The 72,089-nt window shown below is 40.0% G+C and overlaps 2 protein-coding genes across 2 annotated transcripts; one reads left to right on the forward strand and one right to left on the reverse strand.

The window, feature by feature from the left end:
* Window positions 1-27,097: 27,097 nt before the first annotated feature.
* Window positions 27,098-28,406, reverse strand: cbln2b (cerebellin 2b precursor). The gene is made up of 3 exons (XM_085362430.1): window positions 28,119-28,406; window positions 27,384-27,503; window positions 27,098-27,295 (listed from the first exon to the last, which is right to left on the reverse strand). Exons 1-3 carry the CDS (start codon window positions 28,404-28,406, stop codon window positions 27,098-27,100), a joined length of 606 nt encoding a protein of 201 aa, XP_085218556.1.
* Window positions 28,407-35,247: 6,841 nt separating this feature from the next.
* fbxo15 (F-box protein 15) lies at window positions 35,248-44,854 on the forward strand. The gene is made up of 9 exons (XM_085362431.1): window positions 35,248-35,345; window positions 36,986-37,090; window positions 38,352-38,579; window positions 39,984-40,181; window positions 40,267-40,396; window positions 40,519-40,601; window positions 43,288-43,433; window positions 44,375-44,499; window positions 44,588-44,854. Exons 1-9 carry the CDS (start codon window positions 35,248-35,250, stop codon window positions 44,852-44,854), a joined length of 1,380 nt encoding a protein of 459 aa, XP_085218557.1.
* Window positions 44,855-72,089: the final 27,235 nt, after the last annotated feature.

The raw sequence follows: 72,089 nt of genomic DNA on the forward strand, positions 1-72,089 counted from the left end.
TCTTCCAAGTACTGAATTACCCCGTCTGCCTGCTGAGTCTCAGTGATCTGAAATTAACACAATGGAAGGGAATCCCTCGCCTCTGTCTGGTAAATGTTTCTTGAACAGCACCAGTTAGGTTAAGTATTGTGCTTATAACAAGACACTGATTTTTTATAAACCATGTCAATTTAACTTTTGAAGCCTCAAACTTTCTCTGTAGAGTGAATAAAGTTTCGTGATCCCAGCGCCACCGTGACCCCAACCTCCCGACACTAATTTGTCTCACAGATTCTACTGCTATTAGAAAAATATACATTAAATTAGTTGGTAGTTACTCACTAATGACCACTGCACTGTACTGTGGTTGTTCTATTGTCTTCAATTGTAGCTACCTGGGTATGTTTCTATTTATTTATTTATTTATTTAAATTACAGAATAACAGCAAAAGATGAAAAAAGTAAGAACAGAAAGATCATCCATGTCAAATCCAGCCATAGATGAGGATCCTCACACTGAACATGTATGAGAATACTAAATAATGATGTTAGCTCAATACAAATTTTTAGTGTTTTCAGTGTGCTGCATATTTTATTTTTTTCCGGACAACCGTTCCAACAACACTACACAACGGTCGTAACCTTTGGTTTTTCAAAAGTTACCAAGTGTGACCATGAGAAACAAAAATGTTAACAGCTTCCAGTTTTAATTAACATCAACACCAAAAGATTTCATACTTGAAAAAATGAATACATATCTGTCCATTTGGTCAGAACAAGGTTTGCCTGTTTGTTATGGTCAAATTTGAATTCACCATATTATACCACACAGATACAATGACAGCATGTTATAAAATAAATGTATTTTTGATTTAACAAAAATAAATGTGCATGTATCACAATTCTAAAATAGCTATGTATATACAAAGATCAGCAACTTGTTCTTTAACGCCTTTAAGGATATGGCATTACACATGTATAATAAAATATATATCATATGCTGATGAATATGTGAATGAGTGCTGAGGGTATGGATAATATCACAGAAGGAAGACAGCACACACAAGCAGCGTTTTCTCACCAGTGATCTGACTGAATGCAAGATTTGCAGGTGCTTTTCCATCACAGTCAGCAAGGTTAAACTCCAGAGAAATTAAACAAATTGCTCCTCTAATGCAGAGTAAAACAAATGGAGAACTTTAGTGCACATGTGGAACCCTCTTGGGTTCTAATTATGTAAAACTATAGACATCAGAAGGCACTGAATTCTTTAATGAGCACTTGAGAGAACAAAGGGAATTTAAGTGCATGTTAATAAGAGAGGCGAGACAACAGGAGGAGGCAAAATGCCACCGAAAGAATCACTACACATTAAACGGGGGCATTTCTTGCCAAAACCACCCAGCAGCTTCCGACAAATACGCAGGGTGCCGTGAAATAGTTGAGAACGGGACTGATTTCTTTCTGTGATTCGTGATGGTTAGAACCGGCACACAGCTAATGTGCTAATAGTTTCTCCATGGAAACAGCACAATAAATTGAGATGAATTGAGTGTCAAGGAATTGAGATCTGGCTATTAGTGCAGGAGAGGATGTTCTGGTTGATGATTTCTCTCTACAACCTGCAATCAGCATTCTGACGACTACCCCCTGACCAGTGTGCCGCAAGTAGGTGCAAAATCACAGGTTAAACTGCCCTGTCGGGTCTGTCAGGGCTGCCAGTGGCTTTTCCAGTGTCTGAGGAACAGTAACATTTGGATTTATTCAGTAGCAAACAAGGCGCAATGTGTTCGGGAAGCTGTGTTCCACTTCGCTGGTCGGTATGCCGGCCAATTAACATTGACAAAGACTCCCATGTGTATAAGCAAGCAGAGAACCACCCAGAGAACACGTTTGCGTTCAGAAGCCAAAATAGATCACACTGCTGGTGGTCCTTTAATCCCCACTGTTCCACTGAATAATGTTTTAAATCAAGATTCAGTGGTGTAGTCAGTCACCCTCGTAGTGTAGCTCCTCACTGGTTAGCTACTATCTGTGCAGAGGCTTCAGTGTGCAGTTGTTAGGTGTGATTTGGGATTTTCTGAGACTATGCATGGATAAACAAACATATGCTACCAAGAAAAATAATGGCCATATTAGGAACAAACTACTAATTAAGAAGTATGTTGAAGAAGAGTGTTGATGATGATAATGAGTAATATATGAGAGGTTTTAAAGTAGATAATAAAGCTTCGGCATTTTTCATCCGTGAATCTGGAAACTGAAGATTTTCTTAAAGCTGAAATTCCACTGAAAATATTTTAGGTAGCATTGTTTGATTATTTGAATTAGATAAGGGAAAGAATAGAGCAGATGATTAAAGGCACATGTGACACATGAAACTGCAGTTTGGGTCGCATAAGGTTGTAAAGTAATGTAATGTTTTTGCCTTTAACCAACATTGTTTGTCTAGATGGATGTTTTGGACCTAAAAATAGAAAGAGTGATCAGATTAAGCGTCAGGTTGATTGAGTATCTTCTTAATGAATTGTTTCCATAATTTAAAATCACATTTAATTGTTAAAAAAAAAACAAAAACAAAACAGCAGACACACTCTTGGTATTCCTGACCTGAGGATGATTCCTTCTTCAGGCTTGGACACTGCAGACTTGGGTCTCTGGGTCAAAGCCAGTGACACAGCTTTCACCACTAGTAATGATCTTTGACATGAATGTTGGGTCAGTTTGTTGAAGAAGTTGATGTTTGCTCTCAGCGCAAGTTTGAGGTCCATGGTAAGACTGCAGATATCAGAAAGAGACTTCCAGAGAGCGATCCATATGTGGTAAAAAACCTGGAATGCTTGAAGTGCTTCACGAGGACATCGCTTTAAAACTGGTTTGCTTTGTGTCTTTTGGCTGGTGAAACTTTTTGATCACACCTAGTAAAGTAGCGGTGGACATCAAGCCTGTGTTTCAGTCTGTCTTACCATTTGAGACAGCAAAAGAGCAAACAGCAACACAAAGAAGAGAAATCAAAAAAGCGCTATTGAGAACCATGGGACAGGAAATGAATTTGTCAATACATCAGTGTAAAATAAAAAAAGAACCCAATAGTGAACAAAAAATAAATCTGCAAAACTCCATGATGACAAATCCTGTGCAACATCAAAATATAACGGTCAAAATATCACCACACATCACTAAAGTTAAAGAATTTAAAGGATACAACGGAAAAGCACCAAGAATCAGGACTAGTTTGGAATTTGAAAGAAGAGACAACAACACAAAAAAAGTTTAATATGGAGATTTACTTTACTTGACATTTTGAATATGTTCATTTAGTTTTTTCTTTTTAAACATACTTTAAGGCATTTGTTATTTGCCCCATTGAAACCCATTTTAATATATTTGACATACTTTTGAGTACAATGATTTTCATCTATGTCGATTATACAGCATGCGTAGCATTCATTTAAATGTTTAATCGCTCAGTAATACATATTGAGTGAGAGATTTTTGATTACACATCTATTCAGAAAAATTTGACATGTATTCAAAATGTTATTTATTTAAACAGTTATAGCCTGTTACAATAGTGTACAGAACAAAGTCACAATAAAACAGAGCGATATTTTGAATCCCCATACGTCATACCCTAAATGTCTGTATGTTGTCAATGCAAACAATGGCAGTAAGAAAGGTAGTTTTAATAAACAGCTCAATATAGCATTATTATCAATCTGACCCTCAAATCAATCTACTGACCTTGAAGGAGAGGTGAGAGGTCAAATGTGACATCATATTTTAAATCTTTATATTGTACTTTCTATATGTTGACAATGCACACTGCAGTTAGAATCAAAGTTTCTAGATTATAAGGCTTTTTGTAAAAAATGACCTTTACGTGAGATTTTAATAGACTGTTATCATGACCCCACTCTACACTTCCAAAAAATTTACCAGAATTCATTCACAGTACTGACAGTATAACACACATGCACAGGCTACCAAAAACATGACCTCCTTGTTGTAAATGTATCAGTGCAAAGGCGAATTAAAGAAGCATGGAGAATTCAGAAGATCGCAGAGAAATGTTGTCTGACGATGACGGCTGGACCTTCGCTGCTACAAAACGATGACCTCAAATATGCTATAAGTTTAAAAAATATATTTATAAAGAATCCCATCTTGTCGTCAGCCTGCAAACGCGATGTTACATTCTCCGTTTTTCTTAACGGTCACCAAAATTTGCATCGAGTCACAACTAAATACAGTGTAGTCCTGCAAATACTGCTAGAAGTTAGCAGGATCAACTGATTTTAGATTTTGTTGTTTCAGTAGAACATAACCTGCCTCGTCTTCCAGCATCACATAACTAAGTTTATTAAACTTAAGTAATACATTATAGCTCGTATTATGACCATCATATCATATTATATTATAAAACTGCAAAGTACCCTGTGAGCTGTAACTGTAAATCCACCATTAGGCCACGTATGACACAGACCAGAGTCAGTAGAAAAACCTTCCCAATGATTTTTAATACCCCAGATCCTTATCTCATGTATTTGCATATGTATTAGTCTCTCTAGTAAGTGCTTTGACTCATTGGAGTGAAAGGAGCAATACAATAGTAAAGTGATTCAAGGTCTGTGATCTGTACTTGCCTTCTGTGTTACTGCTGTTCAGTCAGAATAAGTGTCTTTGTTTGGCATGAATACTAGCAGATCACTACTGTATTGCACAGAAGCTTGATCAAAACTATGACACAATCAGACCAAAGATGCTGAAAGATCCTCAATGGCAGACTCAAACAAAAGGCAAATTCAAAAGATTTGTTCATCTCCAGAAAAGACGTGTCCCGCTGTGACATCATAAAAGCATTTTAAGAGGGTTTATGCGTGGCGTTAAAGGTCCTGCATGTGCATTATCAATAGATTTACTTCTTCATTTACGCCTGAATTACTGCTGACGACACTATTTCCCCATTTACGCTAATTTCCCAAAATTCACACTCACATCAAACGCACACTTTAAGTGGCCCGGCCATCACTCAATGATTAATCATTACCACTTCAAAATGGTCAGGGCTTTTTCCACCTCTCCTCCAACAGTAGAATTAAGTAGGGGGAGTATTTCATCCTATTCTATTCAAATTTCACGGCACCATCTTTGATTTCTGTTGTCCAAAGTAAGGTAAGCCCCACGGCAGTGACGGACTGTCATCCCTCCCATGGGGGCAGGAACCGCACTCACCAGCTCCCTAATGATGTGCCTGTCTTTTGAACGAAGAAGCCCATGCCACGGCCTATCACTTAGCGAGCTTAACTAAGCAGGGGGTGGTGGGTTAGGCAGAGCGAGAGAGACAAAGACAAAAACAGAGGGAGACAGAGGTGGGAAGGTGTAGGTTTGGCTTCTGGCAGATGAAAGCTGCCCCTTTTGGAATTTCAAGCAGAAATGAGGCAGGTTTAAAGCTGGATTTCAGTGACAAATACTGTATTAAGCCATGACTTGCTGTAGCAATGTGGCATACAGGTCAATTAGTTTGTCATTCAGAGAAAATAAGTCAAACCAAACCGAATACTATAGATGACAACAGTTTTCCTGGAAAAGCTCACAATCTATCAGCTTCAGCAGCGACAGTTTACTGTATTCTGCTCCTTATAAGAATAAGGTAATTGGAGACGCGCTGCAGAGAAATACATATTGCATAAATGACAGGCAGTAATACAGCTGTTGTTGTCCTAGTGTCAGACTGTAAATATGAACATTCTCAATCTGGAGGGCTCGGCATAATCACTGTTTATCCATTATATCCCCCTCTATCCTGCTGAATGGCAGCACACACAGTCGGATTGCCCTCAATCATTCAGTAATTGATACAGTGGCATTTCACACTGTTATTACCCAAAACAGCCTTGGTTAACTCTCGTCCCCCACCCACCTTCCCACCCTCCCCCAGTGTCTAGATCTGCGTTCTTTCTGCAAATATCCCGAGGCTTCTCTCTCTGCAGTTTTAACTTTAGATTGATTTAAGCTCTCCTGGAAGCCAGTTTGGTCCGTTTGAACGTTCTTATAATCTGCTGATTTGATTCAGTGGGGGACTGTTGTTAGCTGAACACAAGCAGCCCATACAGCAGAGAAGTAAAGAATAGCATCACACACGCTGGAGCAAAGGAAGAACAATCTGTGATAAAAGAAGAGCAGCCTGAGGGTGCAGGGAGTGGCCACAAGGACTCGCTTTCTTACTCTGGCCCCCCCTTTTTTTTGAATTATTGAATCACATGAATGCAGGAACACCTGAGACAGCTGATGAAGGAAGATACAGAGGAGAGGTGGGAGTGGCTGGGGCGCCACTTTAAAAGCCATGCTATTTTAAATAAGATGTGAATCTAACAGGATTCTTGTTTAGTCTGTAGGAAGGATTAAATGCAGCCCACACTGTCGAACGTGGATCAAACACTCTTTTTATTCCTTTTCTGCCCATGCTAACTGAACTGTTTTACTGTGCTCTAAGAATCCAAACGGTTCCACGCAGGAAAGAACAGGCAAACCTTTTGATGTAGAATATGTTTTAAGGTGCTATATGGTGTATCATCAACCCCCGTGACTCTCCTCCCTAGCACGAGACAAAGGGAAGCCTGCCAGCGCCAGAATATGCCAGAAATATACCCATAGAGAGGTGTTTGATTGTCTTTGCATCCATGCATATATGTCTTGTAGGTCTGAGTCATGTTTGACAGCTGTACATTGCAAGGCTTTTTCAGTGTACTTAAGCTCTCTGAGTGTCTTTTTCCTGCACGTACACATTAAAGACAGGAAAAGCAGAATGGGCTGCCTTAAAACCTCTTTGAAGTAAAGTCAGAACCAAAAAATTCATGTGCCAAGATGGGAAGCAGAAAGACAAAAGGAGCGTTGCAGCAGTGGTATCATCTGGTGAACCTGTGGGAGATAGGAAAATCAAGAAGTGTAGGGTGAAAGAGGAGGAGGAAGAGGAGTGGGGGGAGGGGGCACCGATACAGAAAGTGTTTTGGGATGGGAATGCACTTGGGGAGTAGAAAAAGCACAGTACCTCCAAAAACTTTGCAATATAAAAGGGAGGAGTAGGGAGGCAGGACACAAAAGAATATTCACAATGCTTCTGCAGAGAGGGAGAAAAAAAAAAGGCGCTGTTTCTTCTGCTTCCTCGCCTCTCTGCCTGGGAAGAGTCTCTCTACGTTGATCACGGTTTACCGTCTGAAGATGCATTGGCAGTTGTTGACAGAGACAGAGTTTGTGATGGTAGTCACAGTTATTCCACAGAGACAGTCAAGGGAGGGGCGATGAGGGGGAGTCGACTCCCCTCTCTTGTTTTCTTGCTGACTCTCTTAACTGTGTTTACTCTTTCAACGCTGACATCCAAAGGTATGCAGAGCTGATAAAACTTTCCAGCCAGATAAAATTTAACACAGTTTTTAGTGCATTAACTCACCCCGCATTCAGCAGTGAATTCAGACAAAAGGAAACGGGTAAAACGAACACTGGCGTGGACGGTTCGTTAATTTTATTTGCTGATTTAAATTCAAGGTTCAGTTTACCAAATGCAAAAATTTTAACTAACTGTTCCCCTTTGAAGGAAACTGCAATCAAAGAGGACAGTATGATATATCTGGATAAAATGGAATAAAACTGAGCACATGATTCAGCTCCTGTAAAGATCTTCAAGGCCATTAGCCTGACTAACAAAGAGGAATAACATGAAACAGCCTAAAAAGAAAAAGATTTTTAAAAATCTGATGGTTAAAAAAAACAGCTTTTTTCGTTTTAAAATGGCACAAAAACCCAAAACTTCAATTTCCATCTCCATATTCTCCAAGTCCTATTTTACTGAAATATAAGAGATCCTGTTGTACAAGACCCAAGTCCCCCGGGGCCAGCGAGCAGTGTGAGGCACTGGTGGCGGTTCTGGAGAGGCTGTGATCATGCCCAAGTTTTATCTGAAGCGTCTGAGCCACGATCGCAGGGAAGCTTCAAGTAAAAATCGCAAGAGCAGAGAGTGGAGATGAGAGAAGAGAAAAAACAACTGATTTCCATCAAAACAGATTGTCAAACCAGATGGGGACTGTTCGAGAACTGGGGCAGAGTGGATGGGGAGGGATTGTGATTGGGCAAATCTCAACACAAACCAGGCAGTCGCATCAGAACAAAATGGATCTTCTAAGCACTCTGCTGCTAGGCTGTCATGTAATTCTAAATGGCTTTAAATAATTCTGCACTTCCGCACATCCTCCTCAGACACTGTGTCTGAGGAGGATGTGCGGAAGTGCTTCAGGAAGGTGAACGCACGCAAAGCTACTGGTCCGGACGGGATTCCCGGCCGCGTCCTCAGGTCATGCGCGGCTCAGCTGGCTGGAGTGTTCACGCACATCTTCAACCTTTCCCTCTCTCTGTCTGTAGTCCCAGCCTGCTTCAAAATGGCCACCATCGTCCCTGTACCCAAATCCTCCACCATCTCCTCATTGAACGACTGGCGACCTGTAGCCCTGACCCCCATCGTAAGCAAATGCTTCGAGAAGCTGGTCAGGGACTTCATCTGCTCTGCACTACCCGACTCACTGGACCCTCTACAGTTTGCATACCGCCACAACAGGTCCACTGATGATGCCATAGCCCTGACACTACACACTGCCCTGTCACACCTGGAGAAGAGAGACACGTATGTGAGGATGCTGTTTGTAGATTACAGCTCAGCATTCAATACCATCGTTCCCTCGAAGCTGGACAGGAAACTGCAAGATCTAGGACTGAGCAGCTCCCTCTGCAGCTGGATCCTTAGCTTCCTGTCTGACAGACGCCAGGTGGTCAGACTGGGTAGCATCACCTCATCCCCCATCACACTGAACACTGGTGCTCCACAGGGGTGTGTACTGAGCCCTCTCCTGTACTCACTCTACACCTACGACTGCACAGCCACTAACAGCTCCAACATCATTGTGAAGTTTGCGGACGACACTACAGTGGTGGGTCTTATCACCAACGGTGATGAGACGGCTTACAGGGAGGAGGTCAGCGCCCTGACCCACTGGTGTCAAGACAACCATCTCACCCTCAACGTCGCAAAGACAAAGGAGTTGATAGTGGACTTCCGGAGGTGCAGAGAAGTACACACCCCCATCACCATCAACGGCGCTGCTGTGGAGAGAGTGAGCAGCTTCCGGTTCCTTGGCGTACACCTGGCTGAGGATCTTACGTGGTCAGTACACACAAACAAAACAGTGAAGAAGGCGCAGCAGCGCCTCTTCTTTCTCAGGAGACTGAAAAGATTCGGCATGAGCCCCCGCATCCTCAGGACCTTCTATCGCTGTGCCATTGAGAGCATCCTCACTGGATGCATCACCACCTGGTATGGCAACAGCACCGCCTACAACTGCAAAGCTCTCCAGCGAGTAGTGCGGTGCTCTGAACGGATAATTGGAGGTGAGCTTCCCTCCCTCCAAGACATCTACAGGAAGCGGTGCCTGAGGAAAGCGGGGAGGATCATCAAGGACTCCAGTCACCCCAGCCATAAACTGTTCAGACTACTTCCATCAGGAAGGAGGTTCTGCAGCATCCGGTCCCGTACCAGCAGACTGAGAGACAGCTTTTTCCATCAGGCCATCAGACTGCTGAACACGTCATAGACACCTCAGCTTCACTACTGGAACTTCAACATTATGCACTCCACACTGTATATAAATGCCACTTGTTTTGCACATATTCAACTCTGTATATTTTATATATTTTTTTATTATTATTATTATTATTATTATTATTATTATTTTATTACTATTTAATTTGTAAAAATGTGTATACACACACACACACACACACACACACACACACACACACACACAGGAAAATATTTAGTATACACATCCAGAAATGCATACACTATTATATATTGTACATATATTTATTAGTTTCAGGTTGGCCATTCTTGTATTTTGCTCGTTTGTGTTGTTGTGTTTGCACATCTCTGTTGCTTGTGGGGCTCGCACACAAGAATTTCACTCGCATGTGCTGTGCCAGTGTGCCTGCACATGTGATGTGACAATAAAAAGTGATTTGATTTGATTTGAATTAAGTTAATATTCAATATACACGAATATCAAAGAGTTCAAAACGACGAAATCTTTCATGGAACTGTACGCTTTGTTGAGTACATCCTTGTTTTTGTGCTTTGTAGGGGGGATTTAGCTCTCTGGAGAAGCAATCTCGGGGTCAGCTGTGATGGCTGCCTTTAATTTCCTGCACAAAGAAAGTGTCTCTGACCTCTCACCTTTGAGTATGATGTCTCTGCGTCACACATGATGAGCCTGAGCATCATGACAATTTGTGCAGTTTGGTGTGTGTTTCATTAACTCCTCCTGAATTATCAGCGCTCAGAATGATTTTGCATGCTCTGACCATTATCACGGTGCCTCTGGCAACACCTGAGCAAAGCTCATCAGCATGCCAGTGTTAATCCCACACAAGGTTTTCCCCAAAGTGGATTGGCTCAAACACATCCTTTAAACATGTTATCTCAGCCAACGCACGCTTGGGCCTCCAACAAGAGGCTCTTTCTGCGAGCCATACACCACACGCAGTTAACACACAAGCTCATTATCAGACAGAAGGATGAATGTATTACAAGTTGTGGGATAAGATAACCTGAATGTGATATTTAATCAGCTGCATGAAGAAATGCAGAACTGGAACCAGGCGAGCATCAGAAAACAAGGAAATTCTACACCTGAACTATAAGCCCTGTTAGTTAAGCAATCAATGGAAATGTTACTTTCTTTTAGAGACTCGGGTAATAGGTTTGATGCCCTTCTCAAGTATTTATAGCAAATAACAAACATTAAGGGGGAGCCATTATGCTCATTTCCCTTTAAATATTTTTAGTACGGTAAATGGTAATCCTAAAATGGACTGGTATTTATGTAGCACTTTTCTTCTCTTACAGAGCACTCTGAGTGCATCTCTGTGACTTTACTGGTGCAGCTTTACGTGACTTTCAATTCAAAGAACTCTTTTTTTAAAAGTCTTAAAACATCTCTTTCTGTGGCACCTTAGTTCTTCCCCTCTTTGGCACAAGCAATTTTAGCTCCTGTCCCAGAAAGTCCACTTTCTTCTGATTGGCTGCCCCTCACTTGCCTTCTGCAAACATGTCCCCATGCTTGTAAGCACTTCCCCCGTTTGCCTGTCAAAAGCTCCAGAAACATTTACACCTGAATGAATAGCCAGAAGGACTGTTTAGTCAGCTAATGCAGCCTTGTTAGCTTCTCGATACAGAGTGGCTAGAAAACTGTGCTTTCTTCTTTAGAAAAAGTAAACACACTTTCAAACAAAAAGAGTGGGCCACCCCTAAGTATAACTTTTAAGATGCAAAGACCATATAGGGAAATCTCTATCATTTGATGTCAGCCAACCCCAGGAGTAGAACTAACTCTGACACAGAGCAAACAGTAAATAGGTGAACTTTGGCCCATAAAATACACCACTGTAAAATATATATATAAAAAAGATTAAGGGCCACTTTCATTTGCTTAATCTAGTCACCATTTTGAGGTGTGCTATGTACCAGACTATTATTAGCTGGCAGAAATAACTACCTGAAGTCTCTGCCAGGTTGCCTGACTCCCTGAGAAAAATAGTTCAGTGAATAGGCTGCAGTAGAGGGGATAATAGTTTTTACACCCATTTTTAATGTAAATGTGCCACATAATTCAGTATTGTTGAATACTAAGCTTCTGAGTTGCTGATGGCCAGATTTTGTGTGCTTTGGAAACAGCCAGGCTAGCTCTACCTTCACCGTTACAGTCTTTATGTTAAGCTATGCTAGTTGGCTGCTGGCAAAGCGGCAACCTTCGGGGCTAAGAGAACGAAGCCAACGCAGCAGTGCCAAAAAACAGCGCTTCTTGGAGTGGCCACTTAAAACTGGTTCCAAAACGTGAGTCAGTCCACATAGATTTTCATGTTAAAACCCCCAACTTAACAGTAATAAAACACATTTTTACAGCCTGCTACAAAAAACAGCTTTGGTCTCCGTGGATAGTTTTCCTCCTCACACAGCAGGTGAAATTTCCTCATAACTTCTTCATAACAATTTAGGTTTAAAGTATTTCAATACGTCACTTTACTCATTTGCTTAGCACTGATTAGCGAGTATGTGTTCGTGCCTTGAACGGGGAGCGATGGTATAACTTGGTCACTAGCATACATTCCAGGCTCCGGTTACATAGCTGACCCTCTAACTTATCTAATTTACAACCACGTCATCTTTAATTATTAGTTGCTGCAGTTGCTCAGCAGTGGCGTGTCTAGAAAATTTTTGTTGGGGGGGCCAGGTAGGGGCACAGATTTGGAGAAGGGTGGCAGATTTAATTGGCAGATAATGTTTTAAAAAAAAAATTCTACCAACCCTTAACCATAATTCAATAATCCTATAAACCTAATAACCAAATGCACTTTTAACTCTTATTAGAATGAGATTTTAACCACTACGGTGCAAAGTTTTTAGATACTGCGTTGATAAAGTACAAGAGATACAATCAGTGCTTTGTCAGTGTTTACTCAGCATTCAAGGACAGCAATATTTGCATAGTATTTTTACTGACATATAGTGCACATATGTTTTGGGCAAAAACATTTTTGAAAATTAAAATATGAACATTTGTAACAAACAATTGACAAATTAGCCAATGCCAATGCAAAACTTTATCTGCCTGTTAAAAAAAGAAGATAATCTTCTCACAAACTGGTGTTTGATTTTGAAACAGGAAAAAAGTGGGGAAACAACTGAAAAGACTAACATTTGAATAAAACCTGAAAGCAAGTAAATACTTTCTATGCTGCCTTATGGTAAACTTTGGTAATATTGATAAAGAACAACACTGGCTGATGATAAAATACAGTCAGCTGGCATGGTGACACTGCCAGTATTAACCTGCAGGGCTGGACTGGGACAAAAAATCGGGCATTTTCACTACAGACCGGCCCACCAGGTAGTAAAGCCATAAAGACTTTGAATGAAAACAAATGCTGTTGTGACAGTGATGTACAGTCTTGTTGGTATATGTATGATTTCTATACATTTTACGTCAGATAAAAACTTTGGTTGTAAGATTTAGATAATTATTTAATAAAAACTAGGTATTTTAAATGAGAATAAGAAAGAAAAGTATTTCTTTGTGCCCACCTTTCCCTGTTAATGCCCTACCTGGCCCCCTGGCAAAACTTTGCTAGACCTGCCCCTGCACAGTTACCAGCTGTCAGCTACATAAAAAAGGATCCTGGTGTTATTTGTCTCTCAGAAACAGTTGATAACTTCAACTCATTCATGTCACCTAAAAGGTAAACCTGTTTCTCCATCACCTGTTCAGCTCTGATGATTCAGTAAGGACATCTCCTGGTTTCATCTGCATGTTTCCCTCTCACCACATATCTAAACAGACATCATGACCAGCAGCTTTACAGCTGTGGCTCCAGCAAACATCAGCTGATACTAGAAATTAATATTAAATACATTCTAACAACAGCTGATCAAGCTTAAACGTGCTGCTGTTGTTTAGCGCAATATCTGCTGGTTTCCTCTTTCTGGCGCAAAGTGGGCGATAAATAAACAAGAGAGAAAAGCTGATCAGCTGATCATTGATCAGTTTCATGATTGAAGTAGCAACAGGAGATGGAGGGTGAGAGGATGAAAGAAGAAGAGGCAGCTGTGCAGCGTAAACACAGAATAACTCCAGCTTTGTGTCTTTTTTTCATTATAGCGAAAGTCCGGGACAAACTGCGTCTCTTCTCAGCTCAATACGAAACGTGTAATATTTTCTCTGATTGAGGGACCATTCCATTTTTTTAAGGAGCCGTTGGCAACTCTACTAACTAACCTTATGAATAAAATAAAGTTCACTATCAGTAACATCATAGCACCCACCCAGCTGTATAGAAACTCCATCATGCTAGCTAGCACGCAGTATGAGTTATTGCAACTGACAGTAAAAAGTCAGCAACATGAAAATAAACTCCACCTAAACTTGGTTTATATCTGACCCAGATAGACTGCAGGTCATAACTTCTCACCTGAAGTTCAGTTCACCTGACACTCGGACTGGCGGCTGCTTCGGGTCTCTCCTCCTGCCTCCCCTTCCCTCATCCACCTGTTGCCTCTGTGGAAGCCCCGTCATAGCCACCACCAAACAACGGAGTTATTTCTACACATCGACCTGCATCTGGCCAATCCACCACCTCTCATTGTTCATGCCATTACAAAAAAAATAAAAAATAAGTCACTGGGGATATGCCCGGTATGCCCGATGGCCAGTCCAGCTATGTTAACCTGCAACCAAATCTGCAGCTCCATACAGCAATGTTACGACTTAGATTATATCTTATAACTCATAACTCTTATGTTAGCTCCCCACAGCAGCAAACTGTCTGAAATATTCCACAGCTGCAATAATTCTTTAAGTGTTATTTTTTTCCTTGGTATTCTAATTTCACCGAAGTTTACTAAACTCAAACTTGATATTACTTACCGGGACATTTATTCTGTCCTCATTTTCTTTCACCGAAAAATTGTTTCCTGCAGTGCCGTCTTTCGCGCTTGGCTCTCCTACCTTTGCTAACGTGATGCGCATAGCGCAGAAGCGATGCTGCATTCACTTACACTCGGATATCTGAGCGTCACCGTGAAAACATAATCGGACATTTGATACTTGATTGAATTTTATTGTTTTGCCTTTGGGGTGGCACCTGGGGTGGCCAGTCTGGTTTGGGGGGTGGCCTGTGCCCCCCCCAGGCCACCCCGCTGGACACGCCATTGTTGCTCAGTAGTTCTACAGTTTATAGATGTGGCTTGCTAATTAGCAGCTTGCTAGTGTAAGCTTATAACTTGGGGTGTCCTCTCTCTCCAAAAAACCTACCTTTGTGGCAGCCAAACATGTCAGTAGCTACACCCTTTCTTTTCTTCTTCTATGTTTAGCTTTACGTTTGTAATACTGGCCTGGTAGCAGTAGTAATCTGCTCAGCTCACTTAGCAAAAAGGCTAGCACATGCGCCAAAATGCCAAGCTATTCCTTTAAATTCAGTGCTTCATTTACAGTAAGTGGGTATGGCACATGGATTTGGAGACATTCGGTTTGAATGTTTCCCACGAACAACACACTTTTAAACAGGTGTTCTATTATGAAAATAGCCTTCCCTTCCCTGCACACTCCTGTCTTGAATTTATCATGTCAGGTGGGGAAAATGAAGGTGATTATTGACCGTGAGATGAATTTTCCATTTCCTCTACACCGGACTGATCTTATTCCAACCTCCAAATTTTTTTAGTCTACTGATTTCTCCCTCTCTCTCGCTCTCTTTTCACCCTTCAACACGCCTGTAGCATTCCTCAAGGTCCCCTGTGATGCCCGAGGCTGTAGAGAAACTCCAGTGAACACAGGCTCCCTCCAATCCCTCCACCAAGCCTCTCCAGCCATATGTTTATGATAAGATGAGCTTGACATGATCAGGCTTTTATTTCCTTTTCCATGGAGACATTGATCTCACCTGCAGCAACATGCAATTTGTCAATACTGGAATTTTTAAAAGGTGTATAGGCATAAAATAATGACATGAGTTTCAAGTTAATTGAAAAAAATATGACACTTACCCCCTTGAAATACATATTATTTTTCCTATAAAGCTGTTTAATGAGAAATAGAGGAACTCTTTAAATCCATCCTATTTCTCCTGTCTCTTACAATTCCTCTGAGTATAGTGTAGTGTACTGTGAAGCCTGAACTATGGGTCAGGACCTAACATCTGCCAATAAATGGGTTTCTGCAAAAGGATGGAAAAAAAAAAACACTAATTCCACAACTTGGTTCGATTTCTAGCACATCTGTGAAGTTCTTTGTTCTTTTGTAAATCTGTTACATTTCATAAACTGTCTGAATGACTGTCTGAAATACTGCATGTAGACGTGACTTTGATTGTGTCCAAGCCAATTCTCCAACAGCAGGTAGAGGCAGTGTATAGTTAAAATTGTGAGCTGCTGTCGTTATTAAAAGGTAGCAGCATCCAGGGGCCCGTTCTTCGTACCTCGCTAAGTAGGTTAGCCGGATTAGATTGTTGACGATTTCGCGTGATCCTGGATCAGTCGGTTCCCCGAAGCTCATCCGGGACTTGCTGTCATAGCAACAGAGCCGTAAGCGTAAACCTGCTCGGGAGCAGGTTCACTTTATGTAAACAGGATTAGATCGCGGCCACTCAGGTATTTCCGCTTCATGTATACGAAAGCAACAGCGATATTTTACCACTGTTGTACCATAAATAAATAACATCAATGTAACTAAAGATAATGCAGCACTTGATCCTTTTATTGATGTCACACAGATACATACAGGTCATTTCCTAAAAAAGGGAAATGTACTATTAACATTCTATTACATGTATGTGATTATTACAGATGTAATTCAGATTTCAGAGTAGTAATTGCAATTTACTTCATGTAATCAAGATGAGAGACCACGGCTATAAAAGCGAAGGTGGATTTGGGAAGCCTGTTGCAGCCATGTCCTGTCCGTATACGCGAGCCACCCATTGCGGAAGGTGCAAGATTGATAAGGAGAGTCCTCAGAATCCAGCGTATATTGCGGGACAGACAGGATCCTTTAGCTCAGCGCGACAGTGTGCTCATAGAGAGATATCGATTTTCCCGTGAGGGTATTATTCACTTAACCAACTTGTTGACGAGGGGGTGCAGGACCACCACCTGTCTTTTTTTGCGCTGCCCCTTTTCTTGGTTGCTGTTATACACAAACACAGGGATTGTTTCAGGGGTGTCTTTTCAAGTGACTGACAGCAATATGAGTGTTGGATATTACCATTCTGTAGTATGTTCTTGTATTTCACTCTTACTTGTTCCCATGTTCTGGTGGGTCCGGTTGTGGCTCTAATGTGTAAGAGGATATCATGTGGTATGATTTGATATGATAAAATATGATATGGTATGGTGCCATGTAATATGTTGCATTACTTACGCGTTTACTTTGTCAGCAACTTTCTGCCAGCCCTCTCTCCTTGCTTTTGCAGCCTTCGCACTGTTACCTTGCGTTTTAATTTCACTCTGGTACTCCTGAAATCCCTCAATCAGGAGTTCTTGCTCCGCTGCGGTGAAGTACTGTGCGCGCTCCTTCGACATTTTCGCCGACCAATCAGAGGCTTGCCGATCACTGTTTCTGCTATCGATGCGTAGCCCCTTTTACGGCACCCAGTGATCGCGCATTACTTCATCCAGCTGTAGTAATCGTCAACAGCAGGTGTGTTCGGGGAACCGGATTAGCGAGCTCACGGTTAGCGCGATGATTTGATCTTGGATGTGTCATTTGATCTTGGATGTAGTAAGCGACGTACGAAGAACGGGCCCCAGGACTCCAGGACAACAGCTTATCAGGGAAAGAAATAATGATGCCTGAGGCTGTTCACATATATGAGGGCAACTACTTTTAGCTCCATTCCTGGTAACAGTGCAGACGTGTTACCATGAACCTCCAGTTCACTGTTACCGTTATTTTCTTGGCAGCCTGTTTAGTATCGTCACCTTTACAGTATTTAAAGATAGTTTGGTTAGCACAGTTCACCTAGCTGGCCCATCTTTTCACAAAAGAAGTCTGTTTGGTTTGCTGTAAGTATTTGCCGCTCTCGGAGGTCTCGTATTTATTCTTATGATGGCAGCGCAATGCTAAATTCCTCTAAACCTCCCTGAAAATTTAGATTTTTAAAAATGAATGAAGATATTTAAATATTTATGCGGTCTTTGCTCGTAAGCCTTTGATTCATCCTAAATGGTCGTCAAAATTTTAGTTTACTGTAAGATATTAAACGACATTGCTTTCCTTTAATAAACAAACAAGGCAACATTTTCAGAAAATATTTGAAAGTCTGTACGAGTGAATTTGAAACCCTCTGTTTTAAAATATCTGCTTTAATGCCGAGTATGGAAAGGAAAGATGAGAACGTAATGTGCATGTAGAGTTTAACTAAGTGGCGTTAGCTGGAGTTGTAATTAAACTCATTACGGTATAATGAGCATCAGTCGCTTTAAGGTGAGAAAGCTCCTGATAGACTGATCTAAACTGGGCTCCTCCTTCCTCTGTCGTGACAGTAAAAGGTTACTTTTGATTCTTTAATTATGCATTGAAAAGTTCTCACTTAACCTAATTAAAAATGTAGAAATGAGTCGCCTTAATAATATCAAAGAGAAAAAGAGAAGCAGCCAGGTCTGGTCAAAGGGAAGAAATCTTTTTATACTGTTATCACATCGTTTGTGTTTTATTTAGAGGGATGACTTAGATGATATCTGCCTGGTCTGTCTATAAAGCACTACAGCACTATGCTCAGATCTCTGTCAGTGTAGAACAACAAGTCTTGGGTAGTTGTCGGCACTCCACAGAGCTGGGTAACTGCAATAATTTACAGGGAAGGGTGCTATTATCATTTGGACGTTGACGTGACTCACCTGACAGGCTTTACGGGATTGTCTGACACGTTTCTGAGAGTCTGACTCTTCAGATGTGTTTATGATTGTGCTTTTATTTGTCCCATATTTTCTCCTTCCTTACTGCATTTTATAAAGCGCATTTACTATTTTTATAAAGCTGTATGCATAAAAATAAAGTGGACAGAAATGTGTTTGACATCTCATTGGTGGTCTTTCTAGTCCTATCTGCTTAGAAATCAAACTGACATGCCAAAAACTCAGGCATGTCAAACTCAGCAGTATAACATACAGTGCTCAGGTGTCTTTACTGTGGTTTGTGATTTGAATTTACTGAGGGTACAAATGGAACCCTATTAAGCCCACGGCTATATTTCCACATGATCTATAAAATTACCATAACCAGAATCCACACCTACACCTGTAAAAATCAGAGGTGGGACCAAGTCATTGTTTTGCAAGTCTCGAGTAAGTCTCAAGTCTTTATCCTCAAGTCTCAAGTCAAGTCTCAAGTAATGTCAGGCAAGTCAGAGTCGAGTCTCAAGTCACTGGTGTAAAAGTCCAAGTAAAGTCACAAGTCTGAAATTTTGAATTTCAAGTCCTTTCGAGTCATTAAAAAAAACGAAAAAAAGCATGTTGCAGTTATGCTAAATGTAAATATTAGACCATGTAATTTTTAAATCTGTGTTTTTCCTCAACACATGACAAAATAGTGAACTTAGAAAATATACACAAATTGTGAAATTGCACCTCTTTAGAATGCAGCTCAATTAAACTTAGCTCCAAGAATAATTTTCACCGACAGTTCTGAGATAAGCTGCATGTTATTCTTGGATGCGGTTGTAGGACCGGCTTTAAAATCGCATGATAAAAATATCATACATATAAAAAAAAAAACTGCATCACCAACGTAGCCTGGAAAACATTTGCTAGTTAGATGAAGTCAGCTATCTCATTGTAGCATATTTATATGCATATTTATAATTATACGGTTCTTGGAGTGAGTGCATACACTCGTGAAGTTTAGTAACATACGGTCACTGCAACAAGCCCAGGTACAGTTTACCGACGGATGGGTGCACGACCTTGAAATGCACCGTGTAGAAAGTAAAGACCATCGTACGTATCATAAGTTTACCAGTCTCACAAATCGTCGTCATAAATACACATTCCTTAACCGTTTATTAATAGGACCTTTGAGCTCAACGATAATTAATTAGTAGTGGAAATAATTTCTGGTAGCGTTACAGAAATGTAGCAGTGACAATAATACTGTATGCTGTAATCGCACTGGACAATTAGTGATACAAAAAACCTGTTTTATCCTGTGAATAAAAGTATATGTTTTTGTCAATGTACCATAATAACAGAAGCGAAACGCAATATTGTGTCAGGACAATTCACTATTTATGCACAATAAACAAAGGAGCATAGCGCGACAATTTCTGTTCAGCGCCAGACTTGCTTGTAACCTATATCACCAGTTATGTTATGAAAATGACGCATTAACTACAACAGCAGACTGACCTTCGTGTAAATGCTTGGAGCAGCCTAACATGTGAGCTGGAGGGTTCTGGGACGTTATATTTGGTCTTTGAATGGCTGCAATCCAGGCCATCCGTCGCGTCTTTGTTACTTCGGAAACATGGCTCGAACAATTTCTCTTCAACGACGTAATCCGATAACAACCGATCTCTTTACCCGTCGGCTTCCCGTGGCTGTCATGCGACCGGCTATTGCAGTTAATAATACAACAGCTTCTTGACATTTTTGTGTTTCTTTTTATCGCTGTGTGACTGATTTCAATTGAAAGCCTGCGTGCGCTAGTAACTCTTGTCACGAGTTCCCAGAATCCTTTGCGGTTCTACCCGTGAATGACGTCACATTTTCAATCTCTATATAATATGCATGTTAAATTTTATATTTGGGGTGAAATATCAAGTCTTTTCAAGTAAACCGGTTCAAGTCCAATTCAAGTCCCAAGTCATTGGTGTAAAAGTCCAAGTCAAGTCACAAGTCTTAGAACATTTTTTCAAGTCAAGTCTAAAGTCATAAAATTAATGACTCGAGTCTGACTCGAGTCCAAGTCATGTGACTCGAGTCCACACCTCTGGTAAAAATAGTCTTACTTCCTCTGCTGTGCTGTTACGTTTGTCACTTTGCACACGCACATTGCACATCTGTATGCATTTGTGTGTGTGTGTGTGTGTGTGTGTGTGTGTGTGTGTGCCCCTGATCATCCACAGGATCAACAACTCACAGTGTGTATGTGTGTGTGTGTTTTGTCCTCCACTGCAGCTGGTTGTGCTGAGGCAGTTTTTCCTATTCTAATGAATGTAGTTTAGCTGGTTAGGTGCTGGGTCCAGGATGCTTTCTTGGGCTTGCTGTGCCTGAATGCAGTGCATAGACAGATGATGTATTGGAACCATCACATCAAGGAGTCGCTCATATGAGCTGGGGATGCCGAGCTCGGCGTTGCCTACTGTCTCTTGTGATGGTGGGGGTTGGCAGGGGGGAGTGCTGAAGGGGTGGGCTTGGACGAGGCTGTATTTTCTTCGGGGAATTGCGTGTTTCAGCAGTATGGATATTGCAGGCAGTGGCAGAAGGAATAAACAGACTTTCTCTTCCACCCCCCCCCCCCCCCCCCCCCCCTCAACCCCCATTTTCTTCAGGGATGGGCCTGTTCACAGAAGCGGTTCTGTGACTGATGTTTGCCTGTGTTATGCGTCTATTTATTTGTTTGGCAAACAAATGCATTATTAACAAGCCACTGCCACATGTTATCCTCTCAGTGTATTCTCCGTTTGCATCAGTGTCGCTCTATTCAAGTGCAAATTAGCTAGGTCACTGCACGATTGTAATACCAAAGCCTAAGTGAAACGTCTGACTCAACAGGATGTGCGACTTATATACATACATAGATTTGATGTCGTTTTGCGGTTTAAAGTTAAATATTTGAGGGGGGGGACATAATGCAATAGGTGAAAGTGCTCCTCTGTTGCAGAGCACACAGGTGGTCTTATGTTTCATGGTGGTTTATGTCTCCATGCTTGGAATGACAAAATGTGTCCGTTACTGTGGCCCATGAAATTAGAAGGGCTCATTTGAAGGGGGGAACCTATGAAAAGAGCATTTTAATATGATCTAAAGAGGTATGGACCATTAAAACTGGTGATAAATCCTGACATTCAGTATGCATTTCCTTTTAACTCGCAGTCACATTAGATATTAGATTGAGTGGGCCCCTAAGCGTCATTTCAGACCCAAAAGGAACTGCCTGTAGGTTTGCCTGGGAACAGCTTGAATAAAAATAATGCTGTGAAAGGCTTATTCGCACTCACAATCACACTTAAGGCAATTTCACCCATAACAGGGACTAGGACTGGGAGAAAATGAGTCTAAGGCAAAAGACACCTTTTCTGAAGGTTTTTTTTCCCCTCTCATGCATACCAATGTATTTAACTCATCTGCAATCAAAAGGAAAGGTTAAAAATCTTGTTAGGGTCTCTCTCCTTTGGCATTGGGAGTCTAGAGGAAGGTACAAAGCACGTCCACGCACAGGCGGCCATTGGAGGAGAATAGAAGAATGAGATATAGAAATTCAGGAAACGCCCAAAACACAAACACTTGGCTTCATTGGTAAAAAATACTGACTTCTTGGCTGATATCTGTTTTGTTGTGCTGCTCTCTTTGGCTTTCTCATAACAGAAGTGAATCAAAGTGGTGAACTCCAGTGCTGCTTAACCATAGGTTGGAATTCAAGATGGGTCAGGAAGACATTTCTTAAAGGTCTCACTGTGGGCCAACAGCATCAAAATGTTTTCTTGACTTCGGTTCTCAGAAAAGGAAAAGGAGATGTTGGATCTGAAAAAGAAAGCTTTGCTCAGCAGTGGAAAAGAAGACGCTTCAGTTGAGGTTAAACTTAGTTTCCAATATGTGCTTTTATCAGATTGTGAATGCACAAGTGAAAATACTTATGGAGGTAAAAGCATACATGTATGTGTAACAGTTTAGTTAATTTAGTATGAAAACTGCTGTATTATATGCTGTTGTTGATGCACAAGGAAACATATCAGTATCATGATATCAATAAATAAAGAGCCGACATCAGCTTGTGCTACACGCAAGGTTAGGGCAGGATTTTTTTTTCCATCAAGCAAGAGCAAGGTCTAATATTTACAAAATTTTCAGTGAAACACTTCAAGAGTTTTAATCGGTGGAGCTTTCGTGCAACGAGAAAAGGAAGAGGTTGGCCTTCGTTTTGTTTGCTCAAATGACGCGTAATTATTTTCTTGTTACCTCGGTAAAAATAAATAAATAAATACAAAATAGAGAGAAGATGACATTTTACCTGCCAACTATCATCCTTGTTAAGACTGAACAAATCACCCACTGAAGATATGCAAAGGCAGTGTAATTAAATGTTTAGAGACTACAAGAGGAGCTGAAATGAAAGCCGTCTTGATCTTCAGAGGACAGCTTTCAAATCAGCCCCCAAACAACTTTAATTCTTATTTCTAAAACGATTTTAATGTTGTTTTCCGTACAGTGGATTGAAGATTTGTTTAGATGTTTCCAAATAGGAAGCCACTTTGTTCAAGGCTGAATGAGCAGTGACACGCGTGCATGTGTGTGCGTGTGTCGGTGTGGATGCATGTTCAGAATGGTTATAAGTGTAAATGTGTGTTTTGTAAGTGGGAGTTCTCTAAAACAACCTCATTAAGGAATAACTGACATGAGTCTATTACATAATTTAAATTCAAATGCATGTACGGCTGCACCTCCCTCACGTCGATGGGCCCGCGGTGCAGCCCGCCTATGATCTTACTGCAGATGCATGTATCTCAGAGTCATACAAATGAGAGGACCAGCCCTCATGAGGAGGATTTTTTTTAGGAGACTATAGATGAAAAAGTAAAAAAAAAAAGTTCCTATGAGTTCTTGGCTTTTGCATTTATCTATAGTTTTTATTTATTTATCCGTGTATAGCTGCTAAGCACAGTAAAATGCCATCTGTGCCTCAATAAAAACATTCTCAAGTCTGTTTTACAATTAGAGTGGACGAATTGTGAGCTTTGACAGTGTGGGTGACTCTGTATTTACTGCTACAAACAAACAAACACAAAAAAAATCCTGTTAGGATGACTAATATTTAGCAATAACGGCAGCATTATGGTATCATTTACACTCTGTTGTGCCTAATAAGTTGCAAACAGCTTTACTCGCCAAGGAGTTCAACAAATATATCCACGCTTTAATAATCCCATCTATGGAAGTTGTGTTATTTACATGAAAGAAGTGATTTAGTCTAACTTATTTGATTGCGTGCAATAATCTTGAAAAGGTTTTATTTTTCATGTCTTGTTTGCTACGTGCTCAATGGCTATCTTAATTATCTAAGGGGATCATTTGGATGCAGATTTCTCATTCCAGTATGGGCACAATTAGTACTTTATAGGCCAGTTTAATACACTCTCCAAAATCACAATGATTTGCTGGCACTTTCTGCCGTTTGTGCAGTCCTATTGCTGGCATCAGCTGCTCATCAGCAGGTCTTTATCTTTGTTCTCAGCTGTTGTGTTCTGTTATAAACACAATGAAGGTATATTAAAAAAAATAAGACCAAAGCAGATATCTGTGCGGTAGAAGCAACCAAGTGAACAAAAAAAGGTTCCCAGCTGCTCACGTGTACGATATTGTCAATTATACATGCAAATGTTTTCCAGCAGCTGTTGGTGTTCATTTTTAACCCTCAGCTGCACAAACAGTTAGTTTTATGTTTTCTTCTCTGTGTGTTTGACAGAGAACAATGGTGTTGTGTTAATATGTTTCTACGAGCCCAGGATGATCTTAAACTGCTACAAATTGGCTCACAACTCTTCTGGCAGGTTTTGTACAGTACTCGTAACTGTTTTTTCTGCCAATGTCATGCTGGCTTTGTGCTAAATTGACATTTCCTCAGCACAATGACTTTCACCGTAAGGGTGAGGATCAGATTTATGATGCTCAACCAATCAGACAGTCTTCACCGAGGCTCGTAAGAACTTTGTTTATTCTAAAGTCTAGAAAAAATAGCGGCGAATGAGAGATTTATTAAGCTTTGCAACCTAAATTGAGAGCACTTTATGCTTGACTGGAAAAAAGCAATGCAGATTTGTCCTACAAATATCGGAATTTTTGCTAGAGTAGTTTCTGGCATAACCAACTTTACCGACCTTTACCTAGGACAAGAAATAAAAGACTTCTTTAGATGTCAACAGGTGTGACATTTAGTTAGGTTAAGTAACTATGCTGTGATTGTCCTTTGTGTTTTTCTTTACAAATCTCCTCCAACACTCCTTCTCTACAGACATACTGTATCCAAGCACACCAAGTCACAGCTTCCATAATCAAAGGTGTGTATTTACTCTGTGCTGGGCTGCATCCACAGAGTTAACACTCCAAAGTCTATAATGCAAAAAAGGCCCTCAGAACTTAAAAAGAGGGCCACATTTGCCAAATTAGCCATTAGGTTTAGAGACTTTTATGTTAAAGACTTTAGAGGAAAAACATTGCTGGACTTTGAATATTAAAGACTCAAGAAAACTTGCAGATTCCCACATTGTTAAAACAGGGATGAGTTTCTCTGTAGCGCTTTTGCTTTTGCTCAATTCACATCTGTATTGTCCCCAAAGTGTTATCTCTAAGTGGCACAGACTTAACAAGGAAACATCAGGCTTTCACCTTGGTCCACCTCATTTACTGTAAACCACAGAAACAGCAAGTTTCCTCTCGTGTTTTTGTGCATTTGCCATATGTTTTCCCACAGGATGTTTTTTTAGTCTTTTTCAGACTATATGCATGGTAAAATATTTCTGTGTTTGTTGAATACATTATCACTGGCCCGGGGAAAAGCGTGATATTTTTTTTTCTTAAGTGTAGTATCTGATAAGGGGATAGCTTTAAACAAAACAAAAAAATATTAATTTAAAAAATGAGCAAATATTTGCTCTTGGCACTGCTCTTTTTCTTCTTCTTTAATTTGTATGAGTCATGCAGTTCATCTTGACTCAGGTGTGGCCTTCCTAGACTGGGAAGGGAGGGGTTGTGGGGGTGGTGGGTTTGGGGGTATGTGGTATAACTTTGACTGCGTGTAAGTGGGGGGATATTTTAGTGTGTGGGCTGAAATATCCCCAAAACGTCCTTTTTCAAACAAGATGGCATCCAGTCACGTGATTTAAAAAAAGAAAGAAAGAAAGGAAAAGAAACAAACTTTGCACACAGTCTATACTACGACCTCTCTCGCTCTCTTTTTAACCCACATTTGCAAACCACCTCGCTAACGCTTCCAAATATATGTCTACTTTACGTGAGCTTCGGCTCTGCCACAAAGAAGGACGTTTCCGCGGTGTGCGGTCGTGCTGTGCTGAAACTTCACGCTCAGGAGCTGCCCTGGCTCTCCTCAGCAGTGCATTCATAAATGCGCATTTCAGATATTTCTTATTTCCCAGTTATTGAATCGCAGTTTCCAGCCGGCAACAACAAGTGTTTTCACTGAAGTGTTTGACTTAAGAAGCTGTTGCCTGACTTTTTTTTTCCTTTTTTTTAAAAAAAGCCCATAGGTTCAGCACCTCGGACAGCGACCAGAGTGAGCTGCTCACAGTTCAACCTCTGCTCCCTCTTGAGGCCTTTGAGCTTCATTTGCAAACATGTATTTTTTCTACAGTCTGTATACACAGATAGATCCCCTTTCGTTGAAAAGCTATATGCAAACAAAAACTGATAAATGCACTTAGCCTATACAATACAATACCTTTTATTAAGCGGGACATAGGGATTCTTCTATAATTTCCACAATGTACATTTGGTGAGCAACGTCACTGAACATTAAATCAGTCAAAGCTACGCAGATTCCGAAATGTAGAACACACAATAATGTGAATATGTACTTTATAAATTATATCATTGTTACTATTTTTTTTTTTTAAATAAAAGGGCTCTAAGTCGTCTTCGGTGGCTGAAATATGTCGCCTTTTTTTCTCTTTTAAATAAACTCGTCGGCGGCCTACATTTGGCGTATTTTCAATATGTTCAGCATCCAAACGCAACACCATTGACAGCACAAAACATAAAGATAAAACTTCCATTCGTGCAAAAAAAATGCCTTGGGCGTGAAAGCACTTCTTCTGTTGTTTGTCCATATAATTCCATATACTTCACTTGGACGGAAACCATAAATTGTTTAAGGCTATACAAACATAAAATAGAGCATAACACACTCGGCCTGTCCAAGGTGTCAGTTCCTCCACTCCCCCCATCTTCTCCTTTGTCCATTTCCTCTCAGGTACACCCGTTTGTCTGTCGGCAAAGTTTGTTTTCCAAGCAAGGGGGGAAAAAAATCCACGTACCCGACAAGTACGGGCCACGTTGAATCATCCAGATTGCGTTAGAGTTGGCTGATGGATTTGAATATATGAAACTCCAAGGAAACGTTCAGATTTGACTAGATAGTGGACGAGTGTAGGTATACAGATATTCGTCGGCTTCCTTGGCTGACAGTTATTTTAGTTAAAAATAAATGGCATGTTTTTTTCGTTTTTTTCTATTTTTTCTTTTTTGGTTCCTCAACCTAAGCAGAGTCCCATGCGACGTGAGTCATCGCAGATTAGATTATAGAGGAAAGACTAGAAAGCCTGAGAAGGTGGAGTATTTCCATCCGCCCATTAGGGTGCCCCGTTCCAGCTTCAGATAGACACGGTCCTCCCGTTCAACCATCAGCAGTACTCCGTTGCTGGCCGCCTCTCTCGTAACGTCCTGGTCACCGGCGAATGCTGATATAACCGGATAATCATTCTGCATCAGGTTCACCTGCAATTAAGAGCAACGAGAAACTTGGAGCTGAGTCTTGTACCCAGGAAATGCAAAAATGCGCCCCACGTTTTTCGTAATTTCTCACCTGTATAGTTTGTCTGTTGTAGACCTTCACCACGTGAAAGCTGAAACTATAGATTCCCCTTCTTGGAGCCTGGAAAACACTCGTTTTGAGATCGAAATGGTTGCCGATGTTCACTAAAACCTGTGATAAGAAAGGGAGCACAATAAGACAGTGCTTTATTAGTATGATTATTTTTTATGTGCATGCTTAATTCAACACAACAGCTGGTTTTGTGGAAACGTATTGCTTGTGTCTGCTGTGCGCAGTGACTAAAAAAGAGGCGTATAAGCCAGTAAGCCTGGTGCTGCTTTGCCAAATGTTTCAGGCAGCACTTCAGTCGCACTTTGGGAAGGATCCCAATTTGAGGCGTATAACAGGCCGCTGTCCAAAGACCTCAGCCGTGAAAACTTATTGGAATATCTAATCAAAAGCAACACATTGCATATCTAAATGCGGCCGAGGCCTAAGACGCATGCGGTAAATGATCGTGCATGGGTGATCGTCTGGCGGCGCATCTCCAGATCACGCCAATTACGCACACGAATCCTTCTGAAACATAAAATAACGCCGAAGTCTTTAGAAAACCTCCTGGCTCGGATCGCACAGAGCGTTAGAAGTAATAGAAAATCAATATCGAGCAAGATCATAAGTTTTACCCACCCAACAGATTGTACGAAGAGAAAATTATATTTTAGAATAAAATCGGACTTGTATTGGATATGGGTGTGTTGACGCTAAATTCAGTGGACATCTGACCTGGTCAAAATAGATGGTCATGGACGTGTTGCTCATCTCTGACGGCTCATGGTTGGTTCCACGCACGGCTGAAAAAGCCACCTTTGCCCCAGCGGAGCGGACTGAAATGCCAAGTGAGGAGGTGACTGCGCCGTCCGAAGAAGGGTTCGAGTCGCACACCACTAGACACTTCCCCTCGAGAACTATGGGTTCCGTGTCGTTCTGGCCAAGGCAGAAAGCCACGCCGCATCCCAAGAGGAGGGTCAGTGCCAGTATGGCACAGCGTCCCGGGCAGCGCGCTGGCACCATGGTTGGATCGCTGATCCCGTGCACACTGATACAGCCCGGTAGCCCCTTGGAGGTTTGTTAGCTCTCGATCACCTGGTCCAGAGTCGGTCCCTTCTATCGTCCCCTCTCTCTTCCTCAATATGTGATGCTCCCTCACTCTCTCAAACACCTTCTGACACACAGACGCACTCAGACTCTCTCCGACTGAGACTCCCCTCCCTCCTGCACGTCTTAGTTGATTTTGGGAGAGTATTCAGACATCTGCGGTTGCAATTCCTGATATAAGAGAAAAATAGTTCTCTTGTAAGACAATAACATCAATGAGATCGTATATAGTTTACTTAATAAACTTGTAACCAGCGTGCGTAAAAGGACTTGTGCGTAAAGGGAAAAGAGACTGATCGTTAAATACCACAATCCTAATAAGCATGGTGTAGAAATTGATCATCCTTTATAATTATCCTATCAAAGCAATTATTTGTGCTTCAGCTGCGTGTTTGCTGATGGGAATGCGCGCTGCAGCACTTTGTACCAAATTAAAATGTCCAAAAAAAGATGTTCCCTTCCTCTATCCTCGTTCTGGCTGATAATTGTGATGAAACAAGCACTTTTCTGGCATTTCTATAAAGGAACGATAAACCACGACCTACCTGCGTTATCCATCCCGCTGGTGTGCTTTCTGTCCCACCCTCCAAGACTGTAAATTGAGCGCTCAGATCGCTGCTGCTGCTGCTACTGCTGCAGAAAAAAGCATGAGTCTCTGGGCTGCCTTTCGAGGGAGTACTCACGCCCATTCTTTGTGTGTGGCCACTGCAACGAGACTCCTCAGAAGTGCCCCACAATTAAGACACATTGCGTGGACTAATAGGTTTGTTTGCACAGTCATACGTGCTATGCTGGGAGCTTGGGGGCCCCTGAGGTTGGCAAAGATCACTCGCTCTTAGGGACTATCATTTATATGCTCTGGTTTTGTCATATCTCTGTCTGATTAATCCGAAATGAAGGGGGAATGCAGCGGGTAACCTTGCAGTTACATGGTACATTCAGCATGCATGTATATGTTACTAATTTGGGACTTAAAGCAATTTTTTTATGAATCAAATACAGATACTCGTGCGCCACCCAGTGGCGGATCTAAATTGTGCATAAGGGCTGTCAGGTTATTAGAGATACACAAGGGGGGTAAAAAAAAAAAAATCAAAGAATCTAAGAGATTAAGACAATAAACTTGTGTGGCATCTCACCTGCATGCTCCACTGACACATGGTTGTCAACAGTCTTCCATCACATCACAAATAAAACAAAGATCTCACAACCAGGTTCAAAGCAGGTAAAGCTTCAACAAAGCTCACTTCACCGAGTATGACCCGCACTTCTCTGTTCCACCCTTAGCCTTCTTCTTTTCAACTTCTGACATGCCATCATCCTTTGAAGAGCTGTAGAGAGTTCCTATCAGTGCTCCACACTTCTGAATGGTTTGAGGATGGGCTTCACAAGTATCGAACCTCACGCTGGACCTTTAATGAGCTGTCGTTTTCACACTTCCTACCAAGTGCTAAGTGGCTGCATTATACATGTACACAGCAGATACTGTAGGCCAGCTGTTTTATCCACTCAAGTAAAGGAACAGACTGTGTTACTTTTGATTTATCAGAGCTGGAATTTGTTTTAGGGTTTCACGCAAGTAAGCGATTGGATAAGATGAGCAGGTAGAGAATATATCACTGTTAATAAGTGTTGAAAGCTCAGACACAGCTGAAGAATATGTGACTTGTGCAGTGTGTTTCACATGCCTTTGTACATGCTAAGTCCTCTACTAAAAATACATTATTTTAGGCTTAATCATGGTTAATCCTTTGCTCCCTTCATTCCCATTTGACAAACACTGCACTGTCACAGCCGACTGACAAACCATGCGGAAGAGTGACATCAGGTATCCAAGAGCCACAGCTGTCCTCGGGCCTTTAGAAGGACACATAGCTACAGAAATCATCAAATGTCAAGTACGGGGGACAAGCAAGCAAAAAGGATGTGGCCTACATGCCATTACTATACCAGGGGCTGCTGTTGCCCTGAAAGGGACTTCACTTTCATCAGGCAAGCTGATCAGCTAGAGTGACAACAGGGTTATGGTGATTTTCCCTGACAGCTAGCAGAGCCTACTGGCTTCTAGGAAAAGGGGGAGGTCAATTATGGGATGGGTCTTAAAGTGAGCCATCTGTTTTTGCAAAGAAAATGACTTATCATCTTTCTGCATGTTTTCTCTGTACATAACACACATGCATGTATACTTTTAGTGTCCCTTTTTGTGCACAACTACATATCAATACCTCTGTCACAAATATTATAAATATTAGGCATATAACGAATTAAATTAAACAAGATCCACTCCATGTGCTCATGCCACTATATGCTTCATCAGATCTAAAATACCCACTATATCTGCCAGTCCATCCTTCTGCCAGTCCATCTGTCTATGTGCAGCTATAAATGACTCTGTATCTTCATCTTTGAAATGAGGTCAGGCTCTCAAACTGCTTCATTTTTGAGTCCTCTCTCTCACTGCTGGAGAATGAATGAATGTGGAGAAAGAGACTGTGTTTTGTCTCTCTTGTCTTAGTTCAGTAAGATGTGACCTCTATCTTAGCATGTGTGAGGAGACAAATAGCATCAATCTTGCCTTTTCCTCCCCTGCTAGTGCTGAGCTAACACCCTGATGAGGAGTTATATTGGTAATCCAGGGAAAGGTTACAGCAGGCGGTACTGTGCCTGCTAAAGCTTACTATTAATTTGTGTGTGTGGTGTGTGTGTGTCCACAGTTGTATTAATCACACTGTAGAGACTGGAATCTCAATAGCAGGATAAAGGTAGCTTTCTCTCAGGTAAACTAAGAAATTTTAGGAGTGCAGTTTGAATCGTGGTTTAGGGGTAAAGGTCAAATGTGTTCAGCCCCCCAGGAAATGAAAGTAAATCTGTGCAGTATGTGTAAATATGTACTCTGTACATCTACATGCGTCAACAGTTTACTTTACGGCCCTGTGGGAACTACAAGGTAAAATCTTACAAGTTGGCTTTACTTAAGTGTGCAAACTCATTGCTTCAGAAAATTTAGATGCAGCATCACTATCATAAAGGAGAAGTCAACTTAATTTCTGTAATATGCAATATACCTTAATTTAAATTACCTCATAAATGAGAGAAACAGTTACTGGAAAGTTGGAAAATGTGTTTTGGGGTAGATTAGTTGGGTGAGCTGTGTTATAAGACAAAAATGCACATTTATTGTAATTCTTGTTTTCCAAACATCGCATAAATCCTAAACTGCTTTCAAACAACCTGAACATGGACTCTGGCTAGAAGCCATTAACTGTTACAGAAGACTCAGATCACAGTGGCACATTGTTAGACCTTAACACTATTCTTGACCACACAAACACTGAACTATGTCTCATACCTGCGGTGTGGAAGGGTTCCTTCCAGCTATTTATTGAAAAATGAAAATATACATTGGAATATAGCATATAAATCAAAAACAGAGTTCGTACAATTCTAATCAGCTTGCTATTCAATATTTGTTATGACCATCTTTATTCTATAACACAGCCTGAACCCAGGCAGCTTTCTTGTCATTTCTTTAAGTAGTCTTCAGGAATAGTTCTCCAGGCTTCTTGAAGGACACTCAAAGCTCTTCTTTGGACGTTGGCTGCCTTTTGTTGTGTTCTGTGTCAAGGTGATTCCACACCGCTTCAATAATGTTGAGGTCCCGAATCTGGGGAGGCCAATCCATGACTCATAAGGTTCCCCTGTGTGTTTTTCTACCCAGGTATGCTTTTACTGCATTACCAGTGTGTTTAGGATGAAAGTTGAAGCTGCTGACAATCAGGCTCTTTCCAGATGGCATTGGATGATGGATTAATATTTGAAAGTACTTTTCTGCATTCATAATTGCAAAAAACACCAACATCAATGGTTGAAATGCAGCCCTAAACCATGACAGAGCCTCCACTGTGTTTAACAGATGACCACAGACACTCGCTGTCAAACACAGAGCTGTCAAACTAAACAAAAAAAAAAGGTTTTCCCAAAGATGAGTAGTTCTCATCATGCTGATTTGGGTTCAAGGGTGGTCACTTTTCTCATGATTATGCTTCAAATTACTCACCCAAAGCTGTAAAATTAGGGTGTGATATCACGGTGATGTCTTTGATTGACAGCTCCTGTCAGGAGAAACTCTCATATCTCTGTTGTGAATTGCAGATGAAGACTGAGAGAAGATCCAACCTTTACTTCCCATAACCACGACTCTCTGTTTAAAGCTAACAGCATGCTGTATTCTGCAGTAAACTGAACTAACCAACATAAGTGATCAGAGGCACTGTTGTACCTTTTCTATGAGTAAAATGTGTGATTTTAAGCTAACTAGTAAATTAGCATCCTTAGCTATAACTAGCTACGACGAGGAGTAAGCTAAGCCGGTGTTCGGTGGCTAATCTGTGCACATGAATGAATTCACCCCGACTAAAGAAATCACTCTGTTGAGCTTGAATGTTAATTAAAAGTCAGCGCTGTAGTTCAGACATTAGTTCTGCTGCTCTGACTTACCGAACAGAAGGATGTTAATTCATGCAGCAGGCTGCCAAAGATGAGGCACTGAAACGGTTTATATGAGAAACAGAGAAAAGTCATTCATTATATACTGTAAGAGTAACAGGCTGGACTCTTCTTCAGCTCTTGTTTAGAGCTGATTATTAACTATCTGCAAACAGCAGCATGTTTCTGTTTCTTTCCACATCTGAATGGACAGTAACAGTACAATAAATTAAGTAATCAATAACACTGCTGCCTTTAAAAAAAGAGCACTTCGATAACATTAAGACAGCATTAAGCAAAGATGGATTACTAAGAAGATTGGAAATTTTCACATTCACAAATTGCCTGTAATTCTAGTTTCTACCTGATATCTCAGTTTGTTGATGGTGATTCACAGAAATGTGTTCTAAATACTGAAAGCACAGATGTTTAACACACAATTAAAGTGAACAGGGTTTAACCACAGCTGTCTGGCTGAGGTGTTTTCCCCCATTTGTAGCAAACATTAAAACTAATTTAAGTTTCATAAACTCAGTCTGAGAGGGAGGGTCCATCCTTTCTTTGCATGTAAATACAACTTCACCTTCAGTCAGTATTCAGATATTAAAATATCATTAGTTGTATTTTAGATACTTTCCAGTGAGCTCTTATTGCATTTATGAAGTGACTACAGCTGCTTTTACTCAGCGAAATATGTCAAAAGAAAATGGCAAAGCTTAATACATATGAGCTGAAACTAAAATTTATGTCTACATTTCTGACTTTCACCAGCTCTTTATAGGTCTAGATTTGGAAGTGAGAGTTTTTATTTCAAATATTCAGGTTAAAAAGCATTCTGAATTATTATTAGAGTTATATGAAAGACTAAATGACTGTATGCTCTGTAGCCTACATCCTTTGAGAAACATAAAATGAAGCATTAATAGAAGACGCCCAGGGCAGCTGATCAAAACACTGTTAACAATAAATCCATATATTTTGCACAGTCGGCTGAAGATTGCTGGTGAAGATTAAATGTCCTCCTTTATTACTGAGTTAAGCTTCAGTCCTCCTGATGTTTCTAAAAAGACATCTACCTCAGTGGATCAACAGCACATCTGGGACAGGACAGCTGTGATGAAAGAAGAGGAGGAGATTTCTAAAAACCACTGGATCCAGAAATCCAGATCCAGCTTGGCCCCGATGGTCTCCTCCTCACACATTTTTGCCCACTGTAAATGTAGTCATTGATAATAATGTAGATTTTGCGTCATGCTTTAAATGAGAAGAACAAATTACATTTACATGAAACCTTCTCCCAATGTTTTACGTATAACATCTTAAAGTTTTCTATTATATTTCAATGTTTACAGTCTGCAGAGTTCTTTGTACATGTGTAATGGTTGTAAAACTGTTTAAATGTTCATCTACAATAACTCTGGGCCTCTGTGGAGTGTGTACAGCTGATAGCATTTCTTGGTCTGTGAGGCTAACAAAAACTAAAGGGTGACTAATTATCGATTCAAACATGTTGAAAATGAGAGCCAAACTTGTGTAAAACTGTAAACTCGCTAACAACTCTCTAACACATTGTGGGTGCTAACTGTTAATCTAGCTAACACATTAACAGTGAGAGTTACATAATATTATTTGATGTTGTACTATAGTATGTTAAGATGTGTGCCTATTTGAATATGTCAACATGGTTGTATTTACCTTAAATTAATAAGCTGATAGTATCAGCTAAAAGGATGAAGATGGTGAAAATGTCATTGGCCTCCATCTGTTAAACTAATCCTGTTTTGTTTTGTTGTCTCATTGTTGCCTCTCTAGTGGATCTGCTGTTAATGTAATCAATGCGAAGCAGTTAAAACTGATTATAAAACCCCTCTGCTACTTAAATGACCAGATCAAGTTTAATTGACTATCTATCTATCTATCTATCTATCTATCTATCTATCTATCTATCTATCTATCTATCTAAATTCTGCTTTTATTTTGAAGGCATTTGTGCTTCTTCCCACCGGAAGACGTTGGACCCGATGTCACCAAGGTGACCGGATGCTTTCACGGAATTTCGTTAGCACACAAGGAGAATTAAGTCATTTAATGTAGCCTACTCATGGATTTAACACAGTACCAGCTGTTCATTTTGGATCCCGGATGTTATCTTCACGGTCTTTAAGTAAAAAAGCTGTCAAATAAACGCTCTTTTAAAGTTTCACGACCTTAAAACCTTGCAAATATAAATTATCTTGTAACTGTCACAAAGTTGTCAAGACCAGCGGAACAAATGGCAGCTTCGAAAGCAGTCGTTCCCGGGCGAGCATTAAGGACGTCCAAAAGAACTGACAAATCATCCCCAGCGTCCACTCAGAGCTTTATGGAAAGGTAATCTGTCAGTGCATGCAGAGACTATACACGGTACATGCCATTTCTTCTTCTTAATCTTTGTGGCATTCAGCGCTCAAACAGTGGATCTGCTGTTTATAGACTTCAAAGTAAAAGGATTTGTAGCAACAAATACAATAACAGCACAGCGTAAATCAATTCAAGTGGAAAACACTTTACTACATGAATTAAGCAGTTGGATTCTTTCCCATTAAATGTAGGCAGTTACAACACAGAAAAACAGGTCAGTTAGTAGACGGTTGCTGCCTCTACTACCAAAATGATTCTGTTAAAACAGCTAATCGTTCATATTTAGCAACAGCGTTGTTTTTAATATTTGTTTTAGTCTGAACGCCTCAACGAGCAGAAATAATTGTTTCACTCAACAATGGTTAGAGTCTTAGAGGTTTGGAGTGCAGCCCGGATTTATTTTCATAATCTTTTCACTGATTCAAATATACAGAAAAATAAAATAAAATAAAAATACCAATCACGGTTGTGACCAAATTCAGTTGGTCTAAAGACATTATATTTTTCAGATCCCTTTGTTTATTTATTTATTTTAACTATATGCACATCTTAAATCTGATTGTAACATTTTAAGAAAAAAATATCAAACAATTGAATTATTTCAATCATTTGTGTTAAACTATTTGTATCGGATATTGGAGACTGGCCTTGAAAGCACCACATCACTGAAAATCATCATCACACTTTCAAGTTAAAACTCTACCATGCAAAGAAGAAAAGGGAGGTGCAGAAATGCTCATGTCTCCTTTTCTGCTCCTTCTAATTTCTAACTAAATAACTGAAAAATAAATTTTCATTCCCTTTAGCCTCAGTGTATTTGTATTTAGCATGAATCAGTCAATACAGAAATACTAACATATGACAAAATCTGAGCATGTTAGCACTGTGAGATGATGCAAGCCCATTGTAAAGTAAGCATGTAGGTAACAGTCGTATGCAGCTCAAAGCACTGCTCTGTACTGCCATGGTTGTAGACTTAAGCTGAACTTTTGAGCTCTAATATCACATGTTACATCTATTTTTGCTAACTATTATTACAGCTGCAAGAATTTAGTCAGTGAGAGGATGGCTGTTTGGATAATCTGAACTTTAAAGCTGTCGTATGAAATCATTCGCCTTGTTAAAACAACGCCCAATCTGGTTTCTTAATTAATTTATTCTTGAAGTAATTTAATCTGGTTGTTGATATGTAGTGAAATGACAGTGACTGAGCGGGCAGGTGATAGGAAAATGAATTTATTGCTCACTCAAGTGATTTAATTGGACAGCAATGGCATCATTAACCAGGACAGCTGTGAGCCAACAAACCTAGCAGTATTTGTAATTAGCAGGCATGGATGGATAGATGGATGGATGGTTGGATGGCTTTCATTAGACCTTTAGATCTAAAAATCTCAGCTGAGTTCTTTACATATTTATGTTTTTTCACCATATCTACTAAAACAGAACATAGAGATAAGTAGTTTCACTTTATTGCCAGAAGTGTATGACACGATTTCCAAGCAGTGTTTTCAGAACACATTTATCTCATAGACTGAAATCTGAACAGTAGGAGGCATGAAGGCACACTGTCACATCCTTGTAGTCATGTCTAATTACCTTTTCCATAGACTGCCATCTGAGATCCTGATTAAGATTTTGTCATACCTGGATGCTTCTACACTTTGCTGCATAAACCACATCAATAAGATCTTCTATCAGCTTGCCAACAGCAAGTAAGTACCATCTTGTCAGTGCATCTTCCACAGTTTATTAAATACACGATTATGTTAATTAATCCAATAGCAAAGGGACAGTATGCCTCCAAATCTTACAGCAGAACCTTTAAGTCCAAGGCACGGGAGCTCTGTGGTTTTTGCCCCAATTCTTCTTCTGTTTTTCTGAGAAAAAGCATTAGACCTTGAAAGAGGAAACTTTACAGCATGGTCCCAAGTTCCTCAACTACTTAAACATAAAAGCTTCGGCACCCATATGTGGTGCATTGATATTCAGGTTCATGTTTCTTTTTAGATATTTAGAAAAAATTACCTGCTATGCTCCACTGGTCTTTTACTCCAATTTTAATCCTGCCACATATCTCTGGATATCTGGCCTGAAATTCAAGCCACATATCTAGAGATCCTCACTGAGCTTATGTACTGAAGCATCTAGCTCTCCACCTTTTGGAGGCAATCCAAATGCACAAAGTTTACATTTCAAAATTGTGATTTTGTGATTGCATGATTTGGCAAGGATCATGACACTCTGTGGATGCACAAACTTGTTTTATTAAAGGTCTAGTTCATTAACACATTTCACGTTAGTGAAAAACATGTCCTACAAATCAAAATATATATTTATATATCATTTAGGACATATTCTGAAATGTAAAAAAGCCAGCCAGATTGCAGCCTATGGTCAATTCAACAGTCTTGACACATTGATTTTTTTGTTGTTGGTCAGAACCACAATCAGAACCCAAATGTCCTCCAGTAACTACCAAAGAATACCAAGAACTCGGTGATCAGTGTTGTCTGCAATGCCAAGTGTGTCATATTTAATACATGAGTATTTGAGAGCTCCAGGTCATCAGTGTGATTCTTTTTTGCAGTGTGGCAAAAATGATACAAACTGAAGCTTATACTATATGCAAATTGACATGAATTTCTTTCTTTAATTTTTTTTCAAAAGGTTCAATAAACAGTCGTGTTTTCCAAAATATCAGAACTTTCTGGAATGATTTCATGCTTCAGGCATCACAGGGTTAAATAGTTTCCTCTTAGTAGAAAAGATTATTCCTATAATGGAAGAATTCACTATTGAACTTATTCAAACGTGAAATTTCACTGCTGATGTTTTGATATTGTCATTCTGATGAATAAAACTTAAACTTCTTTTTTCTTGGCCACCCTGTAAGAAATGATCACACTAGACATACTGTACTGGTTTGTAACCTTTCTGACCGAGTCGGTCACTCTCCTGATGCTGTCATTGCAGTGCTCTGTGGAGAAAGCTTTACATTGCGGATTTCAGCAAGAATAAAAAGTGTATGGACAAATCTCTGTTGAGGATGGCCACGATGGAGGTGCAGGATCGACCCGAAGGTTACTATAAGAGGCTGTACTTCAAGACTGTAGCCGAATGTGACATGATCAAGTGGACGAGGCGGCTTGGACTCATCAGTATTCACACAGGGCTACCCAGCCAAACAGAGTGGGTCCTCAGGTGAAGTGTGAGACAGATAAAGAGAGAAAACCCAAGTTTAGTTCAAAGGAATTAGGTTTTCCATTTACTTTATGTATCACCTACTCAAACACATTTAGAAAGAAAAATATGTCATTATTCTTTCTCTAAATGCTCATGTTAACTACTTTTATAGTGAATTTTATATCCTTTTAGTTGAAAGGAGGTGTGTTGATCCGTGCTGTGTCTGTGCTCTAACGGGGATTTGGTATTTGTTTGGAAGCAGCTGTATGAAGCCTTTGTTCATTGTTTGCTGTTAGCAAATAGCAAAACTTTGGAGATCTACCCTCGCTGTTGAGAAAGTTCAAGGTTGGAGAGGTGGGGGGAGAACACAACAAGAGGATAGTTCAAGCTGCTGGTAATCAAAAACAAAAAGTATGGTTTGTTTTTGATGTCACACTTAATGACACTTTCTTATTAAAGGTGAGGAAGGAGGTCTCTTTCTGAACGTGATGTCTGCTGAGGGGGATGCCAGCACGCAGGGGAGAGCTCCCTCGCCACCTCCACCGCAGATTCTGCTGTGTTTTTATAACCTCTGATTAGAGGCTGTGCTGCACTCAATATTGAGTTCTGTGGCAGTCGCTGTGGTACAGAGGGGAAATAGAAATAATTGTGTTCCTTGCAGGGGCTGTCTGAATTGTTGAAATAAATTACTTAGCCCCCCAACCCCTCATCCACAGAAGACATATGCATGCACGCACACCTCAGCCTTCCTCCCACCGACTCAGACAACTCCCTATAGGGCTTTTTTTGTCTGTTAGAGACCATGAGGAGCATGCGATTTACCTTGGTAATAATCATTTCACAAGACGTCAAGCATACAGGCAGTGCAGAGTGAAATCCCTGGGGTCAGCTGCTGGAGCCCCCTGGGCTGCTCCAGTTTTTAACTTTGTTCCCCCACCTAATTGATATTGGATGGTGTCTCAGCGAGGCGCCGGCTGCATCACAGTAGGGGCAGCCCTGAATCACAGTTTAGACAGAACTGGATCAAGAGATTCGTCACAACAGCTGCAGTTTTAATTTCATTCGTTGCATATCATTTCATTAGCAAGAACAGCTTTAACTGGAGTCCTACTACTTCCCTCTGCTGACAAATGAGATGTAACAGCAAATAAACTTGTAATTTTTCTGATTTAAAGAGCAACGCTGCCAAACACTGCCCGGTTATTTTCACTGTAATAAATTAGAAGACAAATGGATGGATTACATTTTTGTTCAATGATTCATTTGGACTATTTATGTGGTATTTGGTATTAAAGAACCTGTTCACTTCTGCCATGCTTAGCTTCACTCTCACCTGCTCTCTTCTTCTCTCTCTCTTGCTTTTATTGCAAAACTGCAAAAAGTCCTGTTCCTACAATTCTACATTCTGTTTTCTAACTCTAGAAACTTGAACGTCACCTGGGAACTGACAGTCATGGATAAGTCAGGGCGTAAGAGCACTTTGGAGCAGAGCCGGTCCCAGTTCACTGAGACTTCAGTGACACTGTGCTGGAGCGGAGGAGACCGCTTGCCCGACTACCAGCAGATTTCCACCCTTCAGCTGTACGGTGTCAGGAGGCTAGCCTGCGTCAGCCCAAAGAGGTAAAGGCAGCTGACATCCATCTACACCCTTTGTTTCGCCTCTTGTCTCAGTAAAACCAACTGCTGTCTTTGCTTCCTCTGTCAGCCCTGTTTGTAGGTCCCTCATGGAGAAGTTAGACATGCAGACTCTAACTAAGAACATGCAAGTCATTGGCCAGGACAGATTGGTGCAGCTTAAGTTGCTACAGCCTGGCATCATCATCGGTGTCTGGAGGGTAATTACTTCAGGCATTCATCCCATGTTTTGATTATTATTCACTGGCTTAGAGTAGCAGAACAAGATACACAGTATTTATCACAGGGAGAAGTGACATCTTTAAGCATCTTTTTTTTCTAGGACCAGTGCTCAGTTGCCTTTATCATGTTCACCCTCCACTTCCACAAGCTGGTGGAAAGAAGCACTCAGGGATCTTCTGTTTGGTAGGTTGGACTATAACCACCCCCTCTTATGAACATCCATACAAGGTGTGCTGCGTCTCAAATTTAAGGGATGTATAGACTGACAGTATTGCTCCTGCAGTGATGCACTGTACAGTGGGATTTGAGTTTCTGAAATAGTTTTTCTTTGGAATTATTTGCAGTCCAATTTCAGAAAACTGTTTTTCTTTATTTGTTTGTTAAGCCATTTAACACTGACCGAATCAATCGAGCACAGAAAGGGCCCACAACTCAGGGGACGATTCAGTGTGATTTCTCCACATAACAGACAGCTTAGCAAAGAACCAATTTTAAATTGGGCTAATTGAGCTATTAGATGAAAATTCTCAACAAGGACAAAAGAAGAAGAAGTGTTAGACCTAAAATCATGACAGCAGATGAACAGTACCTCAAAGTCATGTGCTTAAGAAATAGCAAAACATTCAGCAAAGACATGGTAGAAAGAATGGTCTCAGTGGGAGGCTGGCTGTCAAGAAGCAATTCTTAACAAAGGGAAAGAGGGAGAAAATGCTGAAGTATGAGAATTACACAAGAACTGGAGTGAAACTCATTGGAAACAGGTTTTATGGGGTGATGAATTCAGATTAGAAATTTGTAGTTCAAGTCATTGTCAGTACGTCAGTAAGAGGTCAGCTGGCTTCCAAAGAAGAGCTTTGAATGTCCTTTAACCCTTAGATGCACACGTGTTTTGTTTTTCTTCAAAATCTTTAAAATGCAAAGTTGTAATATATTCATATTCCAGGTATTTCTCATAAAATATGTTTGTAACATGAGGCCATTTGCATTTTTATTTATTTTTTCATTCATTTATAAAAAATGCAGTTTTTGTATCACTACCCCACTCTTCCACAAGTGGGGTCAAGAATGACCCCAAGCAGTTCCTGTGGAATCTTCTATGAAACTTTCATTCTTAGCAACTCTGACTGTCCCACTTAAACTTCTGATGGATCAAGAATTAATTTTTACACAGTAACATACACGATTTATAGTCAGGGCTACACATAAGTGGTCCGCAGGTGTGCATTCGCTGTCAAAATAAAAGTATTCCCAGAAATTCTGAGAATACACGCTTCTTTTGCGGTGGAGGAATACCAAAGTAATTGCTTACGGAGCTTGCTTCTTCAACATCTTTAAGAGTTCTGAACAAATGTCTATCCTCCTCCAGAACATCTAATGTACGCAAACGAGCGCTCCAACTTCTTATCTGGTATGCGTCTTTTATTTTGACAGCAAATGCGCACCTGAGGACCACTTATGTACACCCCTGTTTATAGTTTCCTGTGCATTTCAAACATTGTCCTTTCTGATTTTTTAAAAATATTTAACATGGCTGCTATGAGGCCAGCTAGGATCCCTGTGGCCCTACAAATGATCCAGGACGGATGGGATGAAGAGCCCATCAGAGGCACTGACTCAGAATCTGACATCTAACATATAGAGTATCCAGACTACTGTCCCCCACACTGAACAAGGCCAGTCAGATACAGAGGAGTCCTCTGATGAGTCCTCTGAAGAGGAAATGGATATTGAGTCCAACAGTATGAGCCCCTCTTACTGCTCTAGCCACAATATTCTGAATTAGTCGGCCAGGGCTTGCACCTGGGTCTAGTACTGTAATCAAATGTAATCAAACAAAAGCTCCTGGCCTTCATTTGATTGACCATTCTTGTAGGAAGTGAGAAGAACTGGGATGTACCAGTTGGTGTGTTTTTGGGAGTCCTCTGCATAACCCATTGTACAAGGCCACTATGTCAATTCAAAGATTTAAAGATATTCGCCATTTCTTGCACTTTGATGACAAGAGGACCAGAGCCTACCGACTGAAAACAAACCACATGGCAGTTTTCTGCTACATATGGGGCCTGTTCCTGGTCAACTGCAGGCAGAAATTCATCCTCAGTGATTGTGTTACAGTGGATGAACAACTTGTGCCTTTCAGAGGGAAGGCCCAGCTTCTGCAGTATATGCAGAGCAAGCATACAGAAGTGGTACAAGTGATACAAAAACTGCACTTTCTTAAAATTAATGAAAAAATAAATAAAAATGCAAAAGGCCTCATGTCACAAACATGTTTTATGAGGAATACCTCAAATATGAGAATGTTACAACTCTTTGTTTTAAAGATTTTGAAGAATAACAACCGAGTTTATAGCAAAATGCATTGTTTCTATTTGGGGTCATTTTTGACCCCACTCGTGGAAGAGTGTACGTATTGGTAGGTTGTGCATCGAAGGGTTAAGAAGCCTGGAGAACTAACAATTTAATTAATTTAATTAGTTTTCAGGATTAGAATTGTACAAACTCTGCTGTCTGGTGGAATTGCTCACAGCTCTTGTCTACACTCAGACTCGCAGGTGCTCCAGAGGCTTATGAGTTATTACCCAACAGTAATTTACTTTCCATCCACGTGAAAACAAAAACATTTTCAGGACCACACAGTGTTAATGATACCGTACTTCAGCATAGTAAGGATATAGCACCCTCTCCTGGTTTCCTGTGGGAGTACAGCACTTTTATTTATTATGCTCCACAAAATTAATAGATCTTTGCCTTTTTTTAGGAAAATGCTTTTGTCATGATACCCCCCCCCCCCCCCCCCCCCCCCCCCCCACTAGACAGAGTTTACACTTTCTGGTTTTATCAACTCTTTCCCTTTTTCCCCTTTCAGTTCTTATGTGGAGCCGGTGGTCCAACCCCCTTTCTGTGATATAGACCCTGAATACGGTCTCCATGGTTACCAGCTACACATTGTTCTCCACAACACTGTATGCGAGCTCATGTCCGGAAGCTTTTCCCAGCTCTTCTGCCGCAGAAGTAATCCATTCATACCCACATTTTGTACCCACATTCATTAAGTAGCACTGTGAGTTATGCCAAGGAAATATGAATAATCTTCTGTACTGTGTGGGTAATATAAAAAAACCCCCACAGTATACCTATGTTTTACATGTATAGTAACTTTAAGAGGGATACAAAACAGAGTCCTAAATATCAAGAATTCATTTGCTGTGATTTTTTCCTCCCATTTTTTTCTGCAAATTTATGACTGTATTTATTTCCTAAGACCAATCGATTTGTATTTAGGCATGTACAGCACTATTTTTATGTGCCTCCATAGTTTGTTTCACATGTGTGACAAACACTTACAGGCTTGCTTTTTCAAACTAATTAAACCTCAGCTATATGGCAGGAAACTTGGATATGTGGAATAAAAGGGAGGTTATACAGAAAGGTATTTCAGAATACTGAATACTTTTGTGAGCCTGCGATCTATACTCTTGTCATAAAAAAAGAGACTTCTGAATTGCTGTTTGGAATATTTCAGCTTAGTACTTACTTTTTATTAACAGCTAGTCATACACCAGACAATACAATCAGTTTAGAGGCTACTTCACTCTAAGGATTTCCATTATTGTTATACATTAAGAGTAATTCATTCAACGAAACAAAAATGCAGAGAAAATGTTGATCATTGTAGAAAAAAGGGACACAAAAACACTTTCTTTACTCAAGTCTTCATTCAGTATTTTAAAGCGTTAATCCACATAGTCTAACTTTCATTCTTTAGGTGTAAGAACTGCTATATATAATAATCTACTGATATGATACAGCCTCTGAATTTGTTAAAATTTAGCTAAATTCAATAAAAAATTTGTGTTTATTTGTGTTTGATGGTTACAGCGCTTGTAGACTTAAACTGCTTAGCTGTCTTAAATTGGGTATAAATGTCTACACGCGGTGTTTTCTCTGTCTAGCTCAGATCTCTGATGGGCTGATCCAGCTAACAGTCATTAGCAGCACAAACCTGTCCCAGCACACATCTCTGTCTGGTGACATCACCCTGCCCTGGTGTTGTGAGGCCCTGCAGGGCACAGTGGAGGTATTACACGAGCATAAAATTCCCAGCAGTGGTGTGGCAGGCAGGAAATATACACACTGGCACTTATTTACTTTTCAACTTCTTGTAGAATTGCTGCATTATGAGTCTGACTCTGCTAGATGAATTTAGGAAGCCCTTCAAGTGTGTCACCTCGCCCGTTTCAGCGGAGCTGGAAAGGACGCCTGTGTGCTACGACTATGACGGTGAGCACTACCTGATCCACTATCAGGATTCTGACATCCAGGTGAAGATGAGGCTTGTGAAGATGAATGAACAGAAGCAGTTTATTCTCATCAGTTTAGTTGTCTATGTGAGTGTTTGCTATGTAAACAAGTATTTCAGTAGAGATTACTGATTGTTCTGGATTTCCCACAGAAAACTGGTTTCATATTTGATATTTGCTCGCTCCATAAGACCAAGATAACAGGTTGTTCATTCATTCAGTAAATGTTGTAGTGCAATGACTGCTCGTTTTACTATTATTTTGCCTTCAAGTGTTTAATGAATGAATTCAGTTTGAATGGATCTGATTTCTTAAAAAAAACTTCTTTACTCTCTACTTAATTTCTGAGTTATTTCTTTTCTTTGGATTCGTTAAGCTTAATCCTTCCCCTGTTCTTGTCACTTTGCCTTTGACAAAATAGTAAAGTCCTTGAAATGTACCATTTTCAGAGGAATGCTTCTTCTCTTTTGTTGTTAAGCACTTAACACTGACCTGTGAATCATTCGAGCATAAAAAGACAACTCGAGGTGTGAATCAGTGTTGTGTCTACACATAAAATACAACAAAAGAACAAAATATATTTTAATTGTATCTTCAGGCAGCCTGTCACAAAAACACATCATTTGTTTTCATTTCTTTACTTGAATCTATGAAAAATACCAACAGTAACACAGTTTGATGCATGTAAAATAGTATTTTTGCACCAACAAGTTGCATTTGAATCTACATACAGCATATCCTTTAAAAACCTAAGGAAACCAGGCAAAAATCCAGCAAAGACCTGACACAGGACCCAAAACATGCATGTGGCTCCTCAGTTGATCCATTTATTATTCACTGAAACCTTATCAGAAGTGGTCTCAGTGGAAGGGTGGCTTTCAATAAGCTATTCAAACAGGGAGAAAATAGTGATCGATGCCAAATTGCACAAAAACATCACTGAAAATCAGTAGCAAGAGTTTATGGAGTGGTGAATCAAAATTTCTGATTCAAATTATCATCAGTATGTACAGAGGAGGTCAGGAGAGAGGTATGACAGTGTCGACAGTCATCTATAAAACACGGTGGAGGCTCTGTCATGGTTTGGGGTTGCATTTCCGCCAGTGGTGTTGGAGATCTTGTTAAAATTTATGGTATTATGACCACAGGATAACGCTGTCAGGTTTGGATTCACCATGAAGCACCATCTGATTGGCAATGGCTTCAATTTTCAACATGACCCCAAAGCCACTGTCCTCCAGAACCCTGCAGAACTATTGTTGAAGACTACTTAAAGAAACTGCCAAAGGGAGTTCAGGCTGTGTTAAAGAATAAAGATAGTCATGCAAATATTGCCCTTCAAAAGTTCTGTTTTTGCCTTATATACTGTATTTCCATGTATACTTGGATATGTTTAAATAAATTGCTCTATGTTCGCGTTGGAGGAATAGTGATTAAGTTATAGTATATAATCTATGATATATGTCCTATAAGGAGTAAGTTCTGTCAAATGTACATCCACCAGTGATGGTTTCATAGCCTGTAGTCCTGTATTTGTCTATTCTTTGCCTTCATCAGTTTGCTGGTCCCTTATTGCTTAAAGTATCTAAATTACTAACATTGTCATTAATTATTCTTGTTCATTAATTACTGTAGTGATGTCAACATTCGAATGCACCCACTCCTTAGTTAACAGTCTGAGATTTTACTAAATGGAAGTGAAAACATTTGCTTTACATGCATGAATAAAATAAAAGTTTTCCCATTTTTTGTTTCTCAAATCAAGTTTTGCCTCCTTTTATCATCCCATTTATACCTTAACACCCAATTTTCTCAACTGCATTGTCAGACATTATGCAATCACTTTTAGATGAAAATTGAGCTTAATGTCCACACCCTGGGCAAGTCTGGCTACAGCGATAGAATTAGTGTGGGGGCAATTGTTGGAAACAGTTGCTATGCTGCTGATGGGCCAGCATTGCTGATGGCAATAAAAAAAAGGCAGGCCTTTGGATAATTGGATTTTCAGAGGCTTCCCTTCCTTTTCTCAGAGAGGGTCATCATCACCTTGAAAAGATGCTTATTTTTCCAAACACGTCACCAACATCTTTGGCAGTAGATCCTAAATTATTTGGGGAAATGAGCCAGAGGGGAAAAGAGGGGCAATGGTATGTGTGATGAATTGGTTTTTGTCACAAGCTTCACAATTGAATTGAGAGAAAAGCTCGGGGAGCTAGTGCACCGTCTGAATAGCTATTTTTTTGTTGTCATATTTTTTATTATTACACATTCATTTAGATGCTTACTTGCATCCAGTACTGGACTTTATGTATAAAGACAGAACACAGGGATCAAATACATGTAGAGCCACATAGACACACGCTGGATGCTGCTGACTTGAACAGCCTGAGAACCTGAAATATCACATGATATAGCCCATTACGTTTTACTGGATGGTGTGTTCCATGCATGGTTTTCAGGTTGCAAGCGTCGTAAAACGCATTTCTATCACACTGACCTTCATACAACTGTTGCCGCTGTCACATCATCTACTGCAAAGTGCCAATCCTTCATTTCCATTTTAGTGGAAAAAACAGGAGCCAAGGATGTTATGGGTTGGGAAAGGAACTGGCATGACTATAAAGCAAGTTAATCACTGGTTTGTGTCACAGTAATGACTAAACAAGGGCCACAGATGTTTGGGACAAGAACCACAGATGAAAGGATAATATGTTTTGTCTTTTATTTTGGAGCAAGTATAACCGTGTGTGTTTGTTCTTATTTTTCTATGTGGAATCTGACAAAAAACACCAAATTAAAGCCCAAAACTATGCAATTTACATCTGTTTGAATACAGTTCATTATAGGCTATTCTCCAGTAGATGGCTCTCTTTAGTAAACAATGAAAGCCTCTATTGAGGGCACGGTTTTCATTTTACAAATACAGTTCCAGAGAAACTTTTACATAACTGACTTATAGAAATCTTTTTATCAGCACAATAAAAATCTCTTCGCTCTGAATCGTTTATGCAGAGTGCAGGAAGTTTATTATGCTTCCAACTCTTCCTCCTGATTTCTTTTTCTGCTGTGTTGCAAAGTAATTACAATGCTGTATGTTAATCACAACGTAAGACTTTAATACCAAATTAAAATTAAGATGAAATCCACCACCAAATAACTGAATGGGTAAATTTTGTGACATAAAGCTTCATTAAACTCATCTTTCTCAGTTTCCTCGCAGGCTAATCTTGCAAGAAAATTGCTTCCATTTTTAGCCTTTAATTCTCTCCCTTGTGACTGACCAGCTGGGCCCACAAACTATTTAGCCTCAGCAGCCAATGACACAGTCCTTATTTAGTCCTCTCACTGGAGAATAAACTGTCAACTAATGAAAAGGACTAGGAGGGAGATTTCTTTTGTATGTTTTTTTTTTTTTCATTTATAATGACACTCTGCTCTACTGACACTGCTCTCTTCGATTATTAGCACTCGTATTATGCCTTCTTAAGGTCTGGGCGGTAATCATAGTCTTCCACGAGAGCCTAGCTTCACAAAATTAGTACCTTGCTGCATGAGCATGTGAAGCCAAGACAGTTAATAATGCTTATAATCATCAGCCCAACATCAGCAACAACAGTCCAAAATGTCTGTGCCAAAGATTTCACATTAGAAGCAGCAAATGGTATTTTATCGTGGCCGCAAAATAACAGATGGCCCTGCATTTATATTGCTGATGGATCAGTGTAATCACTCCTTTACTACTCGTTTACCGTCATTACATCTGCCGTCGTTTTTATCCTTGTTAGGACAAAGATCTGGATATCATGAAAAGATTTAAATGGTGACACATATGTCATTTTATGCTACTAGTTAAACGCAGCACAGTTTGCATCAGTGATGTTAACTGAAGTGTAATGTTGACTCCAGTGAGTGAGTGAGGTGCCCAAGCTGAGAAGGCAAATCACCCGATTTCAAAGTGCCTTAATTCTGCAGCTGTTCGTAGGTGACGGTCAAAACATGGACTGTTAGAAAGAGCAGATTCAATATTATTTATATCAGAATAACATTCGCCTCTAGGTGCTTTATATTGTAAGGTAAAGATCCTACATAATAGAGAGAAAATCCCAACAATCAGATGACCCCTTTTGAGCAAGCACTTGGCAAAAGTGGATATGAAAAACTCCCTTTTAACAGGAAGAACTCTCCAGACCAAAGACATACTGTGGAAGTAAGCCTTCATGCATAGTGGTCACTACAGTGGACAGCTATTCAAAGGCTGTTTTCTTGTATTTTTGTCAGTGTTGATGATACTTGAACATAAACCACTACATTGGACACTCATGTGTCACTAAATACCATGCCATCCACTGGTCAGCCAGTGTTGTCCACCTAAGTGGACATGTAAAAAACTCTTTGAAAAGTAAGTTTAAAAAAATGATGTTCAAAAATCTTTTTTTATGCCTAAAGATGAAAAATACTTAAGAAAAGAATGATTGAGGTTGTCATAATTCATGCAAAAAATGGTTAATAATAGCTAATGATTAATTGCAGAGCGGTGTATAAACACATAGTGAGTAAGGAGCAGCCTATAGCCAGGGTCAATCCAGGCTCACCTGATTCAGCCCTATCTATTCACTTTATCAAAAAGGAAAGTTTTAAGCCTAATCATAAAATGAGAGAGGGTGTCTGTCTCCCAAATCCAAACTGGGAGCTCACTAACTTCCACTCTGCAATAATACCACTTGGATTATGAAGAAGATGAGACGTTTTTCAAACATCTTATTACAACACCAGAGTTAAATTCACAAGTTCTTTAGAATGATGCATTCTTTCATAAATATTTGCAAAGGCAAGCTGCGTGACTAGGTGCTTGATTTTATCCACTTGTGAGAAGTGGGGACTAAAAGCCCTTGAATTCAAAAATTAAGATACTTTTGTCCTTATAGTGCAGGTGCCAGAACACACAGTGCATCACAGTTTGCTGAGGGGCAAACTGACAACAGATACTGTAGCATCCATCACTGAAAGTGCCTACAGCGGCCACACGAGTCTCAGAACTGGACAATGGAGCAACAGAAGGAGAGAGAGGAGGTTTGAGGCAATGTTCTTCTGGGGAACCTCGTTTCTGAATTTCTGTTGATGGTACTTTGTGTCAAAAGTAAATTACTCATCACTATCTCTCTCTCAGGTTACTCAGTGTTTGTGCCAAAGAGGAAAAAAAGAGATGGCATGAGTCAGCACATTATCCAGTATACTGTAGAGGCACTTTCTGCAATTTCACACGGTTCACTAGTTTGCATTACCCTCACAGTAACATCCGGTGTCTGTCTGGTCTCAGAGCAGATGTTTGGCAGGCAGTGAGTTCAAGCTGCTTTGTGATCTCACTGCTGAATGTGGGTTAAAAAGGGTCACTCGTTTTTCAGGATCAAATCCTTGCAAACAATCTGGGTAGTAGAGATCACTGCTGAGAGCTACGTGACTGGAGGTAAATAACAAGCTAAACGGAGAATCTGGCTAGCTTAGCTTAGCATAAAGATTGGAAAAACAGGAAGAAACTTAAACTCATTCAACACTATTAATTTATTTTCTTTAATCTAGGCAAATAGGCTTTAAGTGAAGTTATGTGTGTGAGTCTGTTTTTGGTGGAGTAACCAAGCTAACCAGCTTCTGGCTACAGTCTTACTGTGCTGTGTATGCTAACACGCTTCTCATCAAGTTCTTTATGAGACGATGCATTAAAGCAATGCATTGTCAGGGATTGTAACATCTAGTCCTTTACTGAATAAGAGGTATTTGATATTAAGGGTTTTTCAAATAGCCAGGCTGTATTTGTCGTCCGGCTACATATAACTAGCTTATCTGTTAGTTGAGAAGTTGTCCACATCCATGACAAGACGTTAAGCAAAATAAACATGTTTTCTTTTAAACTGAAGCAAATGTTAAATGCAGCACATTTCGCCAGATGCAAAAGCCAGACACGCTTCGCGGAAAAGTCATGCGGGCTCTGCTCGTACAGAGTTCCAGGAACAATTGGTTTTAGTGCAAAGGTCTGGGCCAGAGGCAAACTGTATTGATCTGATCCACTGTTAAGAGGAAAAGCAAGAGAGAGTGAGATAAAAACGCAGCGAGGCAGCATTTCAAGACACACAAAGAGAGACTCCTACATTATTTGTGAGCTAGGCAACAGAGGTTTTCGTGGTGAATATCTGCAGCTGAAACAATAGACAACTAGTGTTGTGGCTTATAGTCTACGTGTTTTTGATCAATTACATCCAACCATGTGCTGCTTTTCTCCTCAGTGTTCTCTCCCTACAACACCATGAATTATTGAAAACCTAGTGGTTCGTTGTATCTGTGTCATAGTAGCATTTTGCTTAGACTTTTGAATCTGGGGGATTCTCCTGGGACCTCCACTCATTGCTTGTTGTGTCTGACTTGTGACTGTGAGCTGCCACATTGAGTTCTTCATTGCCCGCTCTGGCTCCACTGAAAAATTAAACAGATATGGCTTACGGTTACAGAGGGTCACTGCTGCTGTAGCTCTGCTTGATGATCAAGTTAGTTAAAACCAGGAATCCTGCAACAGGCACTGGAAAAATCCAGTAATATTTCCAACAATCTTCTATCATACATACGTATCCATGGGTTGAAACAAGCTAGTCTGGTATGAGATGATTACCTTTTAATCACAGCTCTGCTGAGGGGCCACCTGTGTGTGACACTCATTAAGGATGATGGCAGTCACTGTGACTGGGATAACATTTCCACATACTTGCAGCTGTCGCAAAAGGAAATAAAGATGGATACGTCGGGCAAACAGCCACATTGATACCTTGTTTCTTTTTTCCTCAGAAACCTGACAAATCATCACAATGCCACTGAGTCAAAACATTTTAATTCACCTTAACAACTGTACACGCTGTGAGCTTTCATCAGAGAGCGCATAGCGCAGCGTGACATTTCCAGCACATCAAACGGCTCTATAAACTGTTTATTTGCTTTTGGTACCCTGCTTTTGCATCAGTCTTCATGTCTTATTTTGCTGCCAGGGTCTGGTTTTATAGACCATATTAAAGGGATGAGATTCTGCTGCTGCTATGACAATGACCCTTGCTCACAGATTATGCCTGACCTGACTGGCCATATTACATAAGAATCATGACCACTGACAGAAAACATAAAGCGCATTAGAGGTTTACAGCTGAACAAAGTGGTGAACAGTTCAGGGGAATTAGATGCTAAGTTGTTTTGGGGGGTAGGGTGGCAATATTGTTTTTACCAGTGAAGCCAATGCAAAAGTGACAAAACACCAGTGGCTACATGAGGCTGGCTCCAAAAGCACTCACTCACTCACTCACTTCCAGCTTTGCAGCATTGGAAAGCATCTTCACACAACCTGCTACAAGAAAAAATAAGGCCTTTCTGTATAGTTTCCTCCCTTCATTCACTCTACAGGGTGATTTTGTGTTTTATAACACAGCCTCATTTGGATTCTGGAGTTAGGGAGATGGCCTGGCACAGGAAACTGAAGGTGATCATGGTCTGCAGAGACTCCAGTTCAGACAGTTTGTACTATTACCACCTTTTAGAGCTTTTTCAATAGAATTATATGATTTTAAAAAATGTATGGCTTGTTTTGTGGTACAAAACGTCCAAAAAGTTCTTTTTTTAGTTTTGGCAACTAAAAACAAGTCAAACAACAGTTGCCTCAAGCTGCTTTACACTGTAAAGAGCCTACAATAATACAGAAAAAAAATACCAAAGAATTTTTAAAATAGTTTTAAAATAGTTTTTGTTGTATTTATTTTATTGTAATAATATTCATAATAATTCTTTTTTAGAAATTAAAACAAAATAAAATCGAAAAAACAAAACAAAACAAAACAATTCCCTCGCAAAAATGTCATGTGACAAGCTAATTTGCGTGACTCCTAAGTAGGCAAGAGACATTTCTGTCATCCATTTTCAATCCACACACCAGATTGTTCGCAGCTATCAAACCTTTTGGAAATTTGAAAATATTTGGATCTTTTACAGAGACATTGTTTCAAGGTGCTAAAATATCAGAGAAAAAACACTAACTAAGACAAAGAGTTTACCCCAGCACTCCTCAGTGCGATGATTTTGAAGCCCTCAGAAGAGTGTTTGAGCGTTGCATCAAGGAGAAACAATTAAAACAAACGGAAGAAAAGAAAACTCAAGTGGCGGAGAAGCATCAAGAAAGGCAAAGCAACTACCAAAAATATGGAGGAACTACATCAAGAGATACAGTGCAAGCTCCACGAGATGGAGAAAAACAATAAAGGCCTGAGAGTGATGTTTAATGAAGTGCTCCATGGAAATACAAAACTGCAAAAGCACAAAAAAGAGCAGGAAGCTAAATACACAGAATTGCAGAGCAAGCTTCAAGAAAAAGACCAAGAGACACAGTGGAAACTCCAGAACATTGAGATAAGAAAAGAAAAGGTCTTCAAGGTACGTTTGATGAAGCGCTCCAAACAAATATACAACTGAAAACAGAGAAAGAAGATCATGAAAGTAAATACAAATAAATTCAGTACAAGCTTCTAGAAAAAGAACAAGTGATTCAGGCCTGCGAGTGATGTTTAATAAAGTTCTCCAAAGATATGCACAACTGCAGAAAGAAATGGAACTACAAGAGGCAACATACACGTAGTTGCAGAGCAAGCTTCAAGAAAAAGACCATGAGATGCAGTGCAAGCTCCAGCTTATGGAGAGGAAAACCGAAGGGCTTCAAGTGATGTTTGATGAAGTTCTCCAAAGAAATGCACAACTGCAAAAAGACAACGAACAACTGGAAGTGATGCAGAGAGAAATGAAACATGTTCTCCAAGACTTCCAGAAGAAAAATACAGAATTACGAGTACTTTACTGATGTAAAGGACAAAAAAAATTTAAACTGAGGACGAGAAACAAGAACTGGAGAAAATATGTACAGAAATGCAGAATGAAATCCAAGCAATGGTGAGCAAAAAAACCCTATATGCATGGATTGTATAAGAAATTCCAGTACACAAACACTGAAATGCAAGAGGAGGAGCGACAATAGGAGAAAATACATGAAGACATCCAGTGTGCTCTTCAAGAACTGCAGAGGAGACATCAAGAGTTGCTGGCCATCCACGACAAAGTTCAACAAACAAAGAGACAACATCATGCACGAGGAAAAGAAAGTACAAGAAGAAAAATATAAAGAACTGCAAGAGGAAAATTAAGAACTGCAAGAAAAGCATGAAGAAAAGCAAGAAAAATGAGAGGAACTAGAGAAAAGGTGTCAAAAGCTTGAGGTGCAGCATGAAAAACTTTTCACTGAGATGACAAAACTTATGGCACAGAACAAAGATCTGCAAGAAGTGTGCCTGAAAAAGAAGAAAAAGCAAATCAAGTTTTTCCAGAAGAAGGACTCTGCTCCTTCTTCAGGTCAGCCTGCACAAAAGTAGTCCTATTGTCTTCCAACAGGGGCAAATGACACAATAAATTATGAAAATAAATTCACTGTTCATGCTCTTATTCAATGTTAATTTTGTGCAGAAACATTACTGGTGGTACTTAAGAAAATCTGAATAACTTAAACTGAGCTTTATTTCAAGTGACTCTGTAAGATGAGTCAACAGGTTTGAGTTGGATAACAGGAAAGAGTTGAAGAATAATTCACCTTAACTGGACAACTGGACATCAGTAAAGTCTCATTTTAACCATTTTCATGAAGAAGTGTATGCATTAGTGTTGGCTAATCCTTTCAAGGATGTGACAAATGAAAAAAGTCTGAAAACAGGAATGGGGTCAGTTAGAGCTGCATTTAGTTATATTTTAAGATTGAGGGATATGTTGGTTTTAGCAAAATTTTAAACAGATGGAAAAACTCCATTTGATGGGAAGAAACCTCTGGTACAACCAGGCTCAGGGAGGGGCGGCCATCTGCTGCGGCCGGTGGGGGATGTGGGGAGAAAGACAGGACAAAAGACAAGCTGTGGAAGAATGCCAGAGATTAATAATAACTAATGATTAAGTACAGAGCATACAGAGAATACTTATCTGGGGTTAGTTGATGACTTTCCGCTCCATCCATCCATCCATCCTCTTCCACTTATTCAGTTCATGTTCACGGGGAGGGGAATCCATCACAGCTGTTACAGGGTGAGTGGCAGGGTACACTCTGGAGAGGTTGTCAGTCAGCTGGGGTCAATTTTGAATAACGAGTTAACCAAACCCCATGTATGTTTTTGGATCGAGAACCCATGCAAACATGGGAAGATCATGCTAACTCCACACAGAAAGGCCCCAGACTGTTGTGAAGAACTTCTTGTGGTACCACCGTGCCATCCCTGACTCCACTTTCTATCCCAAATACGGTAACTTCTGACTCCAGGAAACCGACACGGCAGTGGTGAAAACAGTAAAACTGAGACTATAGCGTATAAAACCAGTGCGTGACATTACAGTGACTACATCCATCATACTTTCTTGATCACCTTGGGCGTCACCAGCAAACTGACTTTGCTCTGACATCCCTATAAGGTCACAAATTACTTGAAAATATTGATGGTACCCAAAGAATTAGCTATTATAGCTACAGCACTATCAGACTGCAGGTTTACTGCTAAAGTTTCCAAAGGTAGAATGGGATGCAGACACTCACCACTCATAGTCTGTGTTCATGTCTTCCTATGCTTGCCTTTTTCCTTTCGCTTCCATCACGCCAACTAGTTGCAGCAGATGGCTGCCCCTCCCTGAGTGCAGTTCTGGAGGTTTCTTCCAGTTTAAAAGCAGCTTTTTCTTCCAAGCACTTGCTCATAAAGGATCATTTGATCATTTCCTCTCCAAGGTCTTTACCTTACAGTAAAAAGCCCCTTGAAGTGACTGTTGTTGTGATTTGGCACTATATGAATAAAGACACGTACTGGCAGCAGCATTTCAGTGTTTCTAATGTTCTGCAAACATAAGATCACATTTTGGGGGTTTTCTTATGTAAGCTACTAAGATGCTTAACTAAAATTATCAAGTGAAGGGTAAGTTTGACTACCTCTGAGTAGAAAACTCATTAATCAGGAGGTTCAGAAGCAAAGGTTGACCAGGTCAAATTGTAATGTAGTAAAATAAATGAAGGCACCGACTCTGTACTTTCTGAAACTTAAGCAAAGGGAAGTTGAAGTCTCTAAATAAGGAGTAATCTTCTGAACTTAATCAGGAAAATTAGGGGTTTCAAATTAAGAAATCAAGAGCCAGACAAAAAGGAAAGAAGGGGGAAAAAGTGAGACAGGCAAGGAAAGGAAGAGATGGTATGAGGCGGGAACCTTTAATACAGAACCAGCTGTAGAACATGGAGGCAGCTTAGTCAGCAGTATAGTGCTGTATAGTTAGTTACTTTCATGCAAGCCTGATTAAATCAATCCTCTACCAATGTGTAATGAATGTGAAAGGTCAAAGTATGGTGCACCTCACTTCATTATGCTGTCACCTCAATCAAAAGCCTTTCTTTTACTCTCGTACCCACTCCATGATTAAACATGTCACATCCTCATCGGACTGATGAATGCTGTTTGGCCACAGTAACAATCCCAGAGGCTCCACATTAAATAATGACCAGCGCACCTGACTAATGAGCACGGTTAGTAGCTGTTGAGGTGAGAGCTTTCGTTTGTCTCTCCTGCCTCGTGCGCCATGTGACGAGAGATCTTCATTTGCAGGCGCGACGATGATTGATATCAGTAGGTCCCAACTTTTTAAGAGGAGCCTCCACACTTCATGATCACTCACCTCTGGTGTTAGTAAGATGAATGGCCCTCCCTTGTCTAGAAACGGAGGGGTGATTTTCTCTTACTCTCACGTGCAAGCACCTTGCAGGGAGAAAGTTAAACCATAAGAGACAGAAAACAGTTTGGTGGTGATTACTGGAAAAGGTAGGCATCATTTTTCATGTTTGCATAACTTCTCGTGCGGTAGACATCCTTATAGCCGTTAAGACTTTGCATTGAGATAAGAGGCTTATCTCTAATCACTGGGTAAATCATAGGCATTAGAGAAAACTGGATTTATACAAATTTGCAAAAATAACCTTTAACACTATGTTATAAAGTATCTCTTAATCTTTTTCAGTTATAAAATTGTCTTGTGACTGCTGACAGTCACACTAGTAGACATAGATGAGAAAGAAGACGTGGCCACAAGAAGGCACTGAAGCACCTCGTCACTCTCGGTCTTTCCTCTCTTGGATACACAGGAATGCCAAGAAGGCGATGCAGATTTTGTTATTTGATTTTTTTGCAATCTTTATAGTGTTTGCACGTTGAAGCCTGACATATTTATTAGTACTGTACAAATAATAACCCAACTCTTTTTACAAAATATCAAGAATAATCTCCCATTTTTTGGTTTTTATATATTGTGTCTCGTTTTTTAACCATCCAAACATGTTCAAATTTGTTGACCATTACATTCCCACGGGGTGTAACACTCAGAAATTATCTGAGCACAAAAACCACTTAGTTATTTTGTGTCCAGGTGTGAGGGCATAAACTGTTTCTGTCACTCCTCCTCCTGTGGCCTTGCTGTACTGCTTCGTGCACCCTCTCGTCATCACTTTTTTGCCGCGCTCGCAACCTTGTGGGCCGGAGCACACACTGCATCTCATCAGGGAATATTACCTAACACTCAGAGGACAACATTCATCAACGTCACTGCGCTTTTGCCAGCAGTGCATTTCTTTCTGTGGATGCCCTGAGTCCATTTCAGTTGTCCCAGCAGCGCTGCAGGGTACCTTGTGCGACCTGTGATACTTCAACAGCACATCCACCGTATCTCTTTCAAGGTTCTTCAGTCTTTAGTTTCTGCTGATCTGAACAAATATATGTCACATTGTTGTGTCCTGAGATCAGGTTTACAGAGCTAATATCTATTGTTAGGTCACAGTGTAATTTCAAAAAAATGCAATCAGAAGTACTGTTATGTCAGGTTAGCAACTTTTCCCTTCATAGGTTAAAATAACCCACTGGCCATAAATCAAGGCCTCACCCACCCAGAACTGCTTTACATTAGAAAACAATGATCTCATTTTGGCAGCAAATTAACACAGACTGTAAAATATAAAGTGCTGTGCAAAAATCTTGAGCCACCCTTCATTTCTATTTATTTGTGTAAGGAGCCTGACTTTCTTGTACTTTTTAAAGTGCCCTTGTGCAACAGTTCTTCAAGCTTTATTGTGAAGAAAGTTCAAATTTTTTCTTTGGCTGCTTTTTTACTCATTTTCAGTCCAGTCCTTGTACCTTACAATAATAAAACCACTTGACACTGACCTATGAATCATGCAAGCATAGAAAAGGTACTTGTGGTGGGGCGTGGTCTGTGTGGTCTGCGGTGCCGCACCTGCACGGCATCCGCAATCACGCCCGCTGTGTTAAAACACGGGGACTCGGGGGCTGTTGTGGTGGTGTGACAAATGTTGAATAAAGATGGCTTAAAACACAGATCTGTGGTCCCGCTGTGCCTTAATTCCACCACAGTACTAAACTCGAGGGATGAACCAGTCTTGTGTCTACACGTAACAGACAACTTAGCAAAGAACCATTTTTACATTCTATCTTTAGCCATCCTGTAACAAAAACACATCATTTGTTTCCATTTCTCTGGGTGATTCTATAAAAAGTACCAAAGAAAACAGTCTGACAGGCATAAAATAGTATTTTTGCACTAACAAGGTGATTCTCAAAGAGCTACTGACCAGAAACTTGGCATATCCTGGCATGGTGTGTCCTTAAAAATTTGAAGAAACTCGACAAGTGGAGAACACAAAAACAAATGTCAGCCCAAAACTATTTACAGCAGGTGAGCACTTTCTGATGGTCCTGTATGTTAAAAAAAAAAGACCTGATATATAATAATAATAATAATAATGGATACTTTATTGATCCCCATGGGGAAATTACTTGTTTTTCTCTGCATTTGACCCATTCACTCAGTGAAGCAGTGGGCAGCCCACTAAGCAGGCGCCCGGGGAGCAGTGTGTAGGGACGGTACCTTGCTCAGGGGTACCTCAGGGTAGCCGTTAAGTGGATTCGAACCGCTGACCTTCCGATCATGGGGCGACCACTTTACCTACTGAGCTATCCCTGCCCCATATGTATCTGGCCCTTCAGGTGATTCATCTACCTTTTGCTGAAGGTAGGGAGAAATGGTCTCAGTGGAAGGGTGGCTGTCAAGAATCATTCTTAAGGAAGGTAAACATGGGAGAAAAGATCCAGAAACAGCACTGCCAAAATGACTAACGCAAGCATTTGAATGCTTTGAGAAAACTGAGAATCGTTCTTTGATCTGGAGTCATTAAGCCAACTTTTATAAAGCTGATGTGTCCAAAATGAAAATAAAATGTGCAATGAAACTAACTACAAATCACTAAAAAATGTTTTAATGAAAAAGAACAAACAGAACCTTTAAAATGTCAAAATAGATTTTTGTTGTTTTTGAATAAAAACATCTCCAAAAAATTGGCACAGTAACATTTTCATCATCATGTCTTCCTCTTTTTGCAGCAATTATTCTTGCTGCAAAAAAAACGACATCATCTGGCAGCATGTCCAGATTACTCATGCCATTAGCTGAAAATGATGCTCCCTCTCCTCTCTACCCTTTTTCCTTCTACCTATTTTTCTTCGTCTTTTTTGCATAGTAGGAATTTAACTTGTATTCACAGATTCAGCAACAAGCTATGTTGTTCTTGACCCCATGAATCAAAATCAAGTTGATTCAATATACATTTTTGTTTAATTTTTTGCAATTTCACATATTTCAGTTTCTGTCCAAGGGCCGTATCTCCTGTTTTATTTTGATAAGTCTCTTCTCATATGTGTCGTGTTCAGTTTGACTTCCTCTGTCTTGTTATACCTGATTTATGCCACCTATTCTCCCTCATAACCTGCCGTGTGTATATCGTCTCCTTCTCCCGCTAGTCTTGTCAGTGCTGTGTGCACCTCTTTTCTCTGTTTTGCTTTGGGCTTGCTCTGAGTACATTTAGTTATACTTTGTAAGTTTTAAGCAATAAAACGCCTTTTAGTTTGAATTTACTTCAGAGAGAGTCAGCCAGGTCTGTCGTATTGTTAGTTTTGCTGATTAGCAGTGAGGTGTTCCACCAGGTGAGGGTTTTCTTTCATACTATAATTAAACCTTAAAACCTTTTTAAAAAACTTTTTTTTTGCACATATCAATTTTTTTTATCAGTTTCTCGCATCAACTTCAAAATGACAAAATACATTTAAAAAACAACATTAAATTGCCTAAGTTTTAGCGTTTGATATTAAGTCTTTGCTCTGCCTTTTAATTACAGTATAGGCTTTAAGATATTATGCAGATTGTATTACCATTTTCTTCTAATTTACTTTTTACACAGTGTTACAAATGTTCTGGAAACAGTTCTGCAATGAGATCCTGCTAGAGGGCACGTGGATGCAACACACTTACCTTAGCTTCAAGGTCTTTCATTAGATTGAGGCTACGTCCACACTAATGCGTTCTTTGGCCTCCCGTCCACACTGAGACAGCGTTTTCCCCGAAGGAAAGTGCAGCGTTTTCAAAACGCTCACATTTGAAGATGGTGCTTATGCGTCGCAGTGTGGACAGCGAAAACGGAGACTTTAGAAAATGATGATGCATGTTAGTCATATGATGCAGTCATGTGACCAATTAAACAAAGATAACGGAGGGCAATGTGGACGCGCAACTCTGTGAAAACGACTGAAAACGCTCGTGTGGACGCGGAGCGTTTTCAGACGAAAACGCCGTTTTCAAATCTATCCAGGCTAGTGTGGACGTAGCCTGAGTGTAATTTACCTGGTTTACCTGTGAGGTTGTAACACTGCTGGACCTTCCAAGTAACACCTACTTAACATGTGTCTTAATGCCCCACCTACCACCCAGCTTCTGTAATGTGAGCTGACCAAAGCTTAAAATCTGTGAAAGCATCCTCAAAAGAAACCCTTACCATGGATTATTTCAAACAATCTGAGGTCATGTTCATAAAAAGTGACGTTATCATCATCTTCTGGATGGAAAAACTGCAGCAAACATGTACAATCTACACACTGTAGATAGCCAGGACATTACAGGTTACACATAAAACAACACCAAATGCATGAAAACAGGTCACATGTCAGTTTTCACATTCACCAACACAACAAGATCAAATGGTAAGCCGACTTTGTTAAGAGTCTACTTAGTTGGCAGGCATTGCATCACTTCTTATGCAGGCATGGCATAAGTACAGCTCTGGGGGCTGTATGTTATTCAGAGTCTCTTAAGAACAACAGTGGTCCAAAAACACCCTCGGGAATTTACAATGATCCCACTATCTGAAAGAGTCAGTGCGCAAATGCCGAGAAAATCACATTAGCTACTAGAAAGCCTTTTGATTTAAGAAGCTCAAACACATACGCCCTGTCGAGGAGGCTGGCATGCGTGCTCAAATCGTGGCAACAGATTTATTGTTTAAAATTTAACTAGTGAGCGCCGTCCTTGGCATTTTGAACACTGTAGGTGTAAATCTTGAATCTAAGTGTTCTGAATAAAAAGGCAAGGAAAGTGTTTGAAGCATAATAAGCAGGCGGGGGCTTAAGTATGACTAAGATATTCATGTAAGCCTGGAGATTTTTCGACATGGGGATTCTTTTGAAAGTGCATGAGAGATGGGAGATTGCAATGTATTATACATGCATTTCCATTGGAGAATAACAAGAATTAACGCAGCTGTTGCATGTGGTGTATAATTACTTGGTCTTGTCACCATATGTGCTGTACTTGATTAACATGACATATGATTTTGACTTCTTTGTTGTGAACCACCGAGACAGCGCATGTTGTTTTTCCTGCCACAACTCCTCTCGCTTTCTCCCTTTTTTCTACTTTGCCCTTTCTTCTCGTTCTTCAGGCAGCTAAAGGTCAACCTGGATCCTGATGTATACACACAGGTAGACCAAAGCCAATTTCAGATGTGTCAGTGGAACTGATGCTGCCAGCATCCTGTGACAGCTTGAGTGGAACAGCCTCAGTCCTCATCTTAAAATCACCTCTGCTTATGGAGCAGAAACCGTTTGTCACATACGCCTGAAATGCGCTGTCAAATCCTGTCAGCGTACATCCATTTTATTTATTACATCATGATTACGATAAGCATTATCACTACAATAATACAAAATCACACACAAGGTCTGCTGTGCTATATCTTCCACTAACCCCTGGCCTCCTAGTAAATATTTGATACACTACGATCTGTTTCTTTCAGCATGCTATTTCTTTGTTTTCTCTACACAGAAATCTGTCAGTGAGGAAGCTGACTCAAATATGTTTAATCTTAATCTTTTCGCATCATGAAATATGCATAGTACAGTAGTGTGGTGCATAGCCATCATGGTTCAGTTTTTACTTTCCCACACTACATATTTGTTCAAGTAATTTTAGCAGACAAAAGCGGCCTTCTAATGCTGTTTTGACAGTAAATGACAGTGCTGTCACTGCAGGATTATATAACTGTACATAGCTAATCATGTAATTAGCTCTGTCAAAAATGATGCCTTTTCTTGTGTTTTTCCAACATGTTTTTTTAGACGTAGATAAAAGAAATCTTAAATATAGACACGGTTGCAACCAACCACATGTTCACAGTACAGTCCTACGACGAACTAAGTACGTACTCCGTTACTGCTCCCATGAAGATTTAAGAGAGTAATTAACACACACAGGGGCTGATTATCAAATGCACTTAATTAACTGTTCATCAGCAAGTGAGAGCACCTTAATAAAAGCATTACTTTTGGCAGTTTGCTGGTCTGAAGCATTCAGGTGTTTGTTAACACAATGTTCCCAGGACTCAGACCGTGAGACGCTCAGACAAATTGCAAAAAACCCAAGTGCTGCTAAAGTGGTACAGTTCATGAAAGACAAAGACTGAACACTATGGCCTATTTATAAGATTTTCCAGCCTCTTCTCTCTAAAAACGAACATGGCAGTACAGCAAAGATTTGCAAAGCTGAATCTGAACAAACTACAAGACTTCTGAAACTTTGCTAATAATGATGGAGCTAATCGAAACAATCAACAGAAAAAAAAATAGCACTGTTTTAACAGCACCTTCTTTCAACTGTGAGCAAATGCACCCTCCTCAGAGTGCGCCCAAATGCTTGTTGATGGAGCTGCAGAAGCTGGTGATAGCCACATACTCAGCCGGGTGGTGGACACCCACAACTCATGCAAGTTAGTCGTGTTTAAATACTTTGCTCATGATATACGTCTGCACACCGCCTTGGTTACATCTGGTTTAAAGCCTTTATGGTTTTTTTTTAGTGCTGTCAGTGTTAACGCGCTGTCATCACGATTAACAATTAACCCATCTGGAGCACAGACTGAGTCAAAATCCCTGAAATGTCTCTGTCTACGCATTTTGAGCAGTTAGGGTTAGGGTTAGTTTGTTCATTCTGCGCTCCAGATGGGTTAAGGACATTAAAAATTTTAACCGCCTTAATCGTGATGACTGCTTTAACGCCGCATTAACGCTGCCAGCCCTAATTTTTTGGGGGAAATTAGTTCGTCCATGTTTGGACTTCTTCTGTGTTGTAAAAGCACAAATCAGTCCGTGGATGATTACATTGCTCCGCCCATCAAAAAGTCTGTGCATACATGTATATATCGCCCACTGTCGATTACTGGACTGATGATTGTTGGTTAGAAAATATTTACATATCGCCCAACCTGAGCACCATGTTTGGTGAAAACCAAAGACAACAAACTGCTCATACCAACTGTCAAGCACGATGGTGGAGGGGTGATGATTTGGGCTTGTTTCCAGCCACATGACCCGGGCACCTTGCAGTCATTGAGTCAACGCTTGAACTCCTGTATACTAGTAAGTAAATTATGTCATTGGATAGAACTGATATTAGATCCACATAAAATATAATTTCATATGTTGAAGAAAATATAAAGCCTGTGTGCAACCACTCATCAAATTTAAATGTGCCGAAGAGCACTTTCAAGAAGGGTGGGCCAAAATGATTTCACAGTGTTGTGAGAGACTGCTAGTCATAAAAAATACTACTTAAAGCTATTGGTGTTAAAGGTTTCTCTACAGTCTGTGGTATCAGATGTGGTATCACAGATTAATTTTCACAGAGAGTCCTGAGAAAACTTTCTCTTTTGTATATATTATTATGCTTAGGGTGCATGTTGCAGGCAAAAAGCCATCACCCCCACTATCTATTCCTCCATGCAGAAGAAATAGAAATAAAGAAATAGCGTTGTTCCTGTATAGGATGTTAGAGCTAGATTATCATGTTTTCATTTTATTCTTTCATTGTGACAAATAAGCAAGGTGAAAATGTACAGCGTCTCAGACTATGAATGTAAACCTCTCCAAACTCAGGAGCAGCACAGAGGCCCCAAGACTGAACACCCTCTGCTAACATTGATGAAGTCCACATTTATCATTGTCCTGGACTCTGGTTTTGGTCCTAGAGTTTTGTGTAACCTCAGAGAGTTTTTTGTTGTTGTTTTATTTGTTTTATTCTAGTGCTCTTTGTTTCTCGTTGGATTGAGTTTGTGAGTTCTGTTTTGATATCTTTATTAGTCCAATATGAGTCTTAGTTGTTGAGTCTTTGGTTTCTGTTTCTAGCATGCGACTGTTCTAGTGATGATTGTAATATGCTTGATTATTATTCTTTGCAGTTGTTTTAGTTCCCTCATTGTTTCAGTGCCGTTTTCTCCATCTCTCTGTTTAAACCTTTTGTCATTCTGTCTTCACTCAACTGTGTTTCCATGTTTTACTTTGAAGGCTAGTTCCCCTTACACTCGACCTCTAATCGCCTGTGTTGCTGTTTCCCCTGATTACCTTCTGTTAACTGTCTTATTTTCCCATGTTGTCCAATCGGCCTTCTTGGTATGGACAGTCCTGTCGTCCCTGTTCCCTTCTCTCAGTGTTTATTGTGCTTCCCTGTGTGATTGCGTGTATTTTTGTGGACTTTCTCCTTCCTCAATAAAACATGATTTTGTCTTGCTTTTGAGTCCAAACCTCTACTCTCCATTCTCTCACAGGCATAAATGGAGCTATTTTAGAATTGACCTGTAAAGCCGCAAAGGATGTGGTTATATCTGCATGTGATTTACAAAATGGTCCACAAAATCCAGCAGTTAGTAAATCAATTAATTTAAAATATTAACAGTTGTAGATGTAACTGTTGCATATTGGACATCATTGTCCTTTAAGGTTATTAGCAAGGTTATTGATAACTGGATGTCATAGCGGAAGGTGAGCCACTCCCGAGTTAACTGCATATGAATAGTAGAAGATGGAAAAACAGGCTTGGTTTTGGTCCCTAGCAGAGCCATGCAAAAATTCTTGTTTTTTGCATTTGGAAATACCGCTGCAGCACCATTGGTTATGGATAGAGACTGGTTGGTTCTTAGTTTTTAGGCAGTCACAAGCTGTAAAGTCAGGATTGTTGGGGTTTCCCCGACTTTCTGAGTGGTATATCTGACTCGAAAGTCTGACTCTGAACTTTGGATAAGCAATTTTTTATTTATTTATTTACTGCAGTGCAACTTCCCAGATAGATAAAACTCTGTTTATTAGTTTCACCTCCTCCTCCAGTCCTTGACAGCGTTTTGCATGCTGCTTTCCCACCTAATTTAATTTCTGCGTTCTGGGATCATTGAAATAAAACTTGTCAATTTAAGTGGAGTCTGACAGCACCCTGCAATCCTCCAGGCTGTGTGTGTACTAACTGCACTGTACTGACTTAAAAGAAGAGGGCCTGTGAGATAAACACAAAGTAAACTTTAAAGTGTGCGATAATGTATGCGAGCCCTTCTGTATTTGATGCTGCTCTGTTGCATTAAGATCTATCCCTCAATGCCCATATTTAATGTGTCAAGTTGGAGCTTTTCTGTGGCAGAGAGCTGCTGCAGAGCATGGCGGCCATCACCAGGGAGCTGTGATCACACAGTCGCAGTAGAGAAAGCATTCTGCGTTGTGTCCCCACCCCCGAGGAGCTCATTCAGCATATTCCTGCATAATTACCTCAAAGTGATTACGGAAATCAATGAAGTACTGTCACTGCCGTGGGCAGTTTTAAAGAGCACAATATACATACCTGTCCCGCTCACTTGCATAAGAGTTTGCAAACACTCAACAATGCACTTAGCAAACGAGGCACAAATAACACAACCTGTTGCCCTGAGCACTTTTTGTGCCTCCATAACGTTATTGGAAGTGTAAGACGGGGAGTGTTTGCAGCAGTTTATGAAGCCCTGGAGACGAATGACATGATGCATCCCTCCATGAAACCAACAGCATTTTTTATGAGTTTTAGTATTGGAGATAATGTCTGAGAGCAGACTAAATCATCTTTCCTGAGGCCCAGCTGGCAAAAACAACACTCGTGTTAGTCCTGGAGAATGCTCTGAAGGACACACAGTGCGGCAGCAGAACCAAATACATGTGAAGGTTCTTTAAATTTTCATGCTGCTGACTATAAAATAAAGTGAACTATGGGAAAAGTGCAGTGCCTATAGGTCAACCCATGTCTGGACTGTGCAAATTGCCTGCGCTAATTCTGCCATGTGGGATCACACACACACACACAACACCGCAGTGCAAAGCTGTGCTGATGACTCATACGTGCCACACAGTGCAAGAGTTAAAAGGTGGAAGGTAATCATTGATAACAAAACAAATTGTTCCACCAAGCAAGACAGACATCACATCAGAGATCATGCCAGCTTAAGGCAGTTATTGCTCATATAAGGCATATTGATTAAAGAAATAACTTTAATAACAAGAAGGTAAGTGACAACTATTCTTCTCAGACCCATTCTGAGAAACAAAACACGTAGATGAGTGTGCAAGTGCTTCCTGTCAGGTTCTGAATGCAACTTTTTGAGAGAGACTGCCACCAAGTCAGTGCTGTGCTTTGTTTTTAAAATCTCCAGCCTGTGTTGTCCTTGAAAATGCACGATGCATCAGGATGTTAAAAAGGGGGAAATTCAAAAATTATCCTCCAGTTGATCAGAATCTGTAGTGTGCAGGCATGCATAACCAAGGACCATGTCAACTTCAATACACCAGATGATAATACAGGTGGTCTGGCCAACATAATGATATAAATATACTATTAGAATAATACCACAATGATTTTAAACTCACTGCAAACCTGTGTGATTACAATATAAAATTCAGATCTGTAAAGATGCTACAGGTTTTTCTGCATCTTATATTTACAACCTGTGCAGTAAAACACTAGTTTTTTAAAGAAAGCCCACTGCAAAGAAGTAAATAAAGAAGTTATATATGAGCCCTCTGCACTGGTGCTTTCCTTGTCCTTTTCCATGCAGTCTACTGGTGATAATATATACAGATAAACATTATTTACAGATAACCAAAAGGCATTCATACCAGTGCTTTTTAGTGAACATCACAGTGAAATTGGACAATTCATTCATGTACGTGTGTATCATTTGCATGCAAGATCAAAACTTAAGATAGCTTAACATCGTTACATCTTCCCTCCTGCGTTTGCATTAGTCCATTACATCTATTCATTTGGTTAATATGACTAACTTTGTATTCCCAACAATGTCACACTTGCAAGAGCGGCCATTCATAAAAATGAAGGTTTTTGCCTTAAGCGCTGACACTTTCACTAATGGTGTAATGTGTCTGATATACGATAATGACTCCAGGGTTGATTGCATTGGGCCTGTCAAGGACTCCTCGCAACATGCTTGGAGCAGAGGTCGAAACCACGATTGGAGTTTAGAAAGTTGACAGGCTTGGTGCAATGCATTAACTTTGGACTCAAAACCTGAGACGTGGCGAAGGAGCACGTGAATATAAAGGAAGGCAATGCAGAAATAGAGAATACAGCACAGTCCTGGGTTGGTTGCATAAATTTGATAGCTGGACAGTTGAGGATTCCTGTGAAAGTATTTTCTCTTACTCATTACTTTACCGTTTAAAGGTATTGTCATCTTCAGCTCTGCCACATCCTTTTTGTCCGTTTCACCAACTCCAAACTCTGCTTCATAGCAGGTCTCACTATTGTTTTGTAAACCTTCCTATTCACTCTTGCTTCTATCCTTCTCTCACAGATCATCCCTGACACACATCATCCTTGCCCACACTCTTTTCTTCCTGTCTCTTGTGAACCATATTCACACACATGACTTTCACTCCTCTTCTCTCCAGAGCATACCTCCAACTCTCCAGGCTCTCCTCCACCCACTGCTTACTCTCACTACAGATCACAATATCATCTGAAAAATTAGAGACTCCTACTTTACCTCACCTGTCCACCTGTCCTTGTATATTTAGCTCTACTTAATATTATTAAGGCTTTTTTCTGAGCTGGACATAGTAAAGCACAGAACATTAGAGGAACGTTTTTCAGCCTTTTTTTTGCTTGTCTCTAAATTATGACCTATCACTGAGGCTCAGGAGATCACAAGTTGTATTCTTGTGTTTTGCTGCCGGTCATAACTCATACATAGTATATTTTGTTGACCTCTCGGGTTTTACAATATTACATTTATAACACTAAATGTTTCCTTTAATAGAGAGATCTTATTTAAACAAAAAACATTTAGGGCTTAAATCATCTCCTAGCACGTCGCTTTTCTCTCTGGCTCATCATCATTTGTTCTCTTCCGTCGGCTTCTCAGTTCTACAGTGAATCCACAAGGTGAACGATGACACGGACGTGACAAACAGCCTCTGATATTGCAAAACCACGCTTCGCCATTTTCCACGACACCTTACAAACGCTCTCTGTGTTATCTCCAGCAACGGCTGAGGCACATTATTTTAACCTGCTGTTAATTTAATTTATAAAAGTACTTCACTTTGAAATGTAGAACACCTTGTTCCTCGGCTTTGCCCCTTGAGCTAAATTATTAACATGATTTAGTGTAAGTCTATTTTTTCCCTTTTGGGGAGTATTAAAAGTGAGCTGTGCTGAGGGGGATGCTATTATTCTCCCTACATCCTGCAAGGGGGCCAACAGAGCTGAATTATATGATACATTTCTTTATCTTTTAGTCATAAAAGGCATCAGTCAAGTCCATTTGTTTTGCATTTCAACTATAATTCTGACAGGGACAAAACAAACTGACACAAAGACAATGGGAAAAATTTGTGAAATGCATTTCGACCGCATGCAGGACATGATAACGCTGAATAACTGTGGCAACATGCCTCAGAGGTATTGTGTGGAAAGTTCAAACTTTGTCACACTGGAAAGATGACGGCCCAAATTTACTTTATATTTCCAAGAAATGAAAAACTATAGAACAGGGATGTCAAACTCTTTATATCATGGGCTACATACAGCCCACTATGAATCTAAGTGGGCCGGACCTACATGACAAATATGTAAAGTTCTGGTAAATTATTGCCCAGATTGTCCTATAATCATAAAATAGGAAGTTTACATTATAATTATTTTTATTTCTATAGCAGATAGTATAAAAACAGGATTTATTTTCTGTCATTTAAATGTTTATCTATTACTTACTTTAGTATAGTATGAATGACCGTGGGAGACTTCTTGTTCAAAATCTATACACATTTTTTGTCCAGTGGGCCGGTTAAAGTCTTTTTCAGGCTCCTTCTGGCCCCCGGACCTAAAGTTTGACACCCCTGCTATGGAAGATAGATAAAGTAGACATAAAAGACAGCCACCTGTCAAATCATATATAAAACAGCTTTGCAACAGAAAATCTGAATCATTATTGTGGTTGACTATTTAGCCTACTGCCAGGGCTAAAGCTCCAAATACTACTTTAGTTATACTCTATATAGTAAAGATAAGGCTCCCTATATGTGCTTTACGGCTGAGTGTTGGGTGTTCCCCCTGCTTAGTGTGCATCCAAGAGTTGAACCTGTCCTTAATCTCCCCTAAGAAATGGGACTGAAATTCTCCCTCTGTAGACAAACTAAAGGGGAAAATGTACAAAAGATTGGATGGTTTCTTTTTCTTTATTCACCAAGCTTGTAAGAGAACATTACATTCTTTATTTTCACATTTTTTAGGGTCCAACTAAATATGTTCATTATTTTTTTAGTGAATAGAATGCATTATGCTGGCACAGGATCTGGGGTGGGCAACAGGAGGGGTCCAAGCTCATAACTGTCCACAGTTCCCACAGAGGAAAAGCCTGCTGATAAGGTTTCAATATAAATAGAGGCGATCAGTCTCACACAGATGTTGTATGATGAGAATGAATCATAAGCCCGCATAGAGGAATTAAAAGAATTAGTTCAAACGGCACTTTGATTTTAATTCCCTCAAATATGGCACATTGGAAATACAAATATAGTCAAAAGAAGTCCAGTTCTTCAGCTCCTGAGTCACTCGAACAAAACAAGACCGTGTTACACTGATTGTGGGACGGCTAACAAGTGTTGGTGGAAAGTAAGTGGCAATTATATAATCAAAGGCAGTTATTCCATCAAGCAAAAATACTCCATCAACTTATAATGACAAAGTGTCTGCCAACATAAGTAACAAATAGGCACTTTTATGTGGTATTTCTAAACATGAATCGGCTAATTAAACCCAATGACTTCAACTAGTTTATAATAATGCCTGGTTTATGATCAACAAGTAAATAATCATATAGATTTACTATCTAAACATTCTAACATGACCCACTGGGTATTAATGCCTTATTGTCTTTTTATACCACTGTTATTTCGCTCTGTGTGGCTGAAAGAAGGAATTTTCCTGAGATGGTTTTCCACCATGACTAGAAGAGCAAACATATGTTTAACTGTTGAGGAAGTCATGGAGGATCAGGTTTGCTCATACAGGAAGAACTGTCTGAACACTCAGATATCTGATGCAGTAACAAAACAAAAAAAAACGAAAAGTATGACCTTTGAGACTTTGTAAAATGGAAAGAGCACATCTAAACAAGAAAATCTCTTTAGAGGCTTTTAGATAAGGCATGACAACAGCATTATGTTGAGTTTGCGGCTTCCTCCCACAGTCCAAAGACATGTACTTTACACAGCAAATCCAGCATGTCCAAATTAACACTGTCGGATTTGATTTCAACACTATTAAAGTGTCTATATGGGTCCACACCAGAGAGTGTTAATTTAACTCTTTTTGGAGAGTTAGTACGTTAACTCTGATTTAGTGTTAAACACCAAATCTGTCTGGAGTTGATAATTTAACACTTGGTGTTAAGAGTTTATATATTAACTCTCAAAGAGTATTTTAGTTTAACTACGTAAGAGTTATCTTCTAATTCATTCTAAAAAGCGGGAATTTTACTGTTCTGAACTTCTAGAAATTTCTTTTGGAAATAAACATTTACTAAAAAGACGCAATGGTTTTTGAAAAACATTTATTCTGAACTGTGCACCACAATTTCAAAACATTTTCTGAAAGATGTAACAGTATACATGTTCTCACTTTCATTAGAATTTTGTTTATCAAAAGGTCTGACATAGATGAGCTGGTAAATGCAAATAACAGCATTCTCATCACTTATTTCTTCAATACAATATGCATGTCCTTCATTCATCCCTTTGTGGAACTTCAACGCACTTCTGCTCTCCCCCATATTCCATCTTCACAAGCATATCCTGTGCGGAGATTGAATAAAAATTAGTTGACATTAATTAATGGCACAAATAATCCAGTAATCAATTGCAGCACAGTAAAAAAAAAAAAAAGGAATCCTCTTTGAGCCATTACTTGTGTAAAGTATTTTCCCAAAAGACAAAGACACAGGCAACAGGTAATACTGAACTAAATGTAAAACCTCAACCTTTTTCATTTTTACCTAAACCGTGTGCACAAAACTCTGGAGGGATCTATGCTAATGTAGAATCCAGTCAGGACGTCTGCTACTGCTGTTTGCTCGTTTTTTTTTTTTTTTTTTTTTTTTTTTTTTATGGGCGATCGTTTTCAGGCTTCAAGTAGCACCATTATACCAACATTTCACATTCTAGACATTGTTTTAGGTGTATTTGACCAAAAGTTTGACTGAAAATTCACATGCAAGCTTTTTTTCAAGGCTGTGGTATTTGCCCGCAAACAATACCCTTCAGCTAGCTAAAACAGAATATTATGCTATCACCGAGCAACATGGCTAATGCCTTTCACACAGCTTTGTCTCAACTCCAAAGAGCCACAGAAGTAAAAGCTCATAATAATAATTGAAACAATCTTTGAAAAAATGACTTACCAAGCATGGCAAACAACTCAAATATGTAGAGCAAAATGTTCTGAAACGGCTTCACTTCAGCTTCGATTGGAGCCGTGCTGGGGGCGGAGTCTGTGAATTTACTCTGTTGGTGTCATAGCCCCTGTAGGAGTTCAGAGT

This window comes from Diplotaxodon limnothrissa, linkage group LG9 (genome assembly GCF_057381915.1).
Source record: "Diplotaxodon limnothrissa isolate DT_005_m linkage group LG9, D_limnothrissa_male_GT1.1, whole genome shotgun sequence".
Lineage (NCBI taxonomy): Eukaryota > Metazoa > Chordata > Actinopteri > Cichliformes > Cichlidae > Diplotaxodon > Diplotaxodon limnothrissa.

What these genes read in the sequence shown, in the direction of transcription:
- cbln2b (XM_085362430.1), bottom strand. Translation starts at nt 28,406, where the DNA reads ATGGTGCCAGCGCGCTGCCCGGGACGCTGTGCCATACTGGCACTGACC. An exon ending in TGACCATCTATTTTGACCAG is followed by an intron (nt 27,504 to 28,118) that starts GTCAGATGTCCA and finishes TTCTTATCACAG; the next exon opens with GTTTTAGTGAACATCGGCAA. An exon ending in ACAACAGACAAACTATACAG is followed by an intron (nt 27,296 to 27,383) that starts GTGAGAAATTAC and finishes TCTTAATTGCAG; the next exon opens with GTGAACCTGATGCAGAATGA.
- fbxo15 (XM_085362431.1), top strand. Translation starts at nt 35,248, where the DNA reads ATGGCAGCTTCGAAAGCAGTCGTTCCCGGGCGAGCATTAAGGACGTCC. An exon ending in ACTCAGAGCTTTATGGAAAG is followed by an intron (nt 35,346 to 36,985) that starts GTAATCTGTCAG and finishes CCTTTTCCATAG; the next exon opens with ACTGCCATCTGAGATCCTGA. An exon ending in CCCTGCAGGGCACAGTGGAG is followed by an intron (nt 44,500 to 44,587) that starts GTATTACACGAG and finishes AACTTCTTGTAG; the next exon opens with AATTGCTGCATTATGAGTCT.